We start from the raw sequence: 72,089 nt of genomic DNA on the forward strand, positions 1-72,089 counted from the left end.
TCTCCAAATTTAAGTAAACTTAAAATAATAGTATGCACACGTGTAGTGTTTGCTATATCCTTTTTCAAAGTGACTTACATAGATTATGAATTCATTTCATCCTTACAATTTTCCTCTTAGGTAGGTACTGTTACTATCCCCATTTTACAGATGAGGAAACTAAGGCACAGAGAGGTTGGATTACCTCTACCATAGTATCTCTACCATTTCTTTCTCTAGATAGATAGGTAGATATCATGCATGCTTTGTGCAGATATTCTCAACCCACAGACTTTTGCCAGCTATTCCTATATGATCCTGTATAGCGGCCATAGCAGAGGCAGCCAGCTATTGTATCTGAATTCTCAGCTTGTTCCCCTCTGTTCTCTTTCCTCCCCTTTCTCACCCACTGGAACACATTTCCACATTACCAGCTTGGCTTAGTCAGTGGTTTGGTTTTGTTTTCATTGAATTTAATTTTTTAAAAGATTTATTTATTTATTTTAGGGGGAATCGGTGGGGGAAGAGGGGGAGAGAGAATCTCAAACAGACTATGCTGAGGTGGCAGGGAGCCTGAGGCAGGGGTGGATCTCAAGACCCTGAGATCACAATCTGAGCTGAAATCAAGAGTCAGACACTTAAACGACTGAGCCACCCAGGCATCCCTAGTCAGTGTTTTGTTTTGTTTTTTAATTTTATGTATTCTCTTGAAAGAGAGAGAGAGAGAGAGAGACAGCGAGAGAGACCATGCACAGAGGCAGAGGGAGAGAGGAAGCAGACTCCCTGCTGAGCAGGGAGCCTGACACAGGACTCAATGCCAGGACCCTGGCACCGGGACCTGAGCCAAAGGCAGATGCTTAACCAACTGAGCCACCTAGGCACCACCCCAGTCAGTGTTTCAAACAAATTATTAAAAATTTAAAAGTGTCTCAGTCGTTAAGCATCTGCCTTCAACTCTGGTCATGATCCCAGGGTCCTGGAATTGAGCCCCACATCAGGCTCCCTGCTCAGAGGGGAGCCTGCTTCTCCCTCTCCTACTCCCCCTGTTGTGTTCCCTCTCTCACTGTGTCTCTCTCTGTCAAATAAATAAAAATCTTTAAAAAAATTAAAAATGCTTTTCAGTGGTTCAAAACAGTGGTCAAATACTACTGTATTGATGGACTCGGAAATTATATGAAATATAATGAACAGAAAACTTTCATAACATTAAGAAAGTGACTCTTATTAATGTGATTTCACTTCAAACTTAGGTTACAAATAGAATTCAAGTATTCATGAAATTAATTTCACCGTTGAGACCCAAATTCAGCTTTTGCTGCTTAGGCACCAATTTTTAAATGGATTAACCCACTTGTGAATGGGCTAGGTTTTTTGTGCCTGGCATATTACCACATGAAACACTAGCGATGTATTACCAGCCTCATGTTTGTATTTCTGTCTGGGCTCATCATTTAAACAGTCAGCTCTTACTTAGGGCCCTGACTGAAAACTTAGTTCTTAGGTCTCTGACTCCAGAACTTGGAAGGAAATGACCTCAACCCTGTGAAGTTGTGGGAGCCAAGAATGTGAATCTGAGGAGGATGGTGGATGGGCTCCAGGATCAGGCTTGCCGGCTCTAGGCTGACTGTCCACACCCCTGGAGATAACTATGCCACCATTGTGGGCACTTGGAGAGCCACTGGAAATGGGACTCAACCAATAACCTGGGAGAGAGAGAACCAGATAGACAGGTGAGTCTGGAACCTTTAAGACTTTAGTGGTGACCAGTGGAGACCAGGTCTTCTTAACTAACAGGTTAAAGTTGTCCCTGGGCCACTTGAAACCCTCTTGGATTTGATCGTCAGACCTCATCCCAGCTGGGTCCGCCCTGCCAAGACCCTGCCTATAATTTCCCTCTGCTCATCCACACACAGTTGGTGCTGCTCCCTGCCTTCCTGGGTTTTGCCAGCCTGCTTGATGACAGCCTCTGTTCTTGGTGCCCTGAGGCTTCCACTCCAAGTTCTCCAGTTCTTTGTGATTTCTGCTCCAATGTGTGTATCATCCCACTCTTATGTTTACATAGGCTAATTTATGATAACAGCTAACATTTTATAACATTTACTTTGTGTCAGTCAGTTCTGTGAGCACAAAGTGATGTTTCTTTGGACCAGTGGGTCAGTCCAGACAGACTGGAAAAAAGATTGCACCACCCCAATTCCAGAGTTTCTGATTCAGTAGGTCTGGGTTGGGGCCCAAGAATTTGCTTTTTTTTCCCCCTTTTCTTTCTTTCTTTCTTTCTTTCTTTTTTTTTTTTTTTTTTAAGATTTTATTTATTTGACAGAGAGAGATCACAAGTACGCAGAGAGGCAGGCAGAGAGAGGGGTTGAGGCAGGCTCCCGCGGAGTAGAGAGCTTGATGTGGGGCTCAATCCCAGGACCCTGAGACCATGACCCAAGTCGAAAGCAGAGGCTTTAACTCACTGAGCCACCCAGGCACCCCAAGAATTTGCTTTTCTGGTCCAGCTGCTACAACTTAAGAACCTCAACTGTAGAGCATCAGATATCCCTCAGGTGGGCTTGTTACAAATGCTCTTGTACAAGGTCAGAAGGATATTGTATAATTTTTCTTAACAAAGGCTGAAAGGCATTCTTCATCAGAGCTCTCTAGCAAGGTTTGGATATTGATGGATCATATCCCTCTAGAGTTAGAAAATCAGTTGGTTCTTATGGGCCTCAGAAGTTGGATTTCAGATGTAGGTGGAAAAAGCACCAGCACCAGAGTGCCTGCTATGTGCCAGGCACTGTACTGGGCACTCTACTTCCATGATAAGCTCATTTTGCAGATGAGGAAACCCTGTTTTAGAGCTCAGAGGGTCTGCAGCAGACCTTTCCAGCTGGAATGGATCATGTGCACTGAGTTCTCAGTCCCCTTAGCACCAGTGGTGCCAGGACTGGAGTATCCTGCCAGTTACCTCTTGAGGAGAACAGAGCCCCATCAGTTGACCCTAGAGTGCCTTGGCCACAGGATGGAACTGCTCTTAGTTCATATCCAGGGGCAGCCACTGCTCCTCTGTCCTCTGACACTTACAGCTCTGGAGGGAAAGAGCTGGCTGGACAACAGGGACAACTTCATGAGCCTGATCATGGCCAAAGGCAGAGAGAGCCTGGAAAGAAACCATTCTCAGGATTAATGCTGAGGCTGAAACACTAAACCAGTAAAATCCCCCCAGGTACCTTTAGGGAAAAGAGATTCCCTTTCTGGTAAGAAAACAAAAGGTCCCTGAGGATACCTGTGCACCCCAATCTTAGGATACAACTATGAGAAAGAGGAGGAGAAAAGCAGGACCCAGTTCCATAGAGTTACCTTTTAGCAAGGCCAGAAGGTTGCTGGACGTTGTCCTTGGTGAACTGTAGAACCAGAGATTTATGACCCATATTTTAATGGTCTCTTGATTGGATGATTGGAGCTCCCTGTATTTTTGTCTGCTGGCTAAGTAGTTTGGTGTCTGCACAAGACCCAAAGTGCTACAGTCAGACTCCTGGACAATCAGTCAATGGCTATATATATTGGGGGAAATCTTAAGTAACTTGATTGACTTTTAGTTGTTGAGGGCATTGATTTTTTTTTTTTTTAATTGCTTATGGTTTATAAAACCCAAAATAGCCCTGGACAACAGAGCACAGGTTGTACTGTTAGCTCTTTGGGCAATTTTTGACATAATTTGTCCTCTAAAAGGGCCAGGTAATGTATAAGTTAAAATAGTAGTAGTTCAAGCCAAAGTTTCCACTGATATGTCTATAGGACAAGTCCCATTCATTCCCATGGGAAGGCAACTTTCAGAGTCACATGTCTCCACAAAGGTTTTGGGAGATATTCTGCGTAAATAAGATACTTCTGTGGTTGTGCAGCCTCTCTTTTCTTCTGAATGTGATCTGCTGGCATTCGCTTTTCTTTCCCAAGGGACATTTATTCTCAGAACCTCCACTAGCTCGTGTTGTAGGGAAGGAAGTCACGTTTCAGGGACACTAATTATTCCTCAGGTTTGTATAGTGCTATCTAGCTTTTAGCGTCACAGAGAACATTAAAAACATCCTAGGCTGAACTTGCTTTTATAAATAAAAAATTGAGGTCTCAGAAGTTTAAGTGATTATCCAAAATGTCATAGCCAGCAAGAAGCAGGGCCAATGATTATAAATCCAGGATCCTTGCCAGACATCAGACTAATCTATTTACAGGTAGGGGATCCAGGCTCCATGAGGTCCATGGAGAGAAAGTCTTATTAAGTTTATCCAGGTATGTTCCCTTTCTGACATCTTCGTATATAGAATTGGTGTGGGGAGATAAGCACACATGGAAATTAAGAGAACAGGAGAGGAGCCACAGCCACTAAGTCTTCTCTTTAGGCAGGGGTTTTTTGTTTTGTTTTATTTTAAAGATTTTATTTATTTATTTATTTATTTGACAGAGAGAGACAGAGAGAGAGAGCAAGAGAGGGAATATAAGCACAGGGAGTGGGAGAGGGAGAAGCAGGCTTCTTCGCTGAGCAGGGAGCCCAATGTGGGGCTCGATCCCAGGACCCTGGGATCATGACCTGAAAAGAAAGCAGCAGCTTAAAAACTGAGCCACCCAGGTGCCCCTTTATGCAGGGTTTGGAAGGCTATAGAAAGATTTCCCTTTCCCTGTTTTTCTTCCAGTTTAGTTACTAGGTCAAGAAACTGAAGCTAATGGAATCAACATAAAATAGATTAGTTTTTTCATTGGCCCAAGTAGTCCAGGTTAAGAAATGTTTGGGAAAGATGATACTAGGGAGACCAAGATACTTATGCAGTAAAAATATAAAGAATATAAACATCCACGTGAATGACCTCTTTGAGGTAACCCTTAGATGAAGGCAGCTGTACCTCCCAGTCTGGCATGGGAAGGTTGTGAGGGCTGGAAGGCACATGTTTTGACATGTGTGTGTATAAGCCATAGGACTGGCCCTGGTTACACAGATATGCCCTAGAGAAGAGGGAAGGGGATTTTGCTGCTTTGCATGAATTCCTTCTGGAAAGATTTATAGGGCATGTACTGTGTGCCAGGGAGGGATGTCCAGATATGAAGACTGCAGGGCCTCCTCTCACGAGTTCTTCATCTTGCAGAGAAATGAGAATGTGGGGGCTGGAGAAGGGGAAGCCCAGTGTTGGAGCAGCTACTGTCATCTCAGCTGGGGTTGAGGGTGATCAGGGCTGCCTCCCAGGAGGGCAGGGTGTGACTGTGATCTCATTAGATCTACAGCCAGCAAGGCTCAATGCTGACCTGGTTTCAGAGGGATAACTCCATGTTAGCTAATGGGTCCCCTTATGGTTTCATTCTTCCCTCACAAGTGGCTTTCAGATTCCGAAGGAAATTAATTCAGTTCTGTTGCAAGAGTCAGTAGACCTTACCTTACACTCCCTCCCTGGCTCAGAACCCAGGACATTGCTTGGGGATCACATTTTTACAGCCAAAGGTCCGTACACCTGCTCTAATATCTAAAGATGAATTTGCAATGGCAACATTTTCCCAACCTCAGAAATGTGGTTTTAGGTGTTATTGACTAAAAGGTGTTGCTTAAAGCAATCTCCACCCCTAATCTCTTTATTAAGAAAAGCACTTGACATTTATCAATTACATACTTTGTGACAGGTGCTGTATATGTATTAGCTCGTTGAATCCTCCTAACAACCCTATGGGTATGTCCTATTATTATCCCCAATTTATGGGTAACTGAAGCTGAGAGAGTCAATGATTAGTTCATGATCACATCAGGGGGAAATGGCTTAGTGGGGATTTGTAACTCCTGAGCCCATGCTTTGAGTCTAAGTAGCTTAATCACCACATTAAAGGAGTCTTTATCTGAAATAATGGAACACCCAAGGCAAATTTCTGTTTTAGAAGTTTTCAGAAGGGTGGGAGGGGCTTCTCAGCCTTAGAAAGGGGTATAGTTTGACAAATTTATGTTTATCTTAATATTTACTACATAGTTTTATGTTTTAAAAAATGACGATGGTAAAGACTCTTTCATATGACCTTAATTAAGAGAGGGCAGTCATCGGGGATGCCTGGGTGGCTCAGTTGGTTGGACAACTGCTTTCGGCTCAAGTCATGATCCCGGAGTCCCAGGATCGAGTCCCGCATTGGGCTCCCACCTCCACGGGGAGTCTGCTTCTCCCTCTGACCTTCTCCTCGCTCATGCTCTCTCCCACTGCCTCTTTCTCAAATAAATAAATAAAATCTTAAAAAAAAAAAAAAAAAAGAGAGAGGGCAGTCATCTAGAATACCCAAGCAGGGAGAAGCCAGAGGCGAAATGTGTCTTCGCGGTGCTGGCAGCAACGAAGTAGGGAAGAGTTACCCATCTATAAACTGGGCAGGATCACAGCACCTGCTCGTTAGGGTGACTGTGAGTATTTGGTGAGGTAAGGCCTGTAACACTAGTGCTGTGCTAAGTAACTATAACTGATTATGTTAGGTTTTAGGGGAAAAGATAAGTAGTGCGACTAAGTAATAAAAAAAATACTTTCGGTTAAAATAAATAGGCATGCATTTGCCCATTTGGATGGAACTAGAGGGTATTATGCTAAGCAAAGTAAGTCAGTCAGAGAAAGACATACCATATGATCTTACTCATACATGGAATTTAAGAGGCAAAACAGACGAGCATAGGGGAAGGGAGGGAAAATAAAACAAGATGAAAACTGAGAGGGAGACAAACCATAGAGACAGTGAACTCTAGAAAACAAACTGAAGGGTGTTGGAGGGGAGGTTGGTGGATTATTTACCCAATGGGGTAATTGGGTGATGGGCAGTAAGGAAGGCACGGGATATAATGAGCCCTAGGTGTTAAATAAGACTGATGAATCACTAAACTCTACCTCTGAAACTAATAATACACTATATGTTAATTAAATTGAATTTAAATAAATTTTTAAAAGGGGGGAAACTGGGCAGGATGTGACTAGAATGAAAACTTTGCATGTGTTTAAAAAGATAACACAGTAGTCTCTCCTTATTTAAGACCCCCAGCGGACCACTTGAAACCCCGGGCAGTCTGGAACCCTATATACGTGATATTTGTTCCTGTACATACATAGCTATGATGAAGTTTAATTTATAAATCAGGCACAGTAAGAGGTTCACAGTGATAAAATAGGACAAGTGGAATAATATACTCTAATAAAAGTTATGTAAATATGGTCTCTCCCCCCGCCCCCCCCCCCATAGCTTACTGTGCTGTCCTCACCCTTCTTGTGGTGATGGCAGATGATAAACTGCCTATGGGTGAGGTGAAGCGAAAGGGATGGCGTGAGCACGTTGTGTAGCGCTAGCCTGTGTGTCGGAAGGAGAATCATCTGCTTCCTAACCACAGCTGACAGCAGTAACTGGAACCAACACCACAGATAAGGGGAGAGGACTGAAGATCAAATTTCAAAGAAGTTTAGTGCCTGTTATGGGACCTTTTCAGGATCTGCCTCCGACCTGTACCTCTCTTCTGCTCTGGGGGCTATTTCAATGAAAATGTCAAAGTTGCCAGACCCTAAAACATCCTGTGTAAACATGAGATGTAAATGAAGCCTTTGAGACCTGGGCACCAAAAGCGGCCCATTGTGTTTGTTGTTTTCCAGAACTCCCTGGAGGCTGGGGCAGGGTCTGTGTTCCAGGTACTGGCTAGAAAGGGAGCTCAGTGGGGAGCTGGGATACTTTCTAAGAAGCGCACAAGCCTGAGGAATCTTGGTTAACTTCCTCCTGTGAGCTTGCGTATCTCCTTTCCGCCTCCTTAACCTCTGTTGAGAGATTAGCAGTCAAACCTGTCTGACCACTCCTGCGAAGGAGACCGACCTCAAACCATGATTTGCCTTTTGCAACTCTGACACCCAGATAGGTTGTACTATTCCTCACAATCACATCAAAAGTTAGATGACCAAGAGGCTCAAGATTATGTCTTCCCAGGTCTATTCTCGGTACACTTGCCACGCTAGACCACTTGGCATCTCAACAAGGGTCCTTCGAGGGATCAAGGTTAGGGGCTCTGTGTATGGAGTGAGACAGATCAGAGTTCGAATCCCAGCTCCACCTCTCACCGGTGGAACGTTTATTTCATGACCTGTTAAAACTTCAGACCCTGCCCCTGTAAATGTAGGGATGAAATGAGATGATCTCTTTAAAGGCTGAGCACAGGGCCTGGCAGAGAGTAATGCCTTAAAAGACCTTAGCTGTTTATGTTCTTTCTTTTAAGATTGTATCTATTTATCTGACAGAGACAGACACAGCGAGAGAGAACACAAGCAGGAGGAGTGGGAGAGGGAGAAGCAGGCTTTCTGCTGAGCAGGGGACTCGACAACAGACTGACAATGTGGGACTCAATCCCAGGATCTCAGGATCATGACCTGAGCTAAAGACAGACGCCTAACTGACCCACCCAGGCACCCCTGTTTATATTCTTTCTTACAAGTAATTCAAAGAAGTGCATTTTAGGATTTTAGGGAGCAGAACCTGAATCATTTTTCAGCTCTACCTCTTGGCTTTCTTACCTCCTTCGGAACCTGCGTGGGACTGCCCTTCACATCTGTCCCTCTGCAAAAGCTAAGTCTGTGCAGCGTTATGAGGGTCTGGAGGTCAATACTTAGCAATGACACCTGGATGGAGAGGAGATGGGTCCTTGATGTACCTTTAAATCCAATGGGGGGGGGGAGATGCGTATTCACCAAGAAAAGAAAAATTGGCTCTGCGACAGCTATGTGCCCCCACTGAGTGGGTGCAGGATGAATTAGTGGAGCCACATTCCACACACAAGTCCTCGCACCAAAGACCAACTCGTTTGTAGGGAACTGGCTGGTTTACTCCGTGGATCCAATGGGGCAGAACCTCACTCCTTGCTTACACCTCCCAAGAAGGATGGGGGCCTGGCTCTCTCCAGCCCAGGGACCCAGGAGGAGCCTGTTAAAGAAAAAGCAAAAACACTCAGGGACGCTTGTTAAAAGTGGTAAGGCAGACTTTATTCAGGATGACTGCCGTGGGGTTGCACGGTAGGGGGCATTGGGCTCAACTCAGAAGCCAGTGTGGCCAAGTGGGAATTTGTAGCCAAGGAGGGGGTGGGGTCAGTGGGTGGAAAATTACCAAGAGGAAACATAGCGGATAAAAGGATATCTGGCTAACCCCGGGTCCTAAAATTCTTGCTGAAGGCAGGCCAGGGAGACAGACATCACTTGGGGGCAGCGGAATATGAAGAATCTGAGGGAGGTGAACAGATATTGCAGGGGTTGGGGGATGGGGTGCGTTTCTGGTCAAATCAACTTAGCAGCGGTTTTATTAAAACAGGTTTTTACAAGGAAGTGGACAGATGGGTCTACAAGGTTCAGGAGGCTGACTGAAGTTTGGTCCAGCAAAGAGTCTCTGTCAAGGCGATAGGGCTTAGGGCTGACGCTCCGCAGTGCCAGCCAGCGAAGGGAGCTTCCTGCGGGACTCTAACCTTTGTCCCTGAAGGAGGTCACCGCAGCAGAAAGAATTCAGACAGGGTTACAAACACTCAGATCTGAGTGGGGGAGAAGCAGCATCCTGTGCAGTAAGGAGTCCTTGTCTTACTGAGAGAATTTGCAGTTCCGGAGGAAAGGAAACCCAGGGAAGAGAGCAATCACGTCTTGGCTAAAGGAGATAGGTATCTTGCATCTAAATGTAAGCAGCTAGGAATGTCAAATTGGATTTTCTTAAGGAGGCTAAAGGCACTATTACCTCCTTTGTTATACAACCATCTAGGGGAAGAGGTGGCACTTTTAATCACCCCCCACAGTCTTTCCAGAGATAGTGGTGTCTGCCCAGAAAGGCCAAATACCCAGGCTCAGGTGTGCTGAAAAGACAGGCTCAGGGAGGCTGCCTTGCATCTCTGCTTGCTGGGGCTTGCCTCTTAACAGTGGGACAGAACCCCACCTGGCTCCTACTAATCACATTTTTATTATGGAAGAGATGAGTGGTAAACTCTAGTTATAAGTTGATTCGGGAGAGAACCCAGGATGGAGGGGTCCCAGCTTAACTATTTCCTGACCAGCATAAGTTCTGCAGAACGGATGCAAAGATCCTAACCTGTCCTCCTCTTCTCTGTGCATTACTCAGAAGTCTACAAAACTGGATTATTTTTAGCCTTTGAGGCGAGGTGGATCCACCCCTCTACTCGCCCATTCCTTTGAAATGGGGAGTCGTTATTGCTCCCGGCCTGGCTAGGGGGCCTGGCTCTCTCCCGCCCCGCGCCCTCTTGGTGGAAAGCAAGCTCAGAGCTGCCCCACCAGCAGGGAGCCGCACGAGGGCAGGAGTGCAGAGGCGCAGGTGACCTGGGGACGGTAGGAAGGGTGTAGAGGAACTGAAGTCCCTCGGCTTTTAGTAGTCATGATTTAAGTAGTGAGTCCCTTTGCTCATTCGCACCGATAGGCGGGATCCTGGAGAGCAGCCAGAGGGGAGACTGAGAGATGGGTGGGCAGCAGGGCGTTATTTCCAAGGAAGGACTGATTCCTCGGGTAAGTACAGGAACACACTTTTTGTGATTAAAAAAATGCGTCGCACCACAGTTTTCGTTACTTAGGAAGGAAGTGTGTGTGTGTGTGTTTTAATTACTGAGAAATATTTAGACACAGGAAAGAATGCAGAGTACATTGTAATTCACAGGTATGAACTCCTAACACCCCAAATTAACATTTAGCCCTGTTGAATTTTATTTAATTTTAAGGAATAAGACTTTACAAATATCATTTGAAGCCATCGTGTGCTTGCTCCCCATTTCTCTACCCCATTTGAGGGCCTGTGCATCTTTCATTCCATCATAAGAAGTTTCAAAGCAGAGAAACAAAAAGTGTAAATTCACTATGACCACTGAGACATTCCTTTAACTTCTCCCTCTTTTTCAGGTCAGCTGCATCATTATCAGTTCCAGCAAAATGTGTCTCTGCTACCAGAAATTGCAATACAACCTCCAAAGTCATAGATTATTGGTTCTGGAATGAGTCTGAAATGGCCTTAACCATTACCATTGAGAAAGCTAAGGCCCCAACAGGTGTGATGTCTGTGTGGTGACACTGTGGAGACTCAGGTGTGGAGGCTGGGAAGGAGGAACCCCAGCACCCTCAACTTAGACCCTAACATAGGAGAGGGGCTCTGTAAACACTTGTTGCATGATTGCCTCTGTTAATGAACAGATGAGCCATTAAATCCTCCCCACAGTGCATGTATGGTTCATGCCCATATTTCTGCCTAATCAATGGAAATCTGTTAGGGATTTATCCAGTTACTTAATATAATGAATGAATGTTTCACAAAACTTCCTAACTATAGAAAAATCTGCTTGGGATCTTTAAAGATTTATTTATTTATTTGACAGATCACAAGTAGGCAGAGAGAGAGGAAGCAGGCTCCCTGCTGAGCAGAGAGCCCGATGTGGGACTCGATCCCAGGACCCCGAGATCATGACCTGAGCTGAAGGCAGAGGCTTAACCCACAGAGCCACCCAGGTGTCCTGCTTGGGATCTTTGAAACACTTCAGTGGGACAGTAGGTTTTCATTAATATGTTTGAGAAAGTGTTAGCTAGGAGAATTATACGCACATATAGATGCGTGTGCACGTGCCTAAAGAAAGGAATTAGAACCTGCAATCCAACAGTGTTTAGCACAGTCCAATAAAATGCCCAGAAGCTAGTTGCCCTGGGATGGTACATCCGATTTATTTATTGGCTGTCTACTATGAGCCAGGAAATGAAGAATAGGTACATCACAGCCCTACAGGAGCACGGGAGAGTGAACACACATCTTTCAGCTGGAGTGGCATTTATGAGCTTACTGGCTTGGCTGAAGGGCACCGTTGGTAGCTGCAGGAGAGAGATTTAAAAACTCCTAGAGATGCCAGTTTATTGGTTGGGACTCAAAACCAGACAGGGTCACAAACCCAAACTCTAACCCAGCTGAGATGGCTCCCCAGAATTCTCAAGGGATGGCATCAATTTCCCCCCAGGAATCCAGGCTGGGCAGAGGTCCAGGGTGGTGGAGTGCAGGGCAGAGAGCTATCAAGACCACCTGGGGAGGGGCCTGATACCATGATTCTTGGCTGGATATAGATCTTTATAATAAGATCTAATGCCGGATGGGTGTCAGGCGCTGCCTTACTTGTTGAGTCATTGTAACACTTTAACAGGCACTCTTAAATCCTCTTGTAGAGATGAGGTAACTGAGGCTCAGAAAGCTTAAGTAACTCCTCCAAGTTCTCACAGAAGGAAGTAGCAGAGCTGAAGCTCTTTCCCAGGCTGGGGATTCCATGGATCTTATCTATTTTTTTTAATCGAGGTGTAATTTATCTACAGTAAAATTCGCCCTTTCTAGTGGTGTACCATTCTATGAGCACTGACAAATGCATACAGCTGTAGGACCACCACCACATGAGTATACATAGCCGTTCCATCCTCAAAAATTCCCTTGTGCCTCTTTATAGTCAATCCCCTCCTTCCATTTACCAGCAGTCCTGGGCACCCAGGGATCTGTTTTCTGATTTGCCTTTCCCAGAATGACCTATAAATGGAATCATGTAGCTTTTTGAGACTGGCTCCTTTCACTTAGCAAAATGCATTTGAGATTTCTTCTTCTGTTGCTGCATCCATCTATTGTTTGTTCCTTTTAACTGACAAGCCCTATTACATTGTATGGATGTACCACAGTTCACTCCCATTTGCTAATCCCAAGGGCATTTGGGTGGTGCCCAGTCTGGGGCAATTATGAATAAGTATGCATAAACCTTTGTGTACAGGTATTTGTGTGAACTAAAGTCTTCATTTCTCTTGGGTAAATATTGAGGAATGGGCTTATACAGCTCATGCTCCTAACCAGACTCCAAAGTGGTCAGCAGCTGGCCGTTCAGAGGCGCTCACAGGCCCTCCTTTGGGGGTGAGGCCATGAAGGGGAAAAAAAAAATAAATAAAAATAAAAATAAAAAAAATATATATATATAAAACATATATATATATATATATATATATATATATATTCAAGTCACAACTTTTCAGAAAACTCAGAATTGTTTTTGTTCTACTCTTCACATTTTTTAATATAGAAAAAAATGATGTTATAATCCTAACAGTCTTAAGCTTAAAACATAATTTTTAAAATGTGACAGTTCTAAAAATTAGACACTACTCTTTTTACGACCTGTAATCTTGTCATAATAAATAAAACTCAGCCTTTCCCTCTGAGGTTGTGGACATTACTAGGTGTTTTCTGTGGCACTTTGAAAGCAATTTCACTTAGATTGGCACGCGAACAGGAGAAGGTGCAAGGGAGGTTTTTCCTTCCCTCCTCTTTAGAAGTTGGCTCTTTTCTCTCACGTTTATTTGAACTCTGATCCCATTCTCCTCCACTAACATCATCTGCTTTGGGAGAAGGAGATAGGTTCTCAAATGGATGCCTCCTTGCTATATTTGGTTAAAACCTCTCTATCAAGTCGAGGGTACTTAGACGGCAGCTAAGCCACATTACCTCACCTTGTGTCCTAAGGCGTGCATGTGAGCAGTGTGTGAATTCTCCCACTTCCAATGAAACTGTTCTTCCCGTTTTTACATGGTGAGTCACTGGCTCTCCCACAAGATGGGTTTTAGTGAATTGACAAAATGAAATAGGACTTAGTGAAAAAAATTCACCTGCCATGCCTCTCTCATGTAGGAAGTAAAGATCCTTTTTTCCTTCTCTGGGCTGGATGTACCTGAAAACCTCTCTCAGAGTTAAGGCTTGACTGGGTCCCAAAGTCAACATAAGCATACTCAAAGATCAAGAAAACCCTCACTGCTGTCTTCTGTTGGGCTCATTTTCAGAAGCCGAGTATGGTATCTTTTAAAGTTTCTGAGTGCTTGAGCCTGTGTTCTCCTGAAAGCAGGGCCTGACAGGAATGCTTCTGTGAGAGTCATCTTATTTGAGAGTGAAAGAGGCAAGGGGGAAGAGCCAATAAAAGGCTGTGTTACTGAACTGGCCACCTTCCGAGAAGCTTTATGAAATGCATCTCAGGGACATTGGGAGGGGAGGAAGAGGAAATGGGGAAGCATCTATAATTCTGCTCTCGGCCCCTAGTGAGTGAGGGCAGCCCCATGGGCACCCATACCCTTGCATTGGCCTGGTCTGCGGCAGAGTGCGGACAAAGCCATGGATATGATCCCCACATGGGTCCATTGGCTACTCAGTGTCATTTCAGCAACTGCTGGTGTTTGCTGGGTGTCAGACTGTTGCTGAGTAAACGGCAAAGCTCTCTGGAAACTCCTAGGACCTGGATCCAGCCTTTGTGTTCCTATAGCCATGGCTGTGAAACTCTAGTTGCCCCATGTGAGCTGGCAAGAACTCTGGCTCTAGAATTTCTATTTGGAAGAGGCCTGGGGCAGGCGGACGGGTGATGGTTGTAGGTCCCCTACCTAGATGGTAGGTCTTGAAGCTGTGTTTGCAGAGTTAGTTTGGGGTTGATTGAAAAATAGTGGGGGCTCTTAGCTCTGGACATAGATTCTGGACCCTCACCAAGAGTGAGGTCCTTTTGAGCCAGTTCTGCCCATGGTAGCCTATAGTCTTCAAGGCTCTCCATACCTGACCTCTACCAAATTGTGCAGAGTGTTCGGCTGGGCTCTTTCAGTTTCTCCTGTGTGCCAATCTGGCCTGCCCACTCCCTCACTGGGGAGAAGTTGAAGGTGATCAAAGCAGCAGTCCTCTCCCACAACAGGAGCTGTAAATGAGATCTCAGTTGCCAAGCCTTCAGGGAAAGATCTTCAATCCCCCAAATCTGTGACTCCTGGCCTCTAGGCGGTGTGATCCAAGCACAACAGAGAGCTGGCAGTTATGCAGTGTCCTCTGGTGCCAAGTTTTCAGAGCGGGAGCCATGGCGGTCACAGTTGCTCAATCAGCCCTCAGACCTGAAGGAAGGGTGACCCCTTTAGTATGTGATTTGTATTCTTTTATGCTATCTTAGCTTGAAAAGCAGCTGGAAATGACCATGTATCTGTAATCCTCAGCAGTTGTCTCTTAGACCTTGGTTTTTCTCCTGGTAAACATTACCTTTTCCCTTTGACTGGGAGGAGGGGGCAAGGCAGAATGATGAAGCAAATTGTCTGGAATCCCCTTGCTTTGTGGCTTTGCTCACATGTCTTTGCCCTGTTATTCTCCCTCCTTGTCCTGGCTTCCAGCCATCTAGTACCTGTCCTTGAAGCCCCGCCTCCTCCCAACTGTCTGTCTGCTCCAGCCCCGAGAGCTCATCTTTGAAAACCTAGCCCATTTTTGTTCAGCATCCTTGGCTATGCATCACTTCTGCCTGATGGCAGTTCTAGTCTTGTAATTTATCTTTTCAGCTACTTCTGTCTTACCTCACCCCCAGTAGATTGTAAGCTCCTTGAATTTGCTTTATTTATTTTTGATTTAATGAAGTTTTTTTTTTTCAAAACGTACCATTGGTGGGGCCTGTATATGCATCTGCACCAGCAGCTGGGGCCTCTCCATCCTTGGTGTTTCTGGTATAAATGACTTGAGCTCTGTGCCTTGAGACTGGTTCAGTGAATCCTTTACTAAGGAGTTCCTGAAGGGCTCCCCTGGCCAGGGAACTCCGAATCTTTGTGTCTAAGAGACAACAGCTGGGATTATAAACTTATAGTTGGGAACTTCCTTATAGAGTTTGGCATATGTCACTTTGTCAAACAAGACCAGGTCATTGAGCTTGTCCTGAACTTTGCCTTTGGACCACTTCTTCTTTTTGGCCTTGGCCCCAGATTTGTTCACTGGGTCTTTGTCTTTCTTGGGCGACTTTCCAGGATCTTTTTTCTTGTTGTCCCTGCAGCATAGTGAAGCTCAGAGAGCAGCTGCTCTCATTGCCAGCTCACTAAGATGTCGACAAAAAAGCTCCTTGAATTTACTTTACATTTCTCTGTAGCCTGTACAGGATCTTATCCAGTATCTTGGGCACAGTAAGAATCAATAAATCCTTCTCAAATCAATAGAAAAAAGACTCATGAAGATCTATCTCCACTGGGTCTTAAATACATTCAAGAAATTAGGTGATCTTGAGCCCTATCTCTAGCATCCAATTCGTTAGCACTTTGTACCAATTCTTATCAGCTTGCTTGCTAGCATCTTTGTTTCTTCTGCAAACATTTGTTGAATACCACTGCTAATGGCAGTCATTAATGGTGTAGGCTAAGGAGAGAGGCCACCTTAGTTCAAATCCCAGGTCTTCCTTCTAGGCTACATGGCCCTGGACAAGTGACTTAAGCTCTCTGAGTTTCATTTTCCTAGTTTTTAAAATGGGAATAATAATCTCTATTATTAATAATAGAGGTCATTAATAATAATGATCATTAATAATAATAATAATAATGGCGATCATTAATAATAATGATCTCTATTGAGTTGAAGTAATGTATATAAAACATTTGGCAGGGACCAAATGGTGAGTGCTGAGGGGAATAAGATTTGGTACCTGTCTGTGGGGAAGCTCATTACCCAACAGAGAAATGCAGGCTAATGCGACTGTGTATCTTGAGTGCCCAGGAACCAACCTGGAGACACAGATTTGAGTCCAAGTAGTTTGTTTGGGAAGAGATGTCAGGAAGCCCAGGGATGGGAGTGGGGAAGGAAGACATAGTCCACAATACTTTAGTGAGCAGGTTACCACTATGGGCAACTGGGGCTCAGTCCTGCTGGAACCTCTGGGAGATAGCAGGAAACAAAACTCAGTTATCCCCCTTCCTCCCACAGGCAAGAAATTTGGAGCACTTTTCACCATCACCTGGTACTCCTTGCTTGAGGGTTGCTTCCAAAGGTTGATTTCTCCTGCACTTCCACACAAAACTCTCAGGCCAAGAATGAAAGGTGCCTACAGAAGACAGCCTGGGGATGGGGTCAGCCTTGGACAACGTGTGGGGACTGTCGGTGGGGTACGGATCATGAAAACACTTGCTATGAGTGATATGAGCTGGTGGAGAAACACAGTCACCCTTAAATTGGTCTAAGGCGAGGATTTAGCTGTGGGGCAAATGCCTCTGAAGAGAACTCCTGCCTATACAAGAGATGTGCTGTGATGGATGGCTCTCAAATCCTAGCCTGTGCCCTGCCCTTGCACACCTGAAGGAAGGCTCTGGAAATGCAGAGACTGCTGCCCAAGGTCTTGGCGAGAAAGACTCCTGGATAACTGTCTCACTAGGAGTCTGCAGCCCTGCGGTGTTAGCAGTATACAGAAGGGGCAGGACAGAGCAAGCTCCTGGATTCAAAGAGGCTAGTGCTGCTTCACACACCTCCTACTTTTTAAACCTGACATAGCAGAGGAAAAGGGGACAGATGTACAAAAAGCACAGCAAATTCGGGGAAAAAGATGTTGCAGTTTTGCTTTATATGTTCTGCATTACATTCTATCTCCTCTCTGCCACAATTGTCTCCAGAACTATGATCAGAAAAAAAAAAAAAAAAAAAAAAAAAACAGCAAGGAAAAAAAACCCCAAACAAACACGCTTGCAAAGCAGAGCTGGAGAGAATTCAAGAAATATTCCTTATTCCACAGGCAATTGTAGAGGGTCCCTTGGGAGCTCACAGCAAGGTTGGCTCAAATGCATAGCCCAGACTAGGAGGTACAAGACAGGGTGAAGTACCCCTCGCCATCCCATGTTCCCATATTTTAGCCCTCGTGGTCCTTTTAAAGCTGTAATAGTGGGGGCATCTAGGTGGCTCATTCAGTTAAGCATCTGCCTTCAGCTCAGGTCATGATCCGAGAATCTTGGGATCAAGCCCCACTTTGGGTTCCCCACGCAGCAGAGAGTCTGCTTCCTCTCCCTCTGGCCCGGTCCTGACCCCTGCTCTGCTCTCTCTCTCTTGCTCACTCTCTCTCAAATAAATAAATAAATAAATAAGTAAAATTCTTCCCCTGCCCCCCAAAAAAGCTGTAGTAGTAATTTGATGCCAGCAGTTTTAATTTTTTATATTCACCGTTTTCTCTTTCAGAGCATAAGTGGGGTGAGTAGGGTGCCCCCCCCAAATTCATGTCCAGCCAGGACCTCAGAATGTGACCATATTTGGAATTAGGGTCTTTGCAGATGTAATTAGTTAAGATGAGGTCATATGGAATTAGGGTAGGCCCTAAATCCAGTATGACTGGTGTCCTAAAATAAGAAGGGAATTTGGACAGAGACACAGATATGCAGGGAAGACGACCACGGGTAGACAGAGGCAGGAATCATAGAGGTGGGCTGCAAGCCCTGCTGACACCCTGATTTCTGACTGGTAGCCTCTGGAACTATGACACGATATATTTCTGTTGTTTTAAGCCACCTGGTTTGTGTCACTTGATAAGGCAGCCCTAGGAAACTGAAGTAGACTATAGACTGTAAGCCACCTGAGGGCAGGGATAATGTCTTACCTATTTGAGCCTCCCTGCAGATTTAATTCAAATCATGTTGGCTGGCTCAAGATGTTAAAGGGAGTTTCTTGAAGAGTATACATTACTAGAAGATATGGTTCCTTTCCATCCTGGCTGCTGTCACGGCTGTAGAAATGTCACAGCCGATCAGATGGGGAGAGAGGACCCAGGGGTTTGGGGGTGCTGGTCAGTTGCCTCTTGGGAGGACTGGACAGTACTAGGAAAGGAAACAGTGAAGAGGGAGTTGAAAGTGAGCCAAGACTTCTTTCATGTGCTTCTCAGTTTGGGCTAGAGCTGGCCTGGTTTCAGAGCCCTCACATCTAATTGTATGCATTCAGAAACGCTCAGACACTCTTTCTGGGAGTGGGGCAAATCCTCAGGAATCTGAGGTCCTGACCGTGGATTCCTCCAGCTGGACTCCAGAGGACTGGGTATCACCAGGGGTGGGGAAAAGGGGATGGTGGTTTGGAGTGGAAGTCAACTTTCGCAAATAGCCCATTGTTCTCTTTCATCCTTCTGTGAAAGAGGATCAGAAGTTCACTGCATGGCTCTAAGGAAGTTTCTGGCAGCTCTGTTTTTAATAGCAAGATTTTGGAAATGACCCAAGTGTCTGACAATGGATGATTGGTTACATAAAGTATGGTTTAGCCAGACACTGGAATTCTATTCAGCCATTAAAACTGATGTAATGGATGACGGTTTATTGACATGATAAGACGATATCATATCTAGAAAACACACATATACATAGATAATACTTTACGCATGTGACAAATGTATGACATAGGTATGCAGCATAGGAAAAGATTCATAAGTAAATAAGACCAAGGGTTTAATAGGAGCTTTCTCTTGCTGGTAAGATTGTAGATGATTTTCTTCTCAGCAATGGGCACGTATTTATAATATAAAACTAAAGTTGTTTTCCATGTTATTGTATATTTATTTAAATAGTTTATTTATTTCAGAGAGAGCAAGCACAAGCATCAGTGGGGGAGAAGCAGAGGGAGAAGAAACCTCCCCACTGATCAGGGAGCCTGACACAAGACTTGAACCCAGGACCCTGAGATCATGATCTGAGCTGAAGGCAGACTTTTAACTGACTGAGCCCCCCAGGCACACCTGTTTTTGGTTTTAAAAAATGTTCCTTTTTTTTTTTTTTTAAAGATTTTATTTATTTGAGAGAGAGTGAGAGAGAGAGAGCGCACACGCAATCTCAAGCAGGGGGAGAGGAAGAGGGAGACAGAGGGGAAAAGCAGGCTCCCCAATGAGCAGGAAGCCGGATGTGGGGCTCAATCCCAGAACCTGAGATCATGACCTGGGCCGAAGGCAGATGCTTAACCAACTGAGCCACCCAGGTGTCCCTAAAAAATGTTCCTACAATGTTCTAGAGCTTGAGCCATGAGCTTCCTCCTTCTTTCTCCTTCATCAGAACTTACTTTTCTGCATTTTTTTTTTTGCACACTTTGGTTTCTCTCTCTCAATGAGTCAACAGAGTCATGACAGCAGCACAGAGAAAAACTCATTACTAGGGCAGACGGGCAGTGTTGCTGCAGCTTCTGGCATCCCCTTGGGAATCACCTCTTTGGTACTGAGATCAGCTGAGATCACCTGTGACGGTCCTTCCACCATGTGCCAGAGAGTATAGGCTTCCCTGACTTCAACTCCCTAAGACCACTCAACATTGTGTCAACTTCACATTCCCTCTGCTAAATCTTGTCCTGCTTGAAATCCCAAACCTCATATCATGTCTCTAAATATTGATTTAAAAGAGTTATAATGTCTTATTCCAGTGTAACTCAGCCAGCATTTATTTTACTGCTGACTTGGTGCCAGGCCTGGTCACCGAGAAAAGGGCGTATGCTTGAGAAGGGACTGTGGCTGATAGAAGGGACATCTAGGACCCATTAGGTGTTTGACACTTTGCCGAAGACTTTACATATATCCTTTCAATGTGACTGATTTAATAACCCTTTGGGGTTATTAAGTGGTGCAGATGAAATCAAGGTTTGGCAAGTGCTCAGTAATTATTTAAATAGCAAGAAAGAAATTTAAATCCAGTTCTGTCTGATTCTTCTATTACTACTACTTTAAATACTACTACTACTACTACTTTACAATGACCTTATGACCACTGTTACTACTGCTGCTGCTGCTACTGCTACTTTACTCCACCACTACTTACTCTTACTACTACTACTACTACTACTACCATTACTACTACTTTATTCTTACTACTGCTGCTACTACAGCTATAACTACTGTTACTACTTCTGTTACCACCACTGCCACCACCACCACGACTACTACTGTTACCACTACCACTCCTCCTCCTCTAGATCCCTTACAGTGCAAAGTAGTTTCCATTACGCAGTGCTCAGTTAACAATATGTTATAGTTTACTTAACTATTCTTTATTTTGGACTAGGTACTTTGAAGTATTTCCACTATTATAATAAGACACTGTTATCAAATATACAGAGCTTGTGCTGACCTTTAAAACAGGTTTTACAGGGGCACCTGGGTGGCTCAGTGGGTTGGGCCTCTGCCTTTGGCTCGGTTCATGATCTCAGGGTCCTGGGATTGAGTCCTGCATCGGGCTCTCTGCTCAGCAGGGACCCTGCTTCCTCCTCTCTCTATCTCTCTCTCTCTCTGACTACTTGCGATCTCTCTCTGTCAAATAAATAAATAAAATCTTTAAAAAAAAAGGTTTTACAAATTCATATACATTATGTGTGTGAGAAAAAAGACCAGAAGAAAATACAATAAACATTTGACAACAAATACATATAGGGAGTGGGTTTGAGCATGGGAAGCTGAGGGAAAATAACTTTTACTTTGAAAAAAGTAGACTTTAATTTTAGAGCAGTTTTAGATTAACAAGAAAACTGCAGGGAAGGTGCAGAGATTTCCCATATATCCCCAATCCCTCTCCCCTCTAGGCTCCTCTACTATCAACATCTCCCACCAGAGAGCTACATTTGTTACAGTCAATGAACTCACATTGGAAGGATATCTTGGTTGCTTCCAAGTTTTGGCAAGGACATCTTGGTTTGCTTCCAAGTTTTGAATAAAGCTGCTATAAACATCCATCTGCAGGTTTTTGTGTGGACATGTTTTCAACTCATTTGGGTAAATACCAAGGAGCACAATTGCTGGGTTGTATGGTAAGAGTATAGTTTTGTAGGGAGCTGCCAAACTGTCTTCCAAAGTTTTTGCATTTTGCATTCCTACCAGCAACAAATGAGAGTTTCCATTGCTCCAGATCACTGCCAGCATTTGGTGCTGTTAGCATTTTGGATCTGACCATTCTAATAGGTGTGTAGTGGTATCTCATTTCTGTTTTGGTTTGCATTTCCCTAATGATATATGCTTATTTTCCACTGAGGTGTCTATTCAGGTCTTTTTTCCCATTTTTAAGTCCGGTTGTTCATTTTCTTATTGTTGAATTGTAAAAGTTCTTTGCTATTTTGAATAGTCTTTTATTAGGTATGACTTTCACAAAATTTTTCTCCCACTCTGTGGCTTATCTTCTCATTTTCTTGAGCATTTTCACTTTACACATTTAATTTTTTTTTTTTTTTTTTTTGGAGAGAGTATGCACACTCATATGCCTGGGTTGGGGTAAAGGGCAGGGGGCAGCTGGAGAGGCAAAGGGAAAGGGAGAGGGAGAATCTCAAGCAGGCTTCATGGCCAGTTTAGAGCCCAACATGGGGCTCTCTATCTCATGACCTTGTGATCACAACCTAAGCTGGAATCCAGAGTAAGACACTTTACCAACTGAGCCACCCAGGCACTTCTGCATATTTCATTTTGCTTAACTTTTCCCCCCAAAGGGTGTGCAGTGTTTTCTGTGATGAAAAAAATTTTTAAACATTGCCTTCCAATGCATTCAGAAGCAAACAAATAAGCTAGGATTTATCAACAATACAACTGCTTTTAGAAGGATTCCTGGGGGACGCCTGGGTGGCTCGGTGGGTTAAGCCGCTGCCTTAGGCTCAGGTCGTGATCTCGGGGTCCTGGGATCGAGTGCTGCATCGGGCTCTCTGCTTGGCGAGGAGCCTGCTTCCTCCTCTCTCTCTCTCTGCCTGCCTCTCTGCCTACTTGTAATCTCTCTCTGTCAAATAAATAAATAAAATCTTTAAAAAAAAAAAAAAAAGAAGGATTCCTGGGAAAAGTAAAACATTTTCCCTAACCAGAGAGCCAGCATTCTGCCTTGGCCCTGTGAGGAGAAAGAAGCAAGCATGGTGACTATCTCCCACTGGAGGTAATGAGTTTTTTAACAGCTTGTGTGTGGTTATTACTGTGTCATGTATTTCAGAGTTTAATGACTATATTATGCATTTATATGTCTGATAGGGGATTGGATAAACAGGAGAGTCTCTGCCTCCCTGAAAAGAAATCCAAATAAATTGGATTCCCTTTGGCTAAAGGAAGAACCTGGAACCAGCAGCATCAGCCAAAGAGAGCAGAAAAAGGTTTAGAAAGAGAGCATATTGGAGGCAGAAAAAGACTTTCAGCAGAGGTTAGACTTTTTTTTGGCTTATGAATTTCTGTGGTCCTTGTAGGAGGAGGCTCCATATTTATGGTCAAAGGCATTGGGTCTCAGACCATCCCTCCTATAAACTGACTGTGGGACTTAAACAAAGTGCTAAGTTTTTGAGCCATAGTTTCCTTATTTTGAAAAATTCAGATGGTAACAACATTAATTATCTCACAGGGTTGTTACAGGAATGAAACGATGCTTCACTTTCAAAGTGCTTTGTAAAGAATGAGGTGCTTGTTCTAACATGTGATCCAAGCATTCCTTGATTATTTAGACAGACTGTTTGAATGTCTACTATGTGCCAAGCCCTGGGCATGAAAGGGGCATTAATGCCTGGTGCTTATCCTCAAGAACCTGTCAGGCAACATGAAAGGTTAGATATGTGAAGAACCATCCCAAAACTTTTGTACTGAAACTTACACCATATAACTTGCTCCTCAAAAATATAGGGGTCACCTGTGTTGTTCATTGTTGCAAGAATGTTCTTTCTCAAATTTCTTTGTAGACTGTGGACTCCTTGAGGGTAGGACCATGGCTTTTACCTCCACAGCAACTTATATAGTACTGAGTGAATAACATTTAGACCATGTATGAAGGGATTTCCCTGGACTAGGCTTTATGCTAATACCTTTGAGATATATATTTAGATGTATCTAATGTATCTTTAAAACAATTTTAAGAGGTAAGTAATACTACAATTTCAACTTTACAATGAGGAAATGGAGGCAAGAGCAGTTAAATAACTTGCATGAGTTGTCTCAGCTGTTGGGTTGTAAAGTCAGAATTTGAACCTTGATTTATTGGACTTCACTGCCCATATTCTTAACTGCTTTGGTAGGAGCTCTGGAAATTTGTTGACTGGTTTCTAAAGTCACCTCAGGGCCTGAAACAAAGAACTTCATGTTGAGTTTAGTAGGAAGGATGGAGTAAGGGCTGCCGAGGCGTGTCAGTTGGTTAAGCATCTAGCTCTTGGTTTTGGCTCAGGTAATGATCTCATGGGTCATGAGATGGAGCCCTGTGTTGGGCTCGGCACTCAGTGGGGAGTCTGCTGGAAGATTCTCACCTTCTGTCCCTCCCCTCCCCTCATATAAATTAAAAAATCTTAGAAAAAAAAGGAGGAAGCATGAGGTGAAGTATAAGGAGCTCAGAGAGGTGAGAGATGGACTGTGGGCTCTTGTCATGACCCTGGGGGAACATTCCTATAGTTGGGGACCACATGCATATATATCATCCTGCTTTATGAGAATGGAGAATGTTTTCTGGCTCCCATTAAGTAGCAACCTATTAGAGATCTTGTGGGTTCCCCACACAAGAACAGCTCAGTAAGTCTGAAGACCCAGTGTGCTAATAAGGTAACATGTAGAGTAGAAACCAGGAGCCAGTGGATCAGAGTGGGGGTCATCTGGATGCTGCTTATATAGAGACAAAATGATAAAGAGGAGAGGAAAGTAGAAGCTGGAAAGGGGCGATGCTGGGAGGAAAAGTGAGGCCAATTACGGACACATGGAGCCATGCATGGAAAAGTTTGGGTCTTCACGGTTCTTGCTCTTTTAAATGAATGTAATTAGCTAAACCAGTTAGAATCTGGGAAACAGCACCTGGTGAGGGATTGTCAGCAGCAAGGAGAAATGCTACCCGCCTTGGGCCTGAAGCAGCAGAGGGACAACAGCAGATACAGGAACCCCTTCAGACCTTTCGCTGCAGGACATCCCCAGGACAGGAGTGGAGGCTTCCGTAGAGGAACAGTCTCTGCCAACCTGCAGCTTGGCAGGAAGGGAATGAGGGGAATAACTCTCCAGCTTCTCTCTTAGAGTCTCTGATTTCCTGCCACTCACAGAGGCTTCACCCAACCAGATGCCAGAGAGCTGGCTCTCATGCTCTTCAGAGCTGGCTCTCATGCTCTTCATAGTGATCAGCAATCTAAACACAGAGCAGAGAAAGATGGACCTGGAGGAGCAAATGGAGAATATCCAGTGCATTTATCCACAGACGCACTTAGAAGTTACTCTAAAAACAACCGAGAGGCTGTCAATAGGGAAGTACCGAATTAACCGCCACACATCCACACTAGGGAACACTATATAGCAGTTGCAAAAATAGCATAGATCAATAAGTATTGATATGGATGGATCACTGAGATATATTGTTGAATGGTGAGGCAAATTGCAGAAAGATGCCTAAAAAAATAACAGTAAAATAAATTAAAAAAAAAAAAAAGAAAGATGCCTAAGGAGGATGGCATGTTTGTGTCACACACACACACACACACACACACACACACAATACCATAAGTCTATTAAATACCTCAGCTCTATTGTCTAATATGGTGTGCTGTGTGTATGCATATGTATATGCACCTAAAGTCTGAAATGATAATAGTGGTTAGCATTGGGGAGGTGGGAGGACATCAAACTATTCAAACTGGGGGGTGGGCAGAGAGGATGTCAGTAGTGGTAGACACTGTTCGTTGCCTCACAGCTGCCATTTCCCACCACCCTACCTCACAGTTCTTCCATGCTAATAATTCACATTTTGTTTCGGTATCAAAGGGCAGCATTTGCTCAGGGAAGGAAGGTCCCGGCATTGAATCATGATCTAAGCCAAGTGTAGTTACACCACTCCTGTTTGCCTGTGATCTGCCTACAGGTAGGTATGGGACTTAGTCTGCTGGTGACTTACAGGAAGTATTTCTTGGCCCTAATAACAGAGTGCAGTGGACGAAGAGTTCTGCCTCTCCCCTTCCTGTTTGCCTTGGGTGATATTGTTTGAAAACATGATGCTTGGAAGTATGACAATCATCTTACGACCACGAGAGAAAGGCCAGGAGAACTATAGCGACATCAGTCCAGCATCCTGACGTCGTCTTGCTGTTCCAAGGAGACGGTATTCTACTTCAAGCATCTTGTTACCTGAGACATTAAAATGTCTTTACTACTTAAACCATTGTTAGCCAAGCATTCTGTTACAACTAAATACATCCAAGATAATATAGTAGCTTAATATGAAATAGTTTAAGGATTTTCTCAGGAGAATTTATTCCTGTGTTGCTTGTGTTAATTAAACCTTTTTTGGTAAAGCTACCTCAAGCACTTATCATTCATCTCCAGAATTGACCTGGTTTCCCCTTCTGCGGGCTACGGGAGGCTCTCTTTACCCTTCAGGATCCTTGTTTGCCTCTGACTCTGCACTGTGTGCTGAGCAGTTCTGACTGACAACTCAGGTGGACAAGACCTTGGGAATATATCCCTCCATCCCTCCTGGGGCTGCTCTAGCTCCTCCCTGCCTCAGGCTGGGGAATCTACTCTCTGGGGCTGCCCTTTCCATAGTATTCTCTGCAGGGGAGGGATGTGCTGCCCCTGGGTAACAGAAGAGGTCTGGGAAGACTGGAGAGATGCAGAGTTGGAGAGGCGGGGAGGTTTAGGCCTAACTGGATGGATTCCCGTGTTCTGCCCCAGGAATGGCCTCTGAGTATTATAAAGAAGCTCCTTCTAGGTTTATCCAGGGAAGTCATGCTGCTCCTGAGATTCCTGAGGATGCTTTTAAACCACCAGTACTCTTTGCTTCTAATAGAGGTCCTATAACCTGGATTTTACCCCCACAGCGATGGGGGCTTGTGAAAATATCTTAAAGAGGAGGCTCAGGTTTGCATTTGTGGAAGGTCACCCTGGAGCCCAAAGACTGTTGAAAGGCCCTTGTGATAGGCTGAGGGAGAGAAGCTAAGGTTTCATTTGGGACCCAGGATGAGGTGCAGGGGAGGGAACTGGTGTGAGTTCCCTCTTCCCTTCACAATGGATGGTGCTCTACAAATGGCAGCAGGGCAAACTTTCTGCTTTCTGCAAAGCAAGGGCAGAAAGATCTTTGGGATGCTATTTCCAGGGGCATTTCAGGGAGCTCTCTCTAATAAGGGTTTCCTTTGTGGCAGTGGGCAGTCAGTCCCACAGGAATCTAATCATTTTGCTGAAGCGGGGCCTAGTGGGGGTCGGGGGGGGGGGGGAGAAGAGGACTTCAGTTCTTCCTTTGCCACTTGAACTCGGCAACCCCAGGAGCAGTGGTAGTTTCCTCCGCCCTCTCCACCTGCCCTCTTCCTGTTTGCTCTTTCTTTCCAAAGTTACAGAGAGTTTCTCGCAGGTTTGCAGGACATACACCTATAGTTCAAGACTTTGAAAGGGAAGGAGAGGACAAGTAAAAGCCAAATTTTGCCTCAGATGCCAGCTGCTTTATTATGCATGCTTCCCTCTTTCTCACTGTTTTTTGGAAAGGCTGAAAATAAACCCTTTTGTAATACAGACTTGTAATTCACACTTCCCTGACAAGTTACTCAAACTGCAGCCGCAGCTGCTTAAAGAGGGGTTTGACGCAAGCCTCATTCAACAGGGTCTTTCTAATCCAGAACGTTCCAATACAGCTCATCTTGATACTTCCTGGCTAGTCAAGGGGCCTGGTAGGGAATCTGGGAATCCTGGGTCACAACTTAACCACTACTGTCTCCACCACAAATTCAGACTTTTGAAAACTCCTGAGTCCTCAGGGCAGTTGTTCAGCTCACTTTTTCAAGTCATGTCACAGAATTGTTGACGTTTCACTTGGAAGGGTTCATGGAAATTGGTTAACTCATCAACATTATTCTACAGACCAGAAAAATGACTTACTGGCTTAAAATGACCAAACTGGGGACACCAGGGTGGCTCAGTGGGTTGAGACCCTGCTTTAGGTTCAGGTCATGATCTCAGGGTCCTGGGATCGAGCCCCATGTTGGGCTCTCTGCTTAGTAGGGAGCCTGCTTCCCCTCTCTCTCTGCCTGCCTTTCTGCCTAATTGTGATCTCTCTCTGTCAAATGAATAAATAAAATCTTAAAAAAAAAAAAAAAAGGAAAGAAAAAAAAAGAAAAGACCAGACTGCGGGCGCCTGGATGGCTCAGTTGGTTAAGTGGCTGCCTTTAGCAAGGAGTCCTAGGATCAAGGCCCGCATCTGGCTCCCTACCGGCAGTCTGCTTCTCCCTCTGGCCCTTCCCCCTTTTCTTCTCTCTCTCATTCTCTCTCTCAAATAAATAAAATCTTAAAAAAAAAAAAAAAAGACCAGACCGGTTAGCAGAGCTGCGGGGAATATAACCCCAAACTCAGGACTCCCAGTCCATGTGCTTCCCATTAAGCCATACTTTATTAATTTCTTGGATTTTATTTCTCCAATCAAGTTTTTGTTAGGGAAAATTCCAAACATACACAAAGTAGCCCAGTGCAGTAGTCCCCGCGACCAACCATGACTTTGCTTTAGCAATTTCAGTGACTGGGGTCAACTACAGTGGCAAGCAGAGACTTCTGATCAGACTTCTGATCGGAAGGTCCTTAGCAGTAGCTTAATGCTACCTCGGGCGCCTGTGTCATTCACCTCATGCGTCATCACGTCAAGCGTGTCTTTCACTTCACATCTCGTACGTCATCACGTCACGCACATCGTTCACGATACATACGTCACTCACGTCATGACGTCAGCGTGTCCAGCGTCAGACGTCATTCACGTGGGGTCCCACCATCCCATCACGTGGTAACTTTATCATCTCAACATCATCGGAAGCCGAAGGGTGAGTATAGTATAGTGAGATATTTTGAGAAACAAAGAGACCACACTCACATAACTTTTATTATAATATATTATTATAATTATTCTATTTTATTAGATTTTATTGTTAATTTCTTAATGTGCCTATTTTATAAATTAAGTCTTATAATAGGTGTGTATGACTACGGGTCAGTACTATCTGCTGTTTTAGGCATTCACTGGGGACTTGGAACATTTTCCACTGTTTAAGGGGGTCTGGCTATGCATGAATGCCCAACTGCCCCACTACTCGATTTCTATAATTGTCATTGTTCTGACAGGTTTTTTTTTTTTTTTAAGATTTTATTTATTTAAGAGAGAGAGAGTAGAGAGTGAGCAGGAGGGAAAGGCAAAGGGAGAGGGAGAAGCAGAACAGGGAGCCGGACTGGACTTGGGGCTCATCCCAGGACCCTGGCATCATGACCTGAGCCAAAGATAGATGCTTAACCCTCTGAGCCACCCAGGCGCCCCATTCTGATGTTTTTGCTTGATCTATTCCCAATCTACTCCCTTTGCAACCAGACAGACTTCATACCCCTTTATCTATTAATAGTATCTCCAACAGAAAGCTTTAAAAAATAATATAACTACAGTACTATTATCACACTCACAAAATTAGCAATATTTCTTGGTGTCATAATACCTAACATTTTAATTTCTCTAATTGTCTCAAAAATACATTTTTGTGGTTTAAATCAGGCGCCAAACAAGTCCACATGTTGCATTTGTTGATTTTTTAAAAAGGGGCTTTTAAACTGTATTAGTGCCTCTTTCAGTACACCCCACATGCTCTATTTTGTTGAGAAAGCTGGGTCATCTGTCCTTTAGAGTTTCCCACATTTTGAATTTGGCTGATTGTGTCCTGGGGTATCTTTTAGCATATTTCTTCATCCCATTTCTTGTGAATTGGTACTTATCTGTGGAGCAGTGGTTCTGGACATGGGGGAGATCCCCACCCCCGTTCACGTCAAGGACATTTGGCAATATGTGGAGACTTTTTTGGTTGTCACAACTGGGTGATGCTCTTAGCATCTGGTGGGTAGAGGTCAGGGATATTGCTAAACATAGTATACACATGAGAAAGAACTATGTGTACCAAGATGTGAATTTTGAGAAACCCAGATGAGATACTTGATTAGATTCAAGTTCTTTTCTGTTTTTATTTTTTGGCAAGGATATTTTAGAGGCAGTACTGTGTATTTCCTATTGGACCACAGGAAGACACCATGTCTCATGCTAAGGCTATGTTAAGGTTGATCAGTGGGTTTAATATCCCACTCTTAAACATGAGCAGACAACTAAAATTAGAATTTTATCTGAGAACATGAAGGGATAGAAAAGTTGCTTGAACAGGGGGTTAGGGAGTATTATCAGAAGATGGCATACCTGGGTGGCTCAGTGGGTTAAAGCCTCTGCCTTTGGCTCAGATCATGATCCTGGGGTCCTGGGATCAAGTCCGACATTGGGCTCTCTGCTCAGTGGGGAGCCTGCTTCCCCCTCTCTTTTTCTCTGCCTGCTTCTCTGCCTACTTGTGACCTCTGTCAAATAAATAAAATCTTAAAAAAAAAAAAGAAAATAGAGAAATTATCTTATTTTTTATGGAGAAGTCATTAGAAAATGATTTTCTTTCACTCCTCCCTTCCCACAATTTTTACAAAAGTTACGTAGGCACATAATTAAAAGAATCACACAATTCTTAATTGCCACAGCAATTAGTTGTCTGCTCATGTTTAAGAGTGGGATGTTAAAAAGCCAGTCAAAAGGTCTGATTTCACAGGTGGGGTTTGTTATGAGACTCATTGTAGAGTTATCTGGCTATATTGTTTTTTAGGGATTTTCCCTAAAAACTGTCAGAATGTCAGAATGTTTGTTTTTCTTCTTGGGCCAATAAGATTACCTAGAGAAGAGTTTTCCAGTCCTTTGGCTGGAAGAGAAAGGCCTGGTTGCCAGGATTCCAGGAGCCAAGTGGGGCTAGAGGGCTGTAAGTCTCAACCTTCAGTATGTGGACTTTGCTGTTTGTTTCTCTTTATAATTCCCTTCTTGCCTTTTGGGCCTGCTGTTCTCCAGTCCCCAGACCCTCTGTTAACTCCTTCAGAGAGGAAACCTAAGTCTAATGGCAGGGTTATGGAAAACCAGTTGCCTAGGTGTATAGAGCTGCTAGGAACTTAAGGACCAAACTGCTTTATTCAGATATAATTGTCATAATATATATAGCACTTATTTATAATGTACAATTTTATAATTATGTATATACCCATGATATCATCATGACAGTCAAGATAATGAACATATTAACTACTCCTACTCTTTCCTCTTCATCCCCAGAAAACTACTGATGTGCTGTGTGTTACTATAGATCACTTTGCATTTTCTATTCAAATTTTGTATAAGTTGAATCATACATTTTGTGCGTGCGCTCTCTCTCTCTCTCTCTTTTTGTGGAGAGAGGTTCTGGCTTTTTTCACTCAGTATAATTATTTTGAGATTCGTCCGTGTTGTTGAGCATATCAGTAGTTCATTTCTTTTTATTGCTAAATGGTGTCTCATTGTGTTGACATGCCACAATTTGTTTATTTGTTCACTTGTTGATGAATATTTGGATTGTGTCCGATTTGGGGTTATTACAAATAAAGCTGCTATGCATGTTCGTGTACAAGTTGTTGTGTCAACATAGTTTCTCATTTTTTTTTTTTTTAAAGCTTTATTTCTTTTAGAGAGAATGAAACCATAAGAGGGAGGGGCAGAGGGAGAAGAAAAGAGAATTTCATGCACATTCCTTACGGAGCACAGAGCCCCCACAGAGCTCCATCTCACTTCCCTGAGATCAGGACCTGATCTGAAACCAAAAGCCCGGCGCTTAAACAGATTGCAGCAACCAGGCACCCGCAGAGTTTTTCATCTTTCTTCAGTTAACACCTCAGAGTGGAATGGCTGGGCCACATGGTAGGTATATGTTTGACTTTGAGTGAAACTGTCATACTGTTTTCCAAAGTGGTTGCACTGTTTTGCATTCCCACTGGCCACGAATGAGAACATTCTAATTATTCAACATCTTTGCCAACACATGATTTGGTCAGTCATTTAAATTTTAAACACTCTAGTAAGTGTATAACAGTATCTTCTTGTGGTTTAATTTGCATTTTCTGATGGCTAATGATGGTGAGCATCTCTGCATGTGCTTATTGGCCATCTGTATCTTCTTTGGTCAATGGTCTGTTCAAATCCCCTGCCCACTTAAAAAATCTGATTACTTTCTTTTCTTATTGAGTTTTAAGATTTCTTTTCATATTTGAGATACAAATCCTTTATCAAATGTGTGACTTACATGTATTTACTCTCAGTCTGTGGCTTGTCTTTTTTATTCTCTTAACAATGTATTTCAAAGAGCAGATGTTCTTAATTTCGATGAAGTCCAGTTTATCAAATTCGTTTTCTTTTATTGATTTTGTTTTGGTGTTGTACCTAATTAATCTTTGTTCAACCCACAGTCACAAAGATTTTCTCCTAAAAGTTTATACTTTTAGGTTTTATTTAGATTTAGGTCTGTGACCCATTTTGAGTTAATTTTTTCAATGTAGTATGAAGTGTGGGTCAAAGTTCTGTTTTCTGTATATGGATATCCAGCTGTTCCAGGGCCATTTGTAAAAATGACCTTGATTTCCCCATTAAATTGCCTTTGTACTTTTGCAAATATTTTTTTTCTTCTTTTCTATTTTGTTGTTCTACTTGTCTATCTTAAATTTAATACCACATAGTCTTGATTTTTATAACCATATACTAAATTTTGAAGTTAGGTAGTATAAATCCTCCACATTTCAAAGTCAAATTGGCTGTTATATTGCCTTTTGCATTTCTAAATGAATTATAGAATCAACTTGTCAACTAAAAAAATTTATATTGTTAATATAAAAGTTAACAATATAAAATGTAAAGGTATAATGTATACGTGTATATGTATAATATAATGTATAATGTAAAAAGCCTGCTGGATTTTTGACTGGGATTGTGTTGTATCCAAAGATCATGGAGGGAAAATGTACGTCTTAGCAATATTGAATATTCCAATGCAAGAAAACAATATATCTCTATTTAAGTATCCTTTCATTTCTCCCCATGATGTTTTGTAGTTTTCATTGCACATCTTTTGTTTTATTTATCTGTAAGAGTTTTACATTTTTAGATGGTATTGTATTATATTTTAAATTCTATTTCTCACTATTGTTGCTGGTATGTAGTAACATAATTGGATTTTTTACATTGCTCTTATGCACGGAAACTTTGCCAAACTTATTATTAATTCTAATAGCTATTCTTGTAGATTACATAGGATTTTCTACATAGACAATCGTGTCATCTGTAAATAAAGATGGTTTTATTTCTTTCTTTCCAATCTGGAAACCATTTTTTTTTCTTTTTCCTGCCTATTGTACTGGCTAGAACCTCCAGTTCAATGTTCGGAATATGGGCATAAGTGATGAAAGCAGACATCCTTTCCTTGTTCTGATGTTAGGGGGAAGGTAATCAGTCTTTCACCATTAAGCATGATGTTGGCTCTTGGTCTTTTTTGTTTTTTATTTTATTTTTTTAAAAGATTTTATTTATTTATTTGACAGAGATTACAAGTAGGCAGAGAGGCAGGGAGAGAGAGAGAGAGAGGAGGAAGCAGGCTGCCTGCCGAGCAGAGAGCCCAATGTGGGGCTCAATCCAAGGACCCTGAGATCATGACCTGAGCTGAAGGCAGAGGCTCAACCCACTGAGCCACCCAGGTGCCCATTTTTTTTTTTTAGAAGAATGTGTAGAATTAGTATTACTTTTTTAAACTTTTGATATTATGACTTCCCTTCTTCTGCTTACTTTGGGTTTCATTTGCTCTTTGTTTTCTGGTTTCTTAAGTTGAAAGGCAACTGAAGTTGTTGATTTGAGATTTTCTTCTGTTTATTTTCCCTAATTTAGGCATTTGATGCTATAGATTTCCCTCTAAGTTCTGCTTCAGTTGTATTCCACAAATTCTGACATATTGTGTTTTCATTTTCCTTCAGTTCAAAGTATTTTCTAATGTCTCTTTTTATTTCTTCTTTGACACGTAGGTTAAGAATTGTACCATTTGGTTTGGGATTTTTAAGGTATGTTTTACTAAAGATTTCTATCTTAATTTCATTTTGGTCATAGAACATTCTTTGTTTGACTTAAGTCCTTTTAAATTCATTGAAATTGTTTTATGGCCCAGAATATGGACTCTTCTAGTAAATGATCATTTTGCATTAAAGAGAATGTGTGTTCTACCAATCTTGGGTGAAAATAGAAACGATCTCAAGATGGTAAGTTGGGATAGACACGGAGCACATCTTCATTTCCTTCTCTCAGTGATGGCTGCACTTTGTTGCCTAATATCCAGCGTCTTGAGAACGATTGTTTTATCTATTTTGTCTCTTTTATGAATTGTGTCCGGTAGGAGGCTAAATCTGGTCTCTATTCTTCCATCTCTGCCTAAGTAGAAGTCTCTGTGAGCTGCTTTTAATCTGGTTTTCAATCAATATTCCTTTGAGTCCTATCTTAACCTTCTACTTCAGAAGTACCTGGTTCTGACAATTTCTGAGGCATTTGGAGTAGGGGAAGATTCCGAGATGTCATTGTGCCATTTCTTGGCTTTTCTCACTACTGGCTTTGAAATTTCATAAATATCCAAGGAGAGTCATTGAAGCAGAGGTGGGGCTACACAGGAAATACTGAAATTGGACAGTTGTAGCTGAGCTGGTCATTTTCTCATGAGACTGCATTGCCAGGAACAGAGGCTCACACTTGCATACCAACTAGAGCCCCGCAAGGAGGGGAAATGAAGGAGACAAATGCACAGCAGTAGTGCAAGACAGGGGGTAGAAAGGTGCTGACATAACTCACCAGATTAAAACCAGCTCACAGAGAGTTCCACTTAGGCTGAGATGGAACAATAGGGACCTTTAAACATCTCTGCTCTGGTCTCTTGTGGCTATGCAATAGGAAGGCCTTGTGTCGTCAGCTCTTCCACTAATTCAGAGAAGCTGGAAATTTAGAATTTTATGCAGAACTTCCTCTTTTGAAAATTTCTCTTTTTTTATTTAATTTTATTTATTTATTTATTTGACAGAGATCACAAGTAGGCAGAGAGGCAGGCAGAGAGGGAGAGGAGGAAGCAGGCTCACCGCTGAGCAGAGAGCCCGATGCGGGGCTCGATCCCAGGACCCTGGAATCATGACCTGAGCCAAAGGCAGAGGCTTTAACCCACTGAGCCACCCAGGTGCCCCTGAAAATCCTTAAAATTTAATTTAATTTAATTTTTTTTCAGTGTTCCAAAATTCATTCTTTATGCACCACACCCCATGCTCCATGTAACCTCTTTTGAAAATCTTGACAACTAACCCAAGTTATTTAAAATGTTGTGAGAAAAATATGAAAATGAAAATCCAACTAAAGGGACGCCTGGGTGGCTCAGTTGGTTGGACGACTGCCTTCGGCTCAGGTCATGATCCTGGATTCCTGGGATCGAGTCCCGCATCAGGCTCCCAGCTCCATGGGGAGTCTGCTTCTCTCTCTGACCTTCTCCTCGCTCATGCTCTCTCTCACTGTCTCTCTCTCAAATAAATAAATAAAATATTTAAAAAAAAAAAAAAAGAAAAGAAAATCCAACTAAAGACTAGTTCTGCCTTGTCATACTGCCAGTTTGGTACCTTTGGATTTTCATGTCTGCTCTTCTTTCCAATTTCCTGCTTCATTATGCAGGCCACTGTCTCTGCTTCCTCATGTGCCTCTGCTCCCCAAATATTGACTCACAGATGATCCTGGTTTGCCATGCCATCTACTCTGACCTCTGTTCCACATGACCTTAGCTCAGTGTCAAAATCTTCCAATTTCAGATTTTCAGAAGGGAGAATCTGATTGTCCAGCCTTGGTCTTATTAACTACGGTTGAAGGCAGGGCAATTAGGATCATATTTACTGGCCTCTGGGTCCAAGGGTGAGATAGGTTTCTATGGAGAGTTGGAAAATGACTGACTTTCTGTGGAAACCAACTGAATCATACGAACGGAGAGCTGGAAATGGGCCGAGAAAAATGTGGTCAAACTTCATCATATTGCATGTGAAGAAACTGAAGCTTATGAGAAGTGAAGGGGTTTCTCCAAGTTCAAAGACATTACTAGTTAACAGTGAGGCTGAGTCTGGGATTTAGTCATCTAGCCAAATTTTCTTTCTTCTGTGTTCCATGAGAGCAGGAAATATGTCAGTATCTTTCATGCATCCTTGAAACATAGAAGGTATTCAGTGAATATTTGTTGAATAAAAAAGGTATACTGAATTGCTTTCTATAATGTTGGCATACTTAATTTATAAATTAAGGTAAGATTTAGCTATGTATAACAGAAAACCCTTGAAACAATGGCTCATGCACAATACAAGTTGTTGTTGTTGAACTCTCACGTGAAAGAAGTCTAGAGCTGGAATGGACCTGTAGGATATCAACAATGTCTCCATGTCCCGATTTCTGTTTTGTCATCTTTTTTTTTTTTTTTAAATTTTATTTATTTATCAGAGAGAGAGAGGGGGAGAGAGCAAGCACAGGCAGACAGAATGGCAGGCAGAGGCAGAAGCAGGCTCCCTGCTGAGCAAGGAGCCCAATGTGGGACTTGATCCCAGGACGCTGGGATCATGACCTGAGCCGAAGGCAGCTGCTTAACCAACTGAGCCACCCAGGCGTCCCTGTTTTGTCATCTTTGTGTGTAGCTTCTATCTTGAAATTTATCTTTTGATTGTTCTAGCTCTGTACTTGAATTCCAGGATGGAAGAATGTAGAATGGGTCCATGGGAACAAGGTATCCTGCGAGTTTCTTCCAACATCTGCCTAAATTCTCATAGTTTGAAACTGAGACATGTGGTCACCCTTGGTTCCAAGAGAGGCTAGGAAAAGGAAATTGGATAGATTGTCTTCTTGACTAAATCTGGGTTGTTTTTAAAGACATAGGAAGGAATGGGTATTTGGTTGGCAACTAGAAGTGTCTGTTGGAATTAAGAGTTTGTAACTGATTGAAATGTGTGTCCTGTAGTTTTGATATGCACAGTAACCAGAACAAAAGTATGAAGGCCTTTAAAGAAACTTACCAGAGGAGATACAGACAGACAAAATACTGGTTTGGTTCAGATAATATTCTAGTGTTCTGGTTTAACTGTTTTAGAAAACCTTGGTTCAGTTATAGTTCATATTAGTTTAACTGGATTTTATTGGTTTTCATAGAAATCTTTTTGGGTGAGTTCACAATTTAGGAAAAAAAATTGTGTTTTGTTTCAGTTCAGTCCTGGGTTTCACAAATTAGTGTGATCCCTTCCAATTTGGGGTTCATAGTTTGGGTCATCTCCAGTTCCTGGCTGTAATATATTCACACTAGGAATTTTGCAGTTATGGTGTAGAATAGCAGACAGAGGCCAAAGATCTGATTTCTATTTAGGCAGGCGTTTATCAATCGTGTTTTTCTTATGTAGGAACTAATAATCCTAATGGTTTTGAATGATTCTATATTTATCTCTGTGATTTGGCATGGCTAAAGGCCTCAGTTGTGGTAAATGTGCCAAAATTTTACCACATTAGCCTGTTTTATTCTGTCTATAATATACACGCACCCAATTTGAAACTTCCCTATTCTTTTTTTTTTTTTTTAAAGATTTTATTTATTTGTTTGACAGAGATCACAAGTAGGCAGAGAGGCAGGCAGAGAGAGAGAGGAGGAAGCAGGCTCCCTGCCGAGCAGAGAGCCCAACCTGGGGCTCGATCCTGGGGCCCGATCCCAGGACCCTGGGATCATGACCCGAGCCGAAGGCAGAGGCTTAACCCACTGAGCCACCCAGGCGCCCCGAAACTTCCCTATTCTTAATTCAGAAGTTCTGCATTTCTGTAGTTAATAAGACCAAGGCTGGATAATCAGATTGTCCCTTCTTCATTTTGGGTGCATTTTGAAATTTTTTTTACCATGTTAGTTCTAGAACACTATTCTGGATTCTGTTTTGTATAGTGTCTCAGACAATATACTTCAAGTTAGAGATTGCTAGTTCCATTTAAAAAAATGAGTATTAGGGAAATATAAATTTTAGAAGCAGAACATGCGTTGAGAGTGATGGAAATTTTGCTAAAGGAAATTTTGCTGTTCAGAGCCTTGAGAGAACTGTGGCTCAACATTGCCACATAGTTTGATATTATAATGAGGAAGAGATCTGACTTCATATGAAATATCCCAATTTTTGTGTGTCAACCACTAATTTGAAAATTAAAATCAGTGAATGGGCCAGTGCTGTGCAGTCCAAATAAAATACATGACTGTCTGCCTGTCTGCCTATCTATCTATCTATCTATTTATCTATCCATATCAGATTCTTGGGCTGCTGGTTTTCAGGGCCTGATTCTATTTATTTTAAAAATATTTTATTTATTTATTTACTTATTTATTTGACAGAGGAAGAGAGGGAACACAAGCAGGGGGAATGGGAGAGGGAAAGGTAGGTCTCCCGCCAAGCGGGGACACCCGATGTGGGGCTCGATCCCAGGACTCTGGAATCATGACCCATGCAGAGGGCAGATGCTCAACTGACTGAGCCACCCAGGCATCTCCATGGTCTGATTTAAATGCTCCATATTGGGACGCCTGGGTGGCTCAGTTGGTTAAGCAGCTGCCTTCGGCTCAGGTCATGATCCCAGCGTCCTGGGATCGAGTCCCACATCGGGCTCCTTGCTCATCAGGGAGCCTGCTTCTCCCTCTGCCTCTGCCTGCCATTCTGTCTGCCTGTGCTCGCTCTCCCCCCCCCTCTCTGATAAATAAATAAAATCTTAATAAATAAATAAATAAATAAATGCTCCATATTTCTCCATGTCTTTCTTGTTCTCTTCTAAGCTTTACTTGATGATTCTGTCCTTATTCTTTTGAAAAAAAATGTTGATAAATTGTTTGAAAGTGGCTCCCTACTTTCATTGTTATGGTAACAATGCCTGAGATTTAAAAATATATTGCCTAATTCAAACTGTATGTTCTTCTCATTCTATAGGAAAGAATGATTCAATGAGAAGATAATGTTAACGAGGCCAGGAATTCAGTTTTCTGGGTGTGACCTTATGCTTCTTATACCCATTGGCGTCCCTCTTAAATTTATCTGGTAAATTTGAACATAGGATCATTGGTCATCAATTAGAAACAACACAAGGATATAAATGGTGTATTACAATCCATCCCACAAAATCAGTCAAGTAGCAGGTCTCTGTGTTTTGTGCTATTTCTTTATTTTTCAAAATGCATTCAGTGAGGGCCAACTAGGTACTAGGCCTGTGGTAGGATGGAAAGTGGAATGTAAAGTGGAATGGTGCGTGTTGTTCTCTGGTTCTACTTATTCATTTTTAAGGGAATTAAGAATTAAAGGGAAGGAGGCCTTTGCTCTCTGGTCATAAACTGTGGGTGCAAGCCTTAAAGCCACCAGCAGACACAGATTCTTCATCAGGAGAAGCTGGTCTGAGAGAATAAAGCCAACATGCTGAGAGGGGCATTATCTCTCACCTAGATACTAAAGAGCTGTTTGAGCTTTTCCCCTCAATGCTTCTACCTGTGCTCACTGAAGGTCTACTTTGCATGCAGGAACTGGAGTGATCTTTAAAAACAAATGTCAAATGTCACCTCTCTGCCCCAAACCCTGCTTTGGGTCCCTGTCTCACACAGAGTAAAAAAATGGAGCAAATATGTCTCCCACATGACCTGGCCTCTTTGCCTCTCTGCCCCCTCATCTCCCACAAACATCCCCCTCACTTACTCTAATCCAGTGGTTTCTTCAAAATGCCTGGCAGGACCTTTGCACTGACCGTTCCTGTTCCCAGGAAACTTCCTGTAGTAGGTATTTGCAAGACTAATGCTCTCCAGTCCTACAAATTTTGCTCAAATCTTCTCACTGAGGTTAGGTTTAATTGGTTAGTCAAATATGATGCCTAACTTCACCCAGAGCTCTTAATCTTATCCATATAGACATCATCAGGGTCTTGACAAAAGTTTGTCTTTTATTAAGATATATCCTAAATACATCTATGGCAGACCTCACTTAACTGGTGATTTAAGTCTAGCAATAAAGACAATAAGGCCAAAAGGTCCTTACATTGGGTTGGATAAAATTTAAGACTCCTTCCTTCTGTGAGCATTAATCAGGAGAATATTTTCTTCCCCTCCCTCCCCCCTTTCTCTTTTTTAAAAGTAATCTCTATACCCAACATGGAGCTTGAACTCACAACCCTGAGATCAAGAGTTGCGTGTTCCTCCAACTGAGCCAGCCAGATGCCCCAACCAGGACAGTTCTTAATTTCTCTCAAATTCATTGGCCATATTCCCCAAACCCTATAAATCTATGAGATTAAAAAAATAATAGTAGTAGTAATAGTCATTAGTATATAATAGCAATAGCTGGTAATTATTATAATAGTAAAATAGTATATTCTCAATGTGCCAGGTACTGTTATGAATGCTTTATGTGTAGTCACTCATTTTATCCTTAATAACCTTTGATGTTGATGCTATTGATATCCCATTTATTAGTAAGGAAACTGAGGCACAGAGATAATAAGCAAACTTCCCAAGTTCCTGCAGGTAATGAGTCACAGAACCACAATTTAAACTCAGACATTGGGATTCAGAGTTGATGATATTTTAGTTTTTTAAAAATTAATTAGGTTGAAAGAAAAGAAAGAGAGCACATGGGGAAGGAGAGGAACAGAAGGAGAGGGACAAGCAGACTCCATGCTGAGTGCAGAGCCAGGTGCAGGGGTTGATCTCAGGACCCCAAGATCACGACTCAAGCTGAAATCAAGAGTTGGACACTCAACTAACTAAGCAACCCAGGCACCCTAATGGTATTTTGGTTTTTAGGTGATAGATAACCTACTTCAAACTGGTTTGAGCCAAACATGGAATTTATTCTCTCCTGTAACTGACCAGTCCCTGAGTGGGCCTTGCTTTAGGCCCACCTGCTCTCAAATGCTTAAGCATCAGGATTTGGTGCTCTTCTTTCTTGCCTCGGCTCATTCTCAGGCAGCCTGTTTCCACATGGTGACCTGAGCACTGCTAGACCCACATCGTTATCAGCTTCAAGTTCATAAGGGAGAGAGAATATACATCCAGTAGTTCCAATATAAGTCTCAGAACTGAGTCCCAGTGGGTAATGAACTATTAACTGAACAGTTCACTGTGATACCAGGATAGAATATGCTGATTGGCCAGATCTTGGCCTTGTGACAATTGGTTCCATGGCTTTATGAGAACCATGTGGGCCAAAAGGAATAAGGAGTTGTTCCACTAAAGATTAATGGGTGATGCTACTGGCAGGGGGAGAGGTAGCAAGCAAGGACATGCATTGAGTGCCCAACTATAGTAGGTATGGTGCTTTTCTTATTTTTTGTTTTTATTTTTTAAAAAGATTTATATATTTATTAGAGAGAGAGAGAGCACGCACACAGGGAGAAGGGGCAGAGGAAGAGGGAGAGAGAGAATCCTTAAGCAGACTCCTTGCTAGTGCAGAGCCTGATACAAGGCTCAATCCCAGGATCCTTTGATCATGACCTGGATCCTTTGATCATGACCTGAGCCAGAATCAAGATTTGGCCACTTACCCAAGTGAGCCACCCAGGTGCCCCTGTTTTCATTTTTTACACATGAGGGACCTGAGGTTAATAGAAGCTAAGTAATTCACCTAAGACCATAGATCTAGAGAGTGGTAAGCCACAATTTGAATTCCAAAGCCTGTGCCATGCTGCCATAAAACGTTCAACTAGAAGTGATCAGAAATGTAGGTGGCAGGGTGGTACTTGGGATTAGAGGTCTGATTTCATGTTTAGTCACACCATCACTTCTTGCCTTTGAGTTTGGCCCCCAGTGGCTCTGACTCCATGACCCCTAGGACTGGTCATATAGAAAAAGGACTTGGAGGGTGACTGGGATGGGTGGGGGAGTAGAGCTTCCTTGAAATGGCAAACTCAGTGACCTAGACTAATCTGACTAAATTTAGGCTGTTAATTAGCCTCTAGCAATTATTTTTCACTCCAGAAATTCCCCAGTTTTATTTATACAGAGTGACTTAGCTTTTTCACAGACCACATCATCTCCTTATTTTGGATATTAAAAAAAACACACCAGCCCCAAAAGCTCCTCAAAAAAGCTACACCAGAAGCTGAGGCAGAGCCCACGGCTGAGTATCTACACCTTCAAAGACAAGGAACGTCTGGAGGTCCGAGGCTTCCTTCCTTCCCTCCTTTTCTCTTTCCCTCCTCTTCTCTTTCTTCCTGCCTGCCTGCCTGCTTAAAAACCCTCCATTCTTAATTTGCTTGGCTTATAGTCATTATCAGTTACTAAGCATCTATTAGAAGTAAAACATTTTATGAAGAGTTAAAAGAAGAAGAGGATATGTTTTTGGAATGATGTCTAGAATTTGCTTCCAAAAAGTTCAGCACAGAGAATCTTAAGATTATGCTATTTGTTTTAAGTTCCAACTCCAAGGGTAGCAGCTCTTGCCAGGAACACCCAGTCCAGGACATGGCCAACTTCATTCTAATCAGGAAGTTCAGGCAGCAGCTACAAATGCTAACGAGATCCATACCTTGCCGAGTACTTTCTGCTTCACTAATTAGCATTGTGAATGTCACAAAGGGTTTCACTGGTGAAAGTAAGAGCTAGTAGCCTGCATAATAAAAGTGAGCCTCGGTTTGATGAACTGAATATATTTGAGATGTGTGTAGGTGGGCTAAAATGTTTCAGAGCCACTTGCATAAACCAGGTAGAAGAATCTAGCTATACCCTTAGGGCAGGCAACAGGCACTTGATCCTAAATGGTCTTCTATCCGGTCATTGGTTTAAGGGAACGTCTGGCTACCTAATGCCACCTGTGCAGGTAACAGAATCTTGTTTCTGGAATGTTGTCTGGTCTTTCTCAGATAAATTTTTCATATGAGGTGTTGGTCAAAGCATTTTCAAGGATAGAGAGCTTAGACTTTTCAGGGCTGATAGAACAGGCTTTATAAGTGGTTTTCTGCTTACTTGTTAGTAAGTTGTTTTTTAGTAAATGTGTGTATATGTGGCAGAATTTGGTTTGAGGTTTTCCATCAATGTAATGGGATGGGGAGGGTGTGAGGAGGCTGCAAATCCTCCAACTTCTTCTGTGGCTGCTGTTTCTACCAAGAAGAAGCAATGTTGTGTGTAACCAAATTGGCTTAGGTCAGTTTTCAATAACTCCCTTCTGTCAGAGAATTGGCATTTTAGCAAGAAAGAGTCATAATTGGAATAACAATTGGAAAAAAACACAACTCAAAGAGGATTCCTCATATCGCGTACATTACGTAAGCAAGTACAAGAGGACTTCAGAAAGGGCAGGAAAAGGCGAGCAGAGGTTTTTTGTTTGTTTGTTTGTTTTTCTTTGTTTTTGTCAGCTTTATTGATGTGTAATTTATATAACGTAAAATTGGCCCCCTCAGGTGTACAATTTGATGAGTTTTGATAAATGTATACACACCTGCATAATTGCCATCAAAACCAAGGTATAGAACATGTCCATCACCCCCTAAAATTCCTTCTTTCCCATTTGTAGTTAAGCCCCTTCCCTCACCTCTTGGCCCCTGACCATCACTATCACCATAGTTTTGCCTTTTAAAAAGAATCTCATATAAAAGAAATGCAGTTTGTAGCCTTTTGAAACTGGCTTCTTTCATTAGGCACAATGCATTTGAGATTTGTTTATGTTGTGGTATGTATCTGTAGTTCATTCCTTTCTGTTGTTGGGTAATGTTCCAATGTATGGGCATACCACAGTTTATCACCTTACCAGATGATGGACATTGGACTCTCTCCAGTTATGATTATTATGAGTCTAGCTCTATGCATAGTCACATGTATGCTTTTGTATGGACATAGGCTTTCATTTCTCTTGCGGGGGGATTGTGAAGCCACATGGTAGATGTATATTTAAGTTTACATGAAATAGCCTTATTGTTTTACATTTTTAAAATTTATTTTTTAATTTATATTTTTAGTTGAAGTAGAGTTGACATACAGTATCATATAATTTTTCGGTATTTAAGCATGATTTGACATTTATACACATTATGAAATGCTCACAATAGCAAGTGTTGCTACTATCTATCATCACACAAAATTATGGCAATATTATTGACTATATTCCCGACACAGTACTTTTCATCCGTGTGACTTTTTTTTTTTATAACTGGAAGTTTGGACACTATATTATTTTTTAAAGTATCTGTGTTCCCACCAGCAAAGCATGAGAGTTTCAGTTATTCCACATCCTCATCAATATTTGGGTTTTTAATTTTAGCCATTTTGATGGATGTGTACTGGGATCTTCTCTGGCTTTAATTTGACTCTCCCTGATGACTAATGATGGTTAGCATCTTTGCATGTGTTTATTTTTCATTTGTACTGCTACTCCCCAGTGTTCACCTTTAACTAGGGGATTCATATCTGTTGACACCTAGTTTACTGAAATATTTTTGAATATGAATCCTTCAGTGATCCCTTCTATAGTATTCAACTAATCTTGTGATTACTTATTATTTTGAATGACCTCAAACCTCTATTTTTCAGGCTGCCGTAACCTCATCTGTCTCCCTTCTACTGCCAATATATACATGGTTCCCTCAGAAGGAACCGTGTTCTTCTGTGGCCCTATAACTGTCTCAGAGGGTGGTTGGTGGTTTGGACCAAAGATCTGTTTCTTAGGATTTTTAGACTAGAATGGAGATAGGTTAGTCTTTCTTCAGCGGTTGAAGCTATACGCTATATAATTTGTGGCCTTTTTTCCCTCTGCTTTGTGGGTTATAATGGATACCTGCCGTGTGTGGCTGTCCAAATCTTGTGAGTATTTCCATATTTTGATATACCCTATTTTATGAATCTTTGTCACCTCAAGGTAGGTTCCAAAAACCATAATCAAACAAATCAAATTAAATTTCCCAGCTTCCTCTGCAGAAAAGGTGTACAGTGGGGGCCTAGATCACCCCAACCGGAGAATCCTGTGTAGGACTTGGGGAATTACATCAGCAAGCAGTGTGGCTGAGTGGGCTCCATCCCAATGACACTGAGGGATGGGAGACGCAAAGCGGCTCTGGAGTTGGTGGCAGTTCCTACATCAGGTCAGGTCTTTCTCTGGGAAGCTCGGTCTAAAGCCTGTTTCTCCACACTCACAAGGACTTTGTGAGCTCATCAGGGTGAATTTTCAGGATATCCAGGAAGTGGCACAGCCAGGTACAGACTCCCCCAATCAGAAGAGAGGTGGCTGTGAGCAGCCAGTAAGGCCATGTAGGTACCGGCCAGCTGAATGTCTGAGGATACCCAAGTGCTCTTCCCCACCTTTGGCTATTTTGTGAGATTCCCCTGCATCCTTCCGAAACCCCCCTCTCTGACTTAAATTGATTAAACTGCTTCTGACTCTTGCTAAGTTAGACATTCTAAAATAAACAGCAGAGAGCGTGGTGGGTTCTTGGTAGATGCCCCTTGGTAGACACAAACAACAGAAATGTAGTTAGAGCTTTCCAGTTCCAAAGAGGAATGAAGAACGCTGAGTCCACATCACCTTCATGAAAAGTCATTTTTTCCCTTATCATTCTAAAATAATATTTTTTTTATTTATTTGTCCCTTTCCTGTTGTGAAAAGGGCACTCCAGTGGTCTATCTCACCCCATTCCCATCCTTCTCCCCCTTCTAGGCCTCTGTCACCAGGGGACAGAACACTAGGAAATAGGTGTCAGTGGAAAGAGAAGAGATTTTGTGTGGCCATGATGGCAAACTTCACAACGTGGTGGCTCAGAGCAACAAGGCCATGTAATTCAGTGCACCGGACTCAAAAAACTCACCAGGCATAGGAGACACTCCCACCCTTCTTTCTTTCTTTCTTTCTTTCTTTCTTTCTTTCTTTCTTATTTATTTATTTAATTTTAAAAGACTTATTTATTTATTTATTTGACAGAGAGAGAGATCACAAGTAGGCAGAGTGGCAGGCAGAGAGCGGGAAGCAGGCTCCCTGCGGAGCAGAGAGTCCGATGAGGGGCTCGATCCCAGGACCCTGGGATCATGACCTGAGCCAAAGGCAGAGACTTAACCCATTGAGCCACCCAGGCACCCCCCCCCCACATTTCTTTCTTTAAAATTAATAAATTAAATCAGAAAAATGAAACAGCCAAGGCTCAGTAGCTGCTGTTGAATGATGACTGATTTCATAAAGAAGTGTGCATCAGGCAGGCTCTTTGCAATGGCATGGCGCGGTGTGGGGGGCGTTATCCCTGGAGCAAGGATTTGAGTGCAAGTACATTATTTAGGTAGGAGATGATTCTAGGATATGACTGTGGAGAATGAGGAAGTAAGACAGGAGAGGAAGGCAGCCAACAAAGGGCGCTTTACCAAGCAAGTTACTGGAATGTGGACCTCTATGTAGGGGGAGCTAGCTCTCATTCAGGAAACACACCCTCTAGATGTGCTTCCCAGGACGAGAGAGTATCTGGATATGACCTCTGGCCGTCATGGATTGAGGGCCGCTGCTGGTGGCAGTGGTTGGTGTTAATGATCTGGTAGAGCACGCTCCAGCAGGCAGAGAAAGCCTGTAGGCAGAGATGAAGATTGGACAGCTGCCCTGAAATCAAAGGAGGAGGAAAGTGGGTGTGGCATTGCAGCTTGCCTGAGCACACTCAGTACACACCTTGGTTGCCTGCAGGTGGCGAGAGGTGCCACTTCAGTGAGAGAGGTAGCCCTCGGCTGTGACGTGTTTGTATGAAGATAGATTCAAATTGGTTTGGGATTTGAGATCAGTCACAGAAGAAACTGAATTCTTTGTCCTGCAATTGTTCAAAGCCTGTCTCTTCTGTTTGGCTGTAAGCTCTATGTGGGCAGATCCCTGTGTTATCCTCAGATTCTAGCTTGGTACCTGGCCCATAGCAGCAACTCAATACATTTTTATTGAATGACTGTTGCATAACTAGAAACGATGTGAGGTATTGCCAGATGTGTAAAGCTTAAGAAAATATGAATGTGTACAATATAAACTTAGAGTTTACAGCTTTAAAATGTCATTGTTTAAGACTATATTACTAGGGGCGCCTGGGTGGCTCAGTGGATTGGGCCTCTGCCTTTAGCTCAGGTCATGATCTCGGGGTCCTGGGGTCAAGCCCCACATCGGGCTCTCTGCTCAGCAGAGAGCCTGCTTCCCCCACACCCCCGCCTGCCTCTCTGCCTATTTGTGATCTCCGTCTGTCAAATAAATAAATAAAATCTTAAAAAAAAAAGACTTTATTACTGTAGGACAAGCAAGTTGATTTGCTCATAAAACTATTAATTGGTATGTTTAGAGATCTAAAGACCTTGCAAAACATTGGAGGATTTTTTTGTGTGACTCAAAAAAGCCTAAAGAAGGGCAAAGAAGAAGCTGATTTTTCAGCTGTTTGTTTTCTTTTCCCTCCCAACACTCTGAGGTTTCTATGTGTTATAAAACAGGGGCCAAGAATTTCTGGCTTGGATTCCATCTTTCCTTGGGGTAGAAGTACCCCCCTTTGGCCGCCAGGGCCTTTCCAGTCTGCAGATTCTTCAAATGTGGGCTGACCAACCCAGAAATGATCGATTTTGTTGACCAATTCCAAGCACATGGGTTGTTTGTGGAGGAGTAGTTTTTGAAAGAAAAGCTGCACAGTTAGTATTTGAAAGGGAGGTGGATATTTTCAGAAGCTACTATGGGAGGGAGGCTGACCTTTGCCTTCACGTGGAGAGCCTTCAAGCTTGGTGTTCGGGGAGAATGTCTCATCTATTCCTCCCTCCCTCCCTTCCTCCCGTCCTCTCTCTTCCTCTCTTTTCTTTTTGGCTAGAGCTTGTTTTCTCTGTTCTTTGGTTAACCATTTGTATTAGATGGATTTTTGCAATGGGAGGGATAAGTTTTTTGTTGTTGGAAGAACACCTGAGGCTAATGGAACCCATTTGGGCCCAGAGAATAAAATCTGGGAATTCAGTTTCCTCAAACTGCACAGACACTTTACTACTCTTGTTTCATGTACTTTGAAATGTGGCATGTTTATATACGAAGCCCCAGAGAGAGATGAGCTAATTATTAAGTGAGGTGTTCTGGGCAAGAAAAATGAGCTGGAACTAATAGGGAAGTGGCTGGGTCTAAAGGCCCCCTCTTCCCCAACAGAAGACAATTATATGTTAATTAAACACCTCCCTTCTATCTGGATGCTGCACACACACGTGTGCATGCACGTGCACACACACACACACGCACCCCTCTGGTCCATTGGGAACAATAGTTTGAATGATTATACAGTCAATAGAGGTAGGGAGAAGTGTTTTAAATTAAAAAAAAAAAATGTTTCATGTGGTGGATCAGAAGCTGACCCATAAAATATTGCAACATTTATACCAACCAAGCCTGTGGTTATGGTTGCAACCATACATAATTACATCTCATTTTCATTTCATTTATTTTTCAAGAGCTCAGAGATTGCTTTTTCAGCTAAAAACAGGACAGGACATTTCACTGATAATAAGGGGAGAGTGGAGGAAGTATGATGACGGAGCTGACTTATAGTCGGCAATCAAGTTAGAGACTTTGGTCCATGATAGCCGAGCATAGAGCTGATCCTCATTCAGGAACAAATATGATCTGAAGATTTTGTCTATGAAAGCCCAATGCTATATATCTTCAGTTACTTATAGAGAACATAATTAAGCTCTATAAACCTGAATGCACACCAAACTGAAATCCAGCATGAAGAGAGAAACAAGTCTCCTTGGCCTGCCCATGTAGGACCCTCCCCAGTGGAACCCCAAACTCCTTTTTCTGCTTATGACTCTTCCTTCACATGAAGTCATCTCTCAAGCTAACATGCCCACCATACCCAGGTATTAATTGAAGAACACCCCTAGTCTTGAACTTTAGAATGATACTCTTTAGACATTGAATTTTGATTTCTTAAAATCATTTCTGAAGCCATGTGACATCTTTGCTTTCCATAAGTAGCATATATGTAATTTAATTTTATACAGTAGGCTATACTAATTCTTATTAAGGAGTTGTGGGACTTTCAAAGGCGAGTAGAGTTGTGGAAAGGAGAAATGATAGTAGCTGGGAAGAGATAATTCTCCCAGTTTTACATAGATATACAGAGTTTGCAGCTAGGCACCAGGCTCACCAGCTAAAGAATACTACAAGACAAGCAGCTAGAATGTAGACTAAGTTCTGGCAATAGTGTGAGCAGAAGTGATGTGTGTGACTCCCAGGTCATGCCTTTAAAGGGAGGAAGCTGGGGTTCCTGGGTGGCTCAGTCAGTTGCCTGTCTAACTCTTGATTTCAGTTCAGGTCATGATCTCAGGGTCATGGGATGGAGCCCCAGGTGGAGCTCTGCTCTTGGGTGGGGTCTGCTTGAGATTCTCTCTCTCCTTCTCCCTGGGCCCCTCCCCCCAAAATAAGTGAATGAATCTTTGAATGAATGAATGAATGAATGAATGGAGGAAGGTAACTTTTAACTTCTGCCACCCACTGTCCTGTCCCGTAACAGAAGCACGGGCATTACCAGGAGAAATCCTAGGTCATGCAGATAAAGACTGTACTATGGTTGGCAGAGCAACAAAATAAAAAGCACTTGTTCCAGATGGTGCCATGGTATCAGTCCTAGATTGTATACCTTCAGATTGTTAGGTCAGAAGAAATTATATTCTATCTTGTTTAAACCATGATTGTTTGGGGTCTTTTCTGAAGTAGCTAAACCTGTATCTTAATTAGTGAAGCACTGAAGAATTTCATTAAAGAAACTTCCTAGCCAAAGTGGTAAACTATAGAAACTTTGCTTTGATAATTTGGACAGATCAGGTCCCAAATGCATTTTTCAAAAGTTGCTTCAGATTCTTCTTCTGTGTGAGAATACTCGTCAGTACCTGGGGGCCAACATGAACCCTGAATGAGAGTGGAATAAATAAGCTACTACAGAGAGGCCTCTAGGTCTTGACGGTGATGTGAACAAATGACCCAAGCATCTAGAGGAAAGAGTAGTCTTAGAAGCAGGATTGGCCAGCTGTAATGGAAGAGAAACACCAGTCATTTGGCCCTTGCTTTGCACAGGGGAGAGGAATTTCACTAAACTCTCTTAGACTATTTCTGGCTTCAGTAGAGCTGCAGGAATGAGAGGGAAAGGGGTTGGCGGTCTCCTTGGCAAAACATCTCTGAGTGATCAACCTGCACCAGGCTCTTCCCAGGGTGAGGCCATTAAACTTCTGATTCATCCAATCACCTTTGCTCCGATGCCCTGTTCACCAGGCCATCTTCTGCTGCAGTTTGGTTTCACACCTGTCTCCTACAATGAAAGTGCTGATCAAAGAGATTTTGAGCGTTTCTGGTCTTTGTGACGTGGATGGCTCATGGCAAATAAAAAACTCGCCGCAGGTTAGGGTTTGGCTTCCCAAGTAGCTGGAGCAGAGAGCGAAAAGTGCAGATCATGCCAACACGGGAGATGGGGGCCCATGTGGGGTTGAGTTTCTCTTTGCAGCTGAATATACTTGCATTCTGGTGTCTGCCTCGGGCTTGGGTGCTTTTCAGTAAAATTGAGACCATCTTTCAGCCCTGCTAAGCCCACAGTGAGTCTCTGGCACTACTTAGTAAGTGAAAAATCCACGGGGTCCTGCCCTTATTCCCTAGGAATCTCTTGGACGAATGACTGGTAGCTTTTTTGGTGAGCAAGACATCTGATGGATGAGTCCCCCCTGTTTACATGCCCTGAATTATATCCAACTGCAGAACTCTTGCCCTTCCCCTGTGCCCACCACCCCAACAGCACATTGGAGCTGAAGAATGCTTTCCATACGGAGGGAATCTTGACTCCCCTCCAGTTTGTAATGAGAGGCTTTGTGAGGCTCTCAAAGTCCTTTTTGCTATGCTTTGCCTGATGTAGCCACAGCCTGTTGTGGGAAGACTGTCATTATAAACTTCAGAGGACTTGATGCCTGAGAGCCAGGCTACTGCAGGATTTGGGGAAGAGTACTGTTTTGACTCTTGCTGAGTATGTGGAAGTGCTCAGTTTTCTGTCCATGGGGGTCCACTTCCCAGTGAGGTTAAAGTCAGCATTTGCCCTTGTCTTTTTCACCTTGATTTGCAATTTTAGTATTATCTGTGATGAAATTTTTGAGGTTTTCATTATCCAGCCTTGAATAAATGTGGTCAATTTTGTTTTGGAGAATTGAAAGCTGTGTGTTTTCATCTTGAAATAATTTAGCAATGAGTTAGGTGTTTGGTTTAATGAAAAGAGCAGAGTTTCAGAGGCGGCATTTTAGCTGTGTTCTCAATAAAGTACCTTGTCTTTCCAAACCTTAATTTCCCCATCTGTTAAAAAAGGGATCTTTGCATGCTTGCTGGGAAGATTAAATACTGTTTGTAAAGCACTGGCCAGGGCCTGGGACAGCTGGATCAACAGGGGATGCCCTTTCTCACACTCTGCTCAGGTGCCCCAGGGCAGCATGGGGCTCAGCTAAAGATGCCTCAGGTTGGACTTGATCCCCAGTGAGCCTGGGGAGTCTCTAGGCTGGGCTTTGAGAATTGCTGGTGGCGATAGCAAGAATGAGGGTGGGGGAGCAAATCTCACATTTGTGTGTGTGTTTGTGTGTGTGTGTGTCTGCCCAATTTTAGGAAATTTGAGGGAAGACACAGAATTCTGTTCTGTTTTTAGCTTGTTCTTGTACAGCCTCTTTGTGATATCTGAGACTTGAGTTTTGTGATGATAAATCAGCATAATCCTTGGTGCTTTTAAAAGAGATGGAGTGGGATCAATTGACAAGTAGTCATAGCTGGGTTGGGGGAAGGCAGGGGAGTGATCACTGGTGCCAGTAGTGGGAGAGGCTCTGGGAAGTTCCCCTTGTCCCTAAATGTCCCTAAATGCTTCTTCTCTCATATATGAATGTGAATGCTTGAATCACCAAAAGTACTTTTTGGTTTTTTTCCTCTCTGGGATCCTTCCTCCCTCCATTCCTCCTTTTTCCTCCCTGCCCTCTCCTCTTCCTCCCCTTTCCCTCTGTCTGTCCTTCTCTCCCTCCTTCCACTTTCCCTGTAATGACACATTCAGGTAGTTGACCTGACCTAAGTCAGCTTGCTTGTAACCTTGTAGGAGTCACTTTACTCCTCTGGGCCTCTTAGAATTCAGTATTACCTCATTTACCTCCTTTGGTGTCAATGAGCAGCACTCTTCTGAATGTAGAAAACTCTCCCCCTGGGCGTCAGCTCCTGGATGGGCATCTGCAGCCTCTTTGTGGATGGGAGGAGGGTTGCATGGTTGCTGAGGACAAAATGGAGTCACTCCTCAGGAAGTCCCCGTGCTCACTGTGACATGTCTTTATGAGAATGGTGTCAAGAAAGATCCCCACAGTTTGATAAAATGTCTTGTTGATTTTAGACCTGAGCTGATTAAAGCAAAGCCATCAGCCCTGGGATTGTCCTGTGAGTCCTAACAATGTGTATGACCCAAGGGTATGAGAAATTAAGTGATCAAGACAATTTTTATGTGTTTTTCATTTCAGGAAGTGTGAGAATTGGGGTCAGGAGTTCTGGTTTTAAGGCCCAGGCTAACCATTGATGGGCTGGGTGAATCTGACATCTCTATGCTTTCCTTTCTTCCTCACTTAAGCTGGGTGAAATGTATCTGTCTCACGATAGTTGAGGAGAGACCATGCGCACCTGCTCACTTGCCCCTCATTTGTTCATTGTTCAGATGTCTTCTGGGCACTGCTTATTATGTGCTATAGGCATCATTCTCAGAAGTGAAGCTATGGTGGTGAGCAAAACAGACAAGGCTCTCATGTCCTTATAATCCAGTGGGAAAGACTGATAGAAAACTAACGAAATAAATGAGATAATTTTGGATTGAGATAAACATCTTGAAGGCACTGTGTGCAAATAGTTTGTGAAAGCATTTTGCAATCAGTGAATATTTGTGGCGCTCCCACCCATGGCTGCTTCTGATTTCTATCCTTGCCGTGATGGTTGCTTTGGAAGTGTCTTCTTCACTCTTGGACTGATAGACTGGAACAGCATACAGGATGCCATGGAGATGGCATTTCTTCATTTCTGGGTAATTCATTTCTCTTTGTGGCCCCATCACTGAGCTCCATTTGTCTTTTTCTTCCTGTCAGGTTGCATGTCTCTTCAGCACTCTTGGCTTGGGGAGGTGGAACTTGTATTCTGGGGTCTTCTTTGGCATGATGGGCTGTTGTCATAGCAACTGTTTCCTATACTTACTTGTCAGTTCCCGTGGAGGATTTTCTTTGGCTTTCTAGGCTGTGGTCATTTCTTTCTTTTCAAATACCAGAGTTGATCTAACTTCCCTACTTCTAATCTTCAAGCTGGAGAAGCCCTTGGCTTTCAAGGAAGTCTGACCCACACAGATTTCAGGACTGTTTTTTAAAGATTTATCTATTTATTTTGAGAGAGAGAGTGCACATGAGTGGGGGAGGCGAGAGGCAGAGGGAGAGAGAGAATCTCAAGCAGACTCCCCGCTGAGCTTAGAGCCCGTTGTAGGGCTCAATCCCAGAACCCTGAGATCATGACCTGAGCTGAAATCAAGAGTTAGCCATTCAACTGACTGAGCCACTAGGGTGCCCCAGGCTTCAAGTCTTTATAAGAAAGCAAAAGCAAGAGCAAACACAAAAGGGGTCTCCTTGTTGGGTTAATGGAAGGTGCTACTCAGGGCCTGTGTGAGAAGCTCTTCTTTACTCTTGCTCGTCGCTGATCTTTCCAATCTCTTGGGGGTCTCTGCCAGCAGCCCTGGTAGCTAGTTAGTTCCCCCTCTGCATGTGGTTTTACTAGTTTCCAGGTCTCACTGCTCTTTGGGTCCTGACGCTAGATACAAAGGCCAAGTTTATAAGGTCAAGAGAATCAAAGACGGCCAGTGACTCACACACTTTCATGCGTCTCAGCCCTTGCCTGTTGGCCGTTTCTGGACCAACTTGTAACCACTTTCCTGGAGCCAGTGCAGGTAAAGGAAAGGAGCTTAGCAAATAGGGAAGGGGTGGGCGGCCTGCCTGAACCTGAACCCAAGCCGGAGCCTGTGATGTGGTCAGGCCACCGTGCGCCAGCTCGGCAGGCCCCTCCAACCCTGAGAAGACAGGCCAGGGCACACACCACTGGCGCCTGGGAGAGCTCCTGGGTCCCCTGCACAGCAGGGAAAGGGGGGGGAGGTAGCCGAGGAGGAAAAAACAGTCATGTGTTGGTGAAACTCCTGTAAGCGTGTACTTGGAATCTTCCTTTTTTTTACGCTTCAAATTGTGGGTCATGACCCATACAAGTGGATCATGAAATCAATTTAGAAAAGAAAAATATATTTCTGAATTAATGTTAGTGTTAATTTTGTGGGTGTAATATGGCTTCATTCTTAGGAGATGCATGTTGAACTATTTAACTGTCAAAGCCATGATGTCTGTAATTTATTTTCAAAGCGTTGACCCAAAAAATATGTCTCTGAGCATATGTGTATGAAGGCGTATTGAGAGAAAGATAAAGTCATAGGGTACAGTGTTAACTATTGGTAAGTCTAGGTCAGTGGTTCTTGAAGGGGGAAGGATTTGGTCACCAGGGGACATTTGGCAATATTTGGGGACACTTTTGGTTGTTGAAACTGAGGGGGTAGGGGTCTTGGCATCTAGTGGGTAGAAGCCAGGGATGTTGCTGAACACCCTACAACGTCGTCAGTCCGCACAATGAAGAAGCGTCTGGTCTGAGATGTCAGTGGTGCTGAAGTTGGGAGATTCTGCTCTAGGTAAAGAGCATTTTTGTATCATTCTTTGAACTTTTCTGCTGGCTTTTCTTTTAAAAGATTTGGTTTATTTATTTGAGAGACAGCGAAGAGAGAGCATGAGTGGAGGAGAGGCAGAGGGAGAAGGAGAAGCAGGGAGCCCCGATGTGGGCTTGATCCCAGGACCCTGGAATCATGACCTGAGCCGAAGGCAGACGCTTAACTGACTGAGCCACTGAGGCACCCCACTTTTTCTGTAGGTTTGAAAAATTTCAGAAGTAAATAAGTAAATGAAACAGAATAGACTAATGAAGAATCAAGCCTCAGAGTGCCTCCCAGGTTATGCATAGTAATTGTTGTTTGGTAAAACTTGTTTTGTTTCAGTCATGTATCTGTTATGTGCTCTGGGTTACAATACAAAAAGTATTTCTTATGGGGATTTTGCTCACAAGTTTGAAAAACACTGCTTAATTCTTTCTGGCTGCACTTGCTGTTGGGGAGATAGATAAATTTCTCAAACTACCCACCTCCAAGTCATCCACAGTGATATTCTCATCTTACTACACATGACTTTGTGTTTAGGATATGTCATGAGCTGTACAAAGCATCTTATTTTATTTAATCTTCACAAGAACCCTTGTGAAGTGGGTATTATTCCTGTCCTCATTTTACAAACCAGCTGAGGCTCAGAGATTTAACTGATGACCCAAGGGCACACAGCTAGTGCGTGGCAGACCAGAGACATAGGTCGCCCAGATTCCGAATCCAAATGCTTCACTGTGATGCCATTCTGCCTCCCAGCCTCTTGGCTTTGGGTTTGGAAGTGAGAGGAGACTTCACTTCTACTGGAGGATGGACTGTGTGTGTCAGCCAGCAGCTGTGCCCTTTCCTCTCTTCTAGCCTCTCAGCAAGTTAGCACATATGAGTCTGAGTGGCGTTTCTGGTCCTAAAGAAAGATGGTGATCACCTTAAAGTGATGGCATATTGGACTGAAAAGGAACCATTAGGGTTGAGTGACAAAAAGGCAAGAAGTGATGATGAAAATATTTGACTCAAAGTCCATCCTGATGGAGTCAACCCTAAATACAGATTTCTAAAAAGCCCAGATTGCCATGTTTGAGGGGCAAAAATGAGAGGCTCACACCCCTTATTCCACCTGGATAATTCCTAGAGTGTTAATGAAACGTTGAAGAGCTGATTGAGGTCCTTAATAGTGCCCTCAGCACTATTAACCCACTGAGCCACCCAGGCACTCCCACAGACAATATTTTTATTAGTAATTTAGATGAAGAGACTGCTGTCAATCAACTATTTGGATGACACAAATCTAGAAGGAATAGCTAGTAGATATGAAAATAGGGTGTGAAGCCATCTTAATAAGTCAGAATGATGACCCAAAATTGAGATAAAAATTTAATAAGGAAAAATATAAAACTCCAAACTGTGACATCTGGGGTCTCTGAGTCAAAATCTCATATTTCTAAGAGTGGGCATCATACCGATTCTGAGAAGGGGTGAAGAAAGGCAAATTGACTGACCTCAGTCACATCAACAATGTATAGCCAGATTAGTGGACAACATAAGAAGTGAAAATTATAAATAGCTTTGTAGTAACACATGAAATATAAAAATCAATCTAAACATTTCATTGCCTCAAAAGAACTCAGGAGGCCCTGAACTTGGTCTCTGCTTTGTTGATCATAGTTTCTGGGGGCAGGTTCCCTGGTAAGATTTTCCTTGGAAAGGTGCAGGCAGGTGAGCCTGTGGTTGATGCCTTGGAGGCTGACTGTTTTAGGGGCCAAGGCTAACTGCTGTTTGTGGATCTGGTTAGACACTGGGACCTGGCAACACATCATCCTATCATTTAGCCAGTTTTGAAAACCAAACTAAATAAAGTCCCATGGGAAGAGTTACCACCCAGAGATCACTTCAAACAGAGAGCTCTGATCTTAGTTAACTTATTTATTTAAAAAGGTGTTATCTTTGGGTGCCTGGGTGGTTCAGATGGTTACTTGTCTGCCATTGGCTCAGGTCATGATCCCAGGGACCTAGGATCAAGTCCAGCATGGGGCTCCCTGCTCAGCAGGGAGCCTACTTCTCCCTTTGCCTCTGCCTCTCTCTCTCGGTCTCTCATAAATTAATAAATAAAATCTTTTTTTTTTTTAAAGGTTTTATCTCAGTGTTTAGTGTACTGAGCAATCTGGTCTCTATGGCGAGTACTGTGGCTTCTCACCATAGCTCTTGGTTTGGTAGTGAGCTCACAGCAGGTGGATGTGCAGGCTGCCCCGAGAAGTACTGTCGTCATGAGGCTGGGAATGAGACGTCATGTCTGCACTTGGTGGTGAGAATGATCTAGAGATGGGCTGTGTGGATCCATGGAGAAGGGAACATTTAGGGGTTGGTCCCCTGCTTCTAGAAGGAAGACCTGGCACCAGTCCTTTGCAAGCCTGGTCTTTGTCACTGTCACAGTGGCTGCTCTGGTCCTCTAGGCTTTTAGGCTCTGGTGTGTGGCTCCTGGTGTGGTCATTTGAGAGGAGGTAAAAGGGTCTGCTGAGGGCCAGATCCTCTGTCTTTGGCACCTTCTGGGGGCACCAGGCAGGTGGTTTTATTGATCCATACAACTTTGGTCAACCCAGAATTTTAGGATTTTGCCCCAAAAGATAGTTGGCATCCACCTCTCTATTCTCTTGTTGCTATCTTGGGACGTTAATAATGATTAGCTTTATATTTTATTAATTTCACAACTTCCTGCATTCATTTCACTGTTACATCACCGTAGCTATAAACACAGAGATCCTCAGCCATGGATGACGTTTGCACAGAACTCTTGGTGAGGTGAAGGTTGATCAGCACATAGTTTTGTGCCTATGTGGGGAAGTGTTTCATAGTGGGATCTCCCCCCTGCATTTTCTGTTGTGATAAAATATATATAACATACTGGAGCTCAGTGGGTGGCTCAGTGGGTTAAGCCTCTGCCTTCAGCTCAAGTCATGATCTTAGGGTCCTGGGATCAAGTTCCGCATTGATCCCTGAGCAGGGAGTGTGCTTCCCCATCTCTCTCTGCCTGTATACTTGTGATCTTTCTGTCAAATAAATAAAAAAAATCTTTAAATATATATATATATATATATATATATATATATATACAATCTTTAAATCTACCATTTTAACCACTTGTAAGAATACAATTCAGTGACATTAAGTACATTTATATTGTGGTGCAACCATCACCACCATCCACTTCCAGAACGTTTCTAATCTTCCCCCATTGTTTTCCCCACTTAAAAGAAAAATGAGCTTGGGGCGCCTGGTGGCTCAGTCATTAAGCATCTGCCTTTGGCTCAGGTCATGATCCCAGCGTCCTGGGATGGAGCCCCGCATCAGGCTCCCTGCTCAGTGGGAAGCCTGCTTCTCTCTTTCCCACTCCCCCTGTTTATGTTCCCTTTCTTGCTGTTGCTCTCTTTGTCAAATAAATAAATAAAATCTTAAAAAAAAAATGAGCTAGAAGATTCACCCTTTAACAAGTGTATAATTCCAGGGGTTTTAATTTACTCACAAGGTTGTGCAACCATCACATTATCTAATTGCATAACATTTTTACCTTTCATTACTTATTTTTTAAATTACATTTGTAACATTAATTCCGATACAATTAACGTTCGGTGTTAGATTAGTCTCAGGTGTACAAGTGTAGTGATTCCACACTTCCATACCTTAGTGTTCATTGTGACAAGTGAACTCTTACCTTACATCACTTTTTAGCTCTGGTTTTCCATGCAGCAGCATCCTCTCTGCCATCAGGTGCCTTGGTGTTGACACATTTCTTAAGAGTGCTCTATTGGGGGCACCTGGGTGGCTCAGTGGGTTAAGCCTCTGCCTTCAGCTCAGGTCATGATCCCAGGGTGCTGGGATCGAGCCTCACATCGGGCTCTCTGCTCAGCGGGGAGCCCGCTTCCTCCTCTCTCTCTGCCTGCCTCTCTGCCTACTTGTGATCTCTCTCTCTGTCCAACAAATAAATAAAATCTTTAAAAAAAAAAAAAAAAGAATCCTCTACTGTCTTCTCTGGGATTTTCTCCTAAGCTACAGACACCTCTTCTATAGGACTTGATGCCAACACTCTCCTGATTGTATGTGATGATGTCAGACAATGACGACTGTATCATGGTTACCCATCTACCTGGCTGCCAGCGGTGGTATGACACAAACCGGTTTGGAGATCTTACAATGTGAAAAAGAGTGTCTTAGAAATGATGAACTCAGTATCTTCCCAGCTTCGACCCCAACGTGGCTGCCTCTCTCATGACATACTCCCTTGCTCGGTTCTCTGGGTGGCATCGTTTGCACCGTCTTGAACTCCATGCTTTGGACAAAACTGCATTTTGTCCTATGGTTATCTGTCTTATCTATGCTCATGGACATATTGTCTCCCTTCCTGGGCCAGGAGCCCCTACTAATGAAATGAATGTTTTATTGGTATTTGGATCTGCTGTACCTATGGTCATGTAAGAAATAAAAATCAATGTTCCATAAATATTTTTTGAGTGAATAGTGATAATAAGAGCCCATAAATTATAACTGAGAGGAGGGACATGCTTATGCCAACCTTCCTGGATATTACTCTCCTTCCAGTATATTTTATCAGAGAAGTTAAAGAGCACTTAAGTAGGAGTCATCTAGCTCAAGATGTAACCAAAGAAAGGTAACTGGGGACGTTGGGAACCCATGACATGCTCTGAAAACATGGGGATGGGAAAATAAAGAAGAATTGGGTTGTTAATGGCAATGAAAACAGAAGGTTTGTGGTTGTGATTAGGGATGGGAAAGACAGGAAAGGTTAGCATTTCCTAGGTGGCCAACCATGACCCAGGGGCTCATTCCTGGCTTAGGTGACAGTTCTGAGGGCTTGGCAGGTCTAGGGACAATCTCGGCCAGGACAACACAGATCCCTAGGACTTGGTCCATCAAGCAACCTCTGCATCTGAGCTCAACTTCCTCCGCCAATAACAGGATGTGCTGAAGGCTTGCCTGCCACAATTGACAATGACATTTCTCATGATAAACTGGCTTTTACATTTTATGTAGTCATCTGGAGATGGGATTGCAGGATTCAACTCAGTGCTACCTGATGGCTTCTTTATCAGTGCTTGGCAGTCATAGCTCCACCAGCCAGCAGCAATCATTACTTGCGGTGGGCTCCATCAAGGCCAGCCTGGAATCCAGGGGCCCCCAGGGTGGCGGTGTGTTAACTCCTTCCCCACTAACGTGTCCATATGGATATTGTCTTCTATGTCTGTGCTGAGTGTCCCAAGGGCTGTGGGTGCCTGTTCCCATGTGCAGCTCGTCTGCTGGCCAGCCCTATGCTTGAGTCCCTATTTTTCGGTTCACTTCTGGTTCCCTTTCCTCTGGGACCTGCATTTAGCATCTCTCTCAAAAACTCTGAGGGCCTCCCTGAGCTCTGAGTTATGCATCCACCTAACCCAAAGAGCCTTGGTTTTTCTAGACCAGGAGGCATGTATCCCTATATCCCTACCAAACTGAACCTTGGGGTAGCGCTGCTGGGCTACATCTTCCACAGTTTACTCTGTGCATTGAGCTTTGGTCACTTGAAATGCTGGGCTCCCTTTTGACTGGAAGAGGAGGAAAGAATTGTCTTATCTGTTCTGGCTGATTTCCTCAGCTCTTGCCCCAATTTTTACCCCATTTTTTCTTTTTACGTAGAAGCTATTGACGTGCTTCCTGGTCAGAGCAATCTAGTTATGCCAGAAAGACTGATAAAATTCAGTTTCTGGATTGTAAAGCTGAGGACATAATCCTGGTCTGTGAAGGACTGTGCAGGTGGAGTTCCCTTTGAGACCCATCTTGACATAGGCTTCTCTTCTTACCCTGCATAACTAAGTGAGTCAAGGAGCCATGGCCACATCACCTAGTCTCTTGGGGAGGCACGAAGCTTCCCCAGTTCCTCAGGGCTCAGTCGTTAGCTCTGCCTCGAACTGCCTATAATCTGGTTGTTTCGACCCATGGAATTGACATCCGCTGGGAATTTGTTACTAATACGCAGAGTCTCAGGCCTTACCCCCAAAACTCCTGAATCAAAATCTGCATTTTAATACAAAGCCCAAGTGATTCGTATTCACTTAGGACTTCGAGGAACACTTGTCTGAAGCACTCATGAGGGGCTCCTGGGTGGCTCAGTTGTTAAGCATCTGCCTTCAGCTCGGGTCAGGATCGCAGGGTCCTAGGATGGAGCCCCGCATCTGGCTCCCTGCTTGGTGGGAAGCCTGCTTCTCCCTCTCCAACTCCCCTGCTTGTGTTCCCTCTCTTGCTGTGTCTCTCTGTCAAATAAATAAATATAATGTTTAAAAAACAACAACAAAGCACTCATGATTGTGGCGCTAGCAGTTGCTGCTGTAGAATTTGTCCTGTGCAAATGCTAGGGAAACTCCTATCTGTTGAGCACCCACTATGGGCCAACACCTTTTTCACTACTAGGCCTCAGTACACGAGGGTAGGATCTTTACTTTGCTTAGAGCTCACTCATTTATTCATCTCTAACTAGTGATCAGTGTTTGCTAGGCAGTGTGCCAAGTGCTCAAATACAAAGGTGAACAAGATGTGGGCCCTGATCACAATTACCACGAGGCTGCCTTAGCAGTGCCGGGCCCTGTGCACAGCACAGGCTCCATGAGTAGTCGTACCAAGGTGGTTGCTTTCAGAAGGTTGGTGTGGGCCCTCATCTAGGCAGTCTGTGAGCAGTGGGTAGGGTGGCACTGGTGATGCGGAGCCCAGGCTGAAGGCGAATAACTCAGTGTGTAAAAGAACATCATCGTTACTGATAATAAAAAGGAAGAAATACTACGTGGCAACCCAGAAACATGGACATTTGAACTGCAGCTGATGTCACCCTGAAAAAAGCACCAAATAAGCTGTATTCTTTGGCCAGTATAGTCAGTAAGTTGGATTTTGGTTAGTTTGTTCACCGATGTCCAGGAGTCTGAAAAGCATGGGTCATGGGCCAAGCATGCCTGGCTGCTTGTTTTTGTAAATAAAGCTTTATTGGAAAATTGCCATGCTCATTCGTTTACATATTATTCATAACTGCTTTCACAGTACGATGGCAGAACTGAGTAGTGGCAACAGAGACTATCCATAAACCTGAGACTATTTACTATCCTAATCCTGACAGAAGAAGTTTGCTGACCCCCGACCTAGTCTACTTTAGCTAAAATAAAAACATCTTCAATTACTTAAAAAAATTTTTTCTTAAAGAGTCTATTTATTTATTTGACAGAGAGAGATCACAAGCAGGCAAAGAGACAGGGGAAACAGGCTTCCTGCTGAGCTGGGAGCCTGATACAGGGCTTGATCCCAGGACTCTGAGATCATGACCTGAGCCGAAGGCAGATGCTTAACTGTCTGAGCCACCCAGGCACCCCCATCTTCAATTACTTTTTTAAAAAGTTTACATGTATGTAGATAGAAAACGTTTACAATAATATAGCAAAATTATACATGATTCCCTGTGGGGGAACTTGATTTGGAAGAATTTGGAAAATGGGATACTTAATTTTTCCTTAATATGTTTTAAGACTTTTTGAATTTTTAATGACCAGATTCTATTACTTTTTATATATAGAGTATTTTGTTATATTAAACTATTATTATATATTTATTATTATATTTCATTGTTTTTAATTACAAAAGCTATACATGTTTATTATAATTTTTTAAATTAAAAAAATTTTTTTTAATTTAAAAAAAATACAGAGAAGCAAAAAGAATATTAAAACCACTCATAGTTAAACCAACCATATATATATTCAACCATATATTTGGCTGAATATATAAGTACATGTTCACATATGCACTGAATGTACTCATTATCTTTTGTAAACTATTTTTGAAACTTCAGTAATACATTGTGAACATTTTTCTGGGTTGTTAGTCAATTACCCAACATTTTAAATGGTTGCATAGTATTCTATTCTATAGTAATGTAGGATGATTCCCTATTGTTGGAAATTTATATTGTTTCCAGTTTTTTACTCTTATAAACAAAAGTATTTTACTCTTATAAACAAAGCTAGTGTGAACTTCCTTATAGATAAATCTTTGCTGATATCCATTATGACTTTCATAGGGTAAATTTGTGCAAGTTGAACCACTGGACTAAAGTGTGTGGAGTCATTGTGATTCTGATTCCAGGTCCTCTTTGGATGTGTGGGATTTCCCTTGACACCACACACCATTCTTTGACGCCTGCTCTATGCGCTCCAATTCAACTCACTTCTGACACCTTCTACCTGGAGATTGCATCATCAGATCCCACAGGTTAAGGCCTCAGTCCTACAACTGTGCACCTCGCAAACCTTAACTGCAGATGCCAGTAGCAAGTCCAGATCTTCCCCTGTGCTTCTTACCAACCAGCTGTAAATCAGAGGTTTCCATGACTGCCTCTTTGGGCTTGATTCATTTGCTAGAGGGACTCACGGAGCCCAGAGAAACATTTTACTTGCTATATTACCAGTTTATCATAAAAGGATGTAACTCAGGAATAGCCAGATGGAAGAGGTGCACAGGGAAGGTGAAGGAGCTTCCATGTTTTCCCAGCACCTCCACCAACCAGGAATCTCCTCGAACCCTTCCTTTTGGGTTTTTTTAGAGGCTTCATTACATCTCCACGATTGATTAAATCATTGGCCATTAGTGACTGAACTCCATCTCCTGCCAGCCGCCTGTCCCTGGAGGGTGCGACTGAAAGTTCCAATCCTCTAATCACAAGGTGGTTTTTCCTGGCAACCAGCCTTCATCCTTAGGTGACCTAGGGGCTTTCTGAAAGTCATGTCATTAACATAACAAAAGAACCATTTCCTCATCACTTAGGAAATCCCAAGGGTTTTGGCAGATCCATGCCAGGAAAGGACGAAGACCAAATATATATTTCTTCCTATTGTATCTTTTAAGTTTTTTGTTTGGTTACTTATTGATAAAGTCGTGCCAATTTAAATCCTCACCGGTGGTGTCTGAGATCTCATGCCTGCTTTCCCAGAATGTCATCTTGGTATCATCAAAACCAACCATAGAGCCTTTGCCGCTTTCATTTTTGGTTTTGTGTTTTCTTAGAGACGCTCCTCCTTTTTTTAATACTTAATTATTTTTATTAACATATAACATATTATTTGCCTCAGGGATACAGGTCTGTATCGTGTGAATTGTCAGGCTTACACACTTCACAGCACTCCCCATAGCACATACCCTCCCCAATGTCCATAACCCCACCACCCTCTCTAAGAGTCTCTTATGGTTTGTCTCCCTCCCGATCCCATCTTCTTTCATTTTTTTCTCTCCTTGCCCCCAACTCCCCCACTCTGCTTCTCAAATTCCTCATATCAGAGAGATCATATGATAGCTGTTTTTCTCTGATTGACTTATTTTGCTCAGCATAATACCTTCTAGTTCCATCCACGTCGTTGCAAATGGCAAGATTTCATTTCTTTTGATGGCTGCTTACTATTCCGTTGTATATATGTACCACATCTTCTTTATCCATTCAAAGTACTCCTTCTCTTCCTATTGCCCACTGAAGCCTCAACTCCTCCCTCTAATGCTGAGTAATCATTTTCACCCCACATTTCAGGACCACTGAAGTCTTTAACTAGTAATATCTGGCCATGCTAGCACTTGGTCTCAACATCAGCCAGGGTGGACATCAGCCTCTGTGGTTACCTGCCCCATTCTGCAGCTTCATCCAAACAGGAGTGGTGAGTGGTGAGTCTGGTGGGGCCATGTGACCAGGCACGTACTAAATCACACACTGCAGAAAATCACCTGCTCTACGGAGAGGGTGGGTGGTCTCTCTCTTTCCCTTCTTTGCCAGTATTCTCTAAAGAGTAGTATAAATGTTCTACCTCACTCCCAATCCCAGGAGATTCTGCTGAATTAAGAAAATAAGACAGGAATGCCTAGCTGCCTGACCTAAGGACTTACGTCTGGGTCTTCTTGCTGGAGCTTTTGACATTTGCTCCTTTTGGGTTGATGTCTTGTCCACACCCTGCATTTAGTTCTTCATCCTCAGTTTCCTCTGCTAGCTCGTCTTTCCTTGGACTCCCCATAAATATTCATGTTTCTGAGGTTCCATCCGTTAGTTCCTGTCTCTTTCCTTCTTGCTTTATGCTTCCAGCCCTCTGACACTATCATCGGCAGGCAATTTACTTACTGTCCTTTGGCTGCTTCAAAACCAACCTATCCAAAACACAACTCATCATCTCTGACTCCTTATCCCCCAAACCAATTCTTTGTCCTGTTTCCTTCCTCTCTGAAGAGTCTTGGTCTACCGACTGCTCCAAGTTAGAAACCGCAGAGGCACTTGGTTTTTATCTTTCTGCCTTGCTTCGACATCCAACACGTCTTCAGACCCTGCTGGTTTTCTGTATGAGGGCTTCTTTGTGAGGGCCTTCTAGAACTGAAATGCTAGCCTCCTCATTGTTGACCAAAACTGGTGCAGCAATTTTCTGTCTTATTGCCTGCTTCCTGATTCCCCCAGGTGGATTCTACCTTTCCTGCTGCTGTCACAGCCATCTTCCTGCAGTGCAAATGTGATTGAATCCCTTTTCCATGAAAAGAATCTCTTAGTGACTTCTCATCGATGACAAAGGCCTTAATAATCTGGCTACCACCTTCCTTTTCTGGCTCACATCCTGTGTGTCTGCTTGCCTGGCAGCTAGTTCCTCATTCCCACCATGTCACCCGGTGGGTCTCAGCACACCCCATGCCCTTTGCCCACAGTCCCCTGACCCAACCCCTCTTGAGCCCCCTGAGACTTGGCCTCTCCTTTCCTCAGCATTACTCACTTCCTGCTCTCTGTCCCTTGGTACCTTGGTCATATCACTGGTAAAGCAGTTACCATATTGTTATTCCAGTTAATCATATGCCTTCCCGTCCTCCCTGCCAGATGATGAGTTCATTGTGGACCGGGCTTGCCTTATTCACCTCCTTCTCTCCACGGCTCTACTCAGTGCCAGGCACAGGAGAGTCACTCTCTGAATGCTTGCTCCTCTAATGACCTCACTAAGTTTGTTCAGTAACTGACGTTAAGACAAAGACGTTAAACTGCTGGTTTTCTCAGTTTTATGTGACCACAGTCAAGATAGCATCCTATCAGTGGTCAAGTTCCATATTGATCTAAGTTTTGGTTGTTATTCATCACACGTAGATCTTAGCTGCATCAGGAGATAGAGGCATGCTCCTTAAAGTGAGTGTATTCTAGAATTCCATTGTAGATTCAGGTGGACTGGGCCTCCAGAAACTTACGTGCTTGTTTTCTATTCCAGACAGGAAGTCAAAAGGCCAATGAACATAAAGGCCATCCTAGTTAGCAAACAAAGTGAACCCGTATTTCTGACAATTCTCTCAGCAAATGCTTTGGGATTGTAGTCTCTTCCTACTAGTGTAGAGAAATGCATTTGCTCCATTCAGCCATGCTTGGAGCAGTTGATGGGACTTAGGCAGCTGGTGTGCCTTGCTAAGAAGTGTACGTTACCTCTCTGAGCCTACTGGGGGCCTTGCCTGGATGAGCCCCTCATATGCAGCTGCTGAGGGGTCCTGCCCATTATAGGTACCCAGAAATTGCCTGCTACATGTGGCCTTAACATTTGGCCAGTCTAGATAATATTGCTGCTTTACCTCCACTCAAGACATCGTTTGGTTGTGGTTACCTGGAGTAGGGCAGGTATGCAGTGGTTAGTTGGGAGCAGGGAATGCTCTTGCACTTTAAATTTCCATAACCAGGAAAGAGGATTTTTGTGGTTTGGGGATGGGTTTTTAGGGGTCCTCTGAACGCCCTGAAACTGTATGGTCGATTATGTGTGGAAGTGCAGTTTTCTGCGGGGAGAAGCATTGACTTTTATCAGCTTATCAGAGGGGTCTATGACCTTAAAAATGTTAAGCACCATGGGCCTGGAGTCCTACAGATTGGAGACCTAAATGTGTATTGCTGTTAACATCCTAGGGTGTGATGGAGACAGCGCCAAGAGCAGGAGTCAGTCCTAGCATGGGTCCTCTGTCAGCCCTGGACAGCCTGGGACATCTCGGTGGGGAAATGAGAGAGCCTCACTTAAGGTTGACAGGTGCAGTGATGGGCTTTGCATGGCAGGAGCCCCTGTTACAGCCTTCTTCTATCAGACACTGTCAGTCCTCACACTCAGATGGGAGCTGCACACGCTGCCTGGAGGAGGCTATGTTAGGCTCTGGAATGAAGCATCGTGTGTGTGTGTGTGTGTGTGTGTGTGTGTGTATGTGTGTGTGTGTGTCCTCCTGGATTCTGGGTGTGTGTGTGTGTGTGTCCTCCTAGATTCTGGGTGGCAGATGTTGGCACCAGCTGCTGGCTGGTGGGAGGTGCAGTCTGTAATCCTGGAAACTTATCAAAGAGATATCCAGTGATCCTTGTGTAAATGGAAGATGAGCCTTAGTCTTACTGGGTCAGGGCTCTCACCAGCTCCCGTCAGAGCTCGCGGGTAGCTACAGGAGGTGCACTGGCTCTCACAACAGACGTGGAGAGAACACAGACAAAGGTCCTAGAGGAACATCTTCCAGGCATGATGTTGGGCTTGTGGGTGGCCGTGCTACGGAAGGCGGCTTTTCCTCCCATCATGGTCCGGGAGAAGGGCCTGCAGAGTCTCCGTTGCTGGCCTCTCAGGGGCTTTCAGAATTCAGCAACATCCCAGCTCCAAGTCCTCCTCAGAGACTGGAGGAGAATATGGACTGGAAATTGGGTGTGTTCAGATCATTGGACTACGTGTTTCATTTTAATGCCCAAGTCTTAGTGGGTGGGACATTGCCTAGGGGCACTCCGTGGCTCAGCAAGGTTCCTGATGGAAATGTGCTTATTCAGAAGCACAGAGACACTTCCTTTGACAGAACCTCACTGCTGCTTGTACTTAGAGACAGTTCTACTCTAAATTCCTCAGCTTTCCCCACAAGCAAGTGGAGGTCCTTTGTGTTCCTTGTTGAAGGAGGAAAAGATTATGCTGTGAGATTTCAGCTCGAACTGGTCTTCATGCATATTACATTCAGGTTTTTACAATGAGTGTTTGATTTGCTGTGGAGGAATATTTATTTCTAAATCCACCAAATGCTTCTCAAGGCAGCCTCCACACAGATTTTAATTGCTAAACCCACTTATTCTGACTCAGTGTCTGTTTGGTAAAATGTCTAGAGATACAAAAAGCAGGGAGACAAGTGAGCTGGGCCCAGATGCTTCTCTATGACTAACAGAATGTCCACCCAAAGTTGGGAGATGAGCAGCCTACTGGCGTGTCATAGGTGGGTGGGTTTCTCATAATCTTATTTAAAGCTGTGCCCTATTGTACTAAAATTATAATTTGTGAATAAGCATTAAATTAGACCACTGGGCTGAGCTGATTCACCACCGGGAACTGGGACAGGGTCTGAGAGATGTCCCTGTGTCACAGTCTACTCAGGCGAGTGGAGAACAACAGAGGACACCTGATGGGGAGCTTGTGTGTGGCTTCTACAGCTGACCGGGGTTATTGGGCCATGGTGCTTTCTCTCCATTCATTCTCTCCATCCATGTAGAAGAAGAATGGGCTCATGTTGCAGTGATCCTCCCACAGTCAGCCAGTGGATCTCAATGAAAGATGTTTGAAAATCAGAGTTTGGGGCTTTAGGTCATGTGCCCACATCTCTAGGATCTCTAGGATGGTCCTTACAGCGGAAGGTGGGCACAGGACACACAGAAATTTGGAAAGTGGTTTCTGGGCTAGATTTGGATGTAACCTAAAGCCCTCACCATCTCAAGTCATGGCTTTGGGGTCTTGGGTGGAGTAGGCGGTCTTCCCAAGGTGGCATGTACCACTCTGCTGAGCTGTGTCTCTCTGGCAGGTGGGAGCAAGCTCACTGCCTTGAGCTGCAGTTCGACTGCTCAGTGACTAGTTGTAGTAGCTGTTGGAAAGGGTAGTTTCTGTGACAGAAGAACCGTGGAAGTGAGTATGGATGAGGGAACCACTGGCATCTGTTTCCATTAATCGAAAATCCAATTTAATTTGAATTCAGTCACCATATCACTTGTTCCACATATTGAAAGGAGAATAAGGTTCTGAGGTACCAGATTTTAAGAAGTGTGAATTTTTCATCGAAACAGGGTACAGAAATCCCTAGAAGAAGGACTGGGTCATGGGATGACTTAACGGCCATAATTTTAAGGAATAACCAGTTATTCCCAAGGTGGGTGACATTGCCCTTGGGAATATGTCACTATGGCTGGAGAAACTTTCAATTATCGTACCTGAGAGAGAGTGCTACTGAGGCCAAGGATGCGGCCAAAGAGCCTTCGGTATGCAGGAGAGCCACAGTAAAGGGTAGCTGGCCCAGAAGATCAGTAGTGTCACTCTTGGGAAACCTGTAGTAAATGGATTCCGAAGCATAGGAGTTGCATCTTCTCTTCCTCTTATGACTGCCTCTTGCATTTTAGGCATGAGAAAAACCCAAAGATTTTGGGAGCATCACCTGTGTGCCAGACACAGTTGCTTGGCTAAGTGGATGGCTAACAGATGACTAAGGCCAGTTAGGGAGAGACAAGAGGACTACTGGGGCTCATATCCCTCCTCTCCTAGACTGGAAGCTCCCAGGGAGATGGTGCATCTCCTGTCACAGCATCAGGGAAGGTGCCTGATGGTGGCCTTGTTCTTAACAAAGGCCTCTGCATGGGGAGTGGGGTGGGTGAGCACCCCTCCCCCATGGGGCCGGTGCTGATTCCGTCCTCATTAGTTCAGCCGGCCTGTGATGCTGTTCCAAAGGCCTCCTGGTGTTTCACCGTGGGGCTTCTCACTCCAGCGGGCAGATTTCTGTTAGTGACTGAGATTGTCTCAGATGTGACTGAGAGTCCAGAGCTCTTTCTCTTGCTCAACAGTGATTATTCACAGCTGACTGCAGATTTCTTCAGAAAAGCCCCCACATCCGGCCCCAGGAAGTCCTGCTCAGTGAGAGTGTCCTGGCAAGGGAGCTCTGGAGAAGGAGGAGAATCATCTGGGTCACTCACAATTCTGTCATCCTAACCTCCCTCGATTGCATGTTGAGCCACAAAAGCTCAGGGGCTCTCGAAGGGTTGTTTCACCAGGAGGAATTCAGGCTTGAGGAAGATGAAGAAGCCAAAGCTTAGGATTCCAAGGCTGCCTGGACCTGCCCCAGCCCTGCCCCAGCCCACCTAGGGAGAGGTCCCCATTTCCACTGCACTGGGACACAAGAGCTAGAGCAGTGCTGCTGCTGACAGACTGACAGCACAACATGGCTCGTTACTGTCACATTTATATTCGTCAGGTTCTGTGCCAAGGAGCCCAGGGTGGGGTGAAGGTCCTGCAGTTATTGCAAGGGGTGTGTGACCTGTGCAACAAGCCTTATCTACAGAGAAAATATATAATATTTCACACATGTGTGTTCTGTTGTTGTTTAAGTGAATGTGAATGTGATGAAAATACAGAGATTAGTTGAGGTGCTGAATTCAGAGTGAACTGTCATTGCCTGTTTGCCACAGCCCATCTTGAGTCTGTATTCTGGCTTGCTTCCCATCCCTTCCTGTTTCTGCCTCTCCAGTCTTGTCAGTCGTTCTGTCATAAGTCTTGTCAGTCGCTCTGTCCTAAGTCTCACATATGTGTCCTTTCTTACCCTCCTTTGTCACCCAAGTCTGGCCCTTATCACTCTTCAATTCCCAGATGACCAGAGCTGCCCGCTTGGTCCATCTCTGACGCCCATTCCAGACCATCCAGGACACTGCCATCAAGTAAAGCTTCCTACTGCTCTATACAACTCCTTGTCTGAACTTCCAGTCATCTTAACTTGGTATTCAGAAAGCTTCCTCGTGTGGCATCAAGAGACATCTCCTTACCATTACTTCAAATAAAGTAATCTGATTCTCCCCTTCTCCCCCAAAGAAACAGCTCTTGAACACAGAATGAGTCACCTAATCATTTACATGCTCTAATATTTTAAAAATAACTTTAGGAATAAGATTTAAGTGTCCCATTAAAATACCTATCAATTTATAATTACCGCATGTAGTTATTTTATTTTTTTTAATCATACCCTTCAGAATAAAAGTGTTCAATAAACATATATACAGGCAGTGGTATTATTCACAGCAATCAATAGAAAGCTTTTTTCCCCATTTTCCCCAGATCTCTCATTTTTAAAGAAAAGAGGTTCGTTTCTTATTCCCTTTAGATAAGTTTCCCCCAAATCCCAGTGCTCTACCGAGTGCTATACATCAGAATATTCAGCAACTGTCAATATGGTTTATAGGCACCAGGTCTGAAACACTTCAACCTTTCACCTTCAGCCTGCTGGGATGCAGGGAGGCTAAGAGCCAAGAAAGCAAGTCCAAACAGGACCCGCTCGCTCCCTCTGGTGGACATCATGGAGACAACATGCAGGAAGAAAAGTTGCTCTGTATAGGCAAATACTATTATATTGAAGCAGCCCAAGGAATGTGACCTACAAAATAAGGTATGAGACAGAGTTGTATTTTGCTGTGTACTGCAAAAAGGATTTGAAAACATTGGGGGTTGGACAATAAATCAAATAAATAGAATGTGGGATCATTAAAATATCAAATTTAAGCTGAGGATTTAATTGTCAGCAGCAAAGCTCCCACCAGAGCAGCTTACAAGGAACAGACTGGTTTGGGAATCTCTTTTCCTCCACTCTGATCCTGATCCAAAGTGGGGGCTGTGGCAAAGGTGTCTGCTCCTGGCCGAGGGTCACATCCAGGTGCATAGGCTCAACTGAGCAGTCCGCCCAGGCCTCAGGAGTTCCTGAGTCGGCCTGGGGGTCAGCATACGATATTGTGACTCTGGTTCCATTCATGTCAGCAGTTTCTCCTAACTGCTGTCACCCAGCCCTCAAGGCCTCCCAGGCTGGCCCCTGGTCACTCACCAGTCAGCACGTGAACATTTCATGCCTTCCCCTTCTTCCAACTAGAAACAGAGATGCAGGCAACAGGGGCGATGGTTAAGGTTTACTCCCCCAGAAAGGGGTGGGGGCATTAAGGGCAATGATTAGCATGTCTAATATGACCTGTCATACATGAAATGCATTAAGCGTCTGGCGTGTTCAGCTTCTACAGTTGCACTGCGTGCTTCTCAGTGCTGATGGCAGAAAGATAGCAACGTTTGAGTGTATCTGACTGTTAGAACACTGGAGAAGTTCCTGCTAGGGGCATTCCCTCTTGCTTGGTTAAATATGGCCTGCCTTCCTGGTCTTAGCTTATGGGTCATTTATGCTAGGAGACCCTCCTCAAGTTCCCCAAGGCCGGATGAGGTGATTCTCCCATGCCCCCAGCACCCCAGCTATACGCTGATCATTGTGCTCTTCACTCTGTACTTTGCCAATTTACTTGGCTGTCACTACCATCAGCTCCCTGCCTCTTGGAAAAACTGCGTCTTACTGCTTTTTACAACCCCGGGGCCTGGTGCTGCTGTGGGGTGGCCTGCTGTGAGGGGTGTCTGGGAAGGCTTGCTTCCCATATGATATATGTGTCTCAAGAATGACAAAGGATGGGCTGCCTGGCTGGCTCAGTCCTCACCTCGCACTTGTGACCTCTTTCTCTCAGATAAATGAAATCTTAAAAAAAAAAAAATGACTAAGGATCTTCCAGAGAGGCCGAGCATTCTAGAAGTAAGTGACAACAAGAACACGGAGTGTGCCATCATCAAACATGGGCAGGAAGCTGCTCTCGAACTTCTGCATGTCTGGCCCTCTTCCAGCCCCTCTCCTCCCACAAGG

At 43.5% G+C, this 72,089-nt stretch overlaps 1 pseudogene; it reads right to left on the reverse strand.

The window, feature by feature from the left end:
* Window positions 1-15,403: 15,403 nt before the first annotated feature.
* On the reverse strand, window positions 15,404-27,320 carry LOC131808394 (small ribosomal subunit protein eS25-like; annotated as a pseudogene).
* Window positions 27,321-72,089: the final 44,769 nt, after the last annotated feature.

The sequence above is a fragment of the Mustela lutreola genome, chromosome 9, assembly GCF_030435805.1.
Source record: "Mustela lutreola isolate mMusLut2 chromosome 9, mMusLut2.pri, whole genome shotgun sequence".
In the NCBI taxonomy this organism is placed as follows: domain Eukaryota; kingdom Metazoa; phylum Chordata; class Mammalia; order Carnivora; family Mustelidae; genus Mustela; species Mustela lutreola.